The 56,934-nt window shown below is 38.1% G+C and overlaps 2 protein-coding genes and 5 long non-coding RNA genes across 9 annotated transcripts; 5 read left to right on the top strand and 2 right to left on the bottom strand.

Moving 5' to 3' along the window:
• Window positions 1–1,564: 1,564 nt before the first annotated feature.
• On the top strand, window positions 1,565–2,988 carry LOC112165016 (5'-3' exoribonuclease 2-like). Its single transcript, XM_040505869.1, has 7 exons — window positions 1,565–1,776; window positions 1,877–1,972; window positions 2,299–2,369; window positions 2,459–2,587; window positions 2,679–2,755; window positions 2,835–2,875; window positions 2,983–2,988. The coding sequence occupies exons 1-7, from the start codon at window positions 1,756–1,758 to the stop codon at window positions 2,986–2,988; spliced, it is 441 nt and encodes a 146-aa protein (XP_040361803.1). The 5' UTR covers window positions 1,565–1,755.
• Window positions 2,989–25,093: 22,105 nt separating this feature from the next.
• LOC112201863 lies at window positions 25,094–27,885 on the top strand. 2 transcript variants are annotated; one of them, XR_002936935.2, is made up of 6 exons: window positions 25,094–25,330; window positions 25,541–25,577; window positions 26,568–26,622; window positions 26,731–26,791; window positions 26,882–27,474; window positions 27,601–27,885. It is a non-coding gene; the product is annotated as an uncharacterized LOC112201863 (long non-coding RNA). The 2 variants fall into 2 exon arrangements; XR_005810738.1 differs by having other exon boundaries at window positions 25,095–25,330; window positions 27,582–27,885.
• LOC121053087 lies at window positions 26,120–27,605 on the bottom strand. The gene is made up of 2 exons (XR_005810739.1): window positions 27,434–27,605; window positions 26,120–27,356 (listed from the first exon to the last, which is right to left on the bottom strand). It is a non-coding gene; the product is annotated as an uncharacterized LOC121053087 (long non-coding RNA).
• Window positions 27,886–31,511: 3,626 nt separating the features above from the next.
• LOC112201970 lies at window positions 31,512–34,301 on the top strand. 2 transcript variants are annotated; one of them, XR_002937023.2, is made up of 6 exons: window positions 31,512–31,748; window positions 31,958–31,994; window positions 32,984–33,038; window positions 33,147–33,207; window positions 33,298–33,890; window positions 34,017–34,301. It is a non-coding gene; the product is annotated as an uncharacterized LOC112201970 (long non-coding RNA). The 2 variants fall into 2 exon arrangements; XR_005810745.1 differs by having other exon boundaries at window positions 31,513–31,748; window positions 33,998–34,301.
• On the bottom strand, window positions 32,536–34,021 carry LOC121053094. Its single transcript, XR_005810746.1, has 2 exons — window positions 33,850–34,021; window positions 32,536–33,772 (listed from the first exon to the last, which is right to left on the bottom strand). It is a non-coding gene; the product is annotated as an uncharacterized LOC121053094 (long non-coding RNA).
• Window positions 34,302–45,526: 11,225 nt separating the features above from the next.
• On the top strand, window positions 45,527–49,705 carry LOC112167214 (pescadillo homolog). Its single transcript, XM_024304189.2, has 13 exons — window positions 45,527–45,685; window positions 45,801–45,886; window positions 45,972–46,220; window positions 46,316–46,438; window positions 46,517–46,601; window positions 46,686–46,796; window positions 46,920–47,013; window positions 47,146–47,405; window positions 47,657–47,764; window positions 47,899–48,020; window positions 48,335–48,530; window positions 48,649–48,870; window positions 49,349–49,705. The coding sequence occupies exons 1-13, from the start codon at window positions 45,656–45,658 to the stop codon at window positions 49,436–49,438; spliced, it is 1,776 nt and encodes a 591-aa protein (XP_024159957.1). The 5' UTR covers window positions 45,527–45,655; the 3' UTR covers window positions 49,439–49,705.
• A 2,490-nt stretch (window positions 49,706–52,195) lies between these two features.
• On the top strand, window positions 52,196–53,069 carry LOC112166931. Its single transcript, XR_002923499.2, has 3 exons — window positions 52,196–52,305; window positions 52,386–52,431; window positions 52,553–53,069. It is a non-coding gene; the product is annotated as an uncharacterized LOC112166931 (long non-coding RNA).
• The last annotated feature ends 3,865 nt before the right edge of the window (window positions 53,070–56,934 follow it).

Genomic DNA, 56,934 nt, shown 5'->3' with positions numbered 1-56,934 from the left:
TATTCACATGAAAACTAACTTTTGTGAAATACTTGTTCTCAGGGTGGAATTGATTTACTGATGACAGTCTACAAGAAAGAACTCAAGAATATTGGTGGTTATTTGGTTGATATGATTTGGGTATATTAATATAAGTTAACCATATCTTGTTTCTTTTCTTCACAACAAAATCAATATAGCTAGACATGTTCATGATCATTTGCACAGAGTAGGTTCATGACAAGAAGTTGGGGTACATCATGAAAGTGCAAATCTGAAACACTAATACAATTGCATATAAGACATAAACACACATACTGCACACACATGCATATATAATTATAGAGAAACAAATATGTAGATCCTTAGAACAAGATGTATACCTGCTGGAACTGATGAAGTCATCTCAAATATAGATCTTCTGTACTTCTCTTTGTGTGTTGTCTATCTATGGGGCAAGAACTGATCGAATAGCTCGTGTCACAGAGAGTACAGGGACCTAGTATTTATAGTGAAAACATCCTAATAATACAATGCCCTCCCATAAATGATAATTGTAATCACAATAATGTCTGTAATCACTATGGTATATGTATTCGGACATCTTCGTGCTTGATTCAAGTTATTTAGGTTTCCCAATATATTCATTTGATTCGTATAATAAATATATTTAACCGGGAATATGAATTACTTAATATCTCTAATTACTTGCTCTATTGGTAACAGTAATTGTTGTGCTAAATATAAGCTTGTAACTGTTCAATTTTTTTTTTTTAGTTCTTTTTTAAAAAGAGGATCAAAGGGTTTCACTCCTGCCCCCATGGTGACTCGAACTCATGACTTCGTACATAGGTAGTGGGTGCTCTAACCACTGAGCTAACACCACTGGAACCCATGACCATTGTTCAATTTCAACTTACACATCAAACTATCTAGAGTTGAGAAATTTGTTCTCCTTATTGGAGCATTTGAAGAGAAAATATTCAAGAAAAGATCAGATATACGAGAACGTAAACTCAGACGTCTTTGCTATAACTATGATTCGGTGAGCGCGTTGTTTCAAACTTTTATGTTCATATACTGTATCACTGCTGACAGATTTGTCTTTGTCTAAAATCGCCATTGTGAAATAAAGACTGAGTTAATTGCATGCTTCTCCAGATAGAGGAAGACATTGATGCTGGAAGTTCAAATTTTAATTTCGAAGCCATTGAAGGATCTGCAGTTGTTTCAGTGGATAATGTCTCATCTTCCGAAGTATGTTTTGTTCTGTTCTTTTTTGAATGAGGTTCTTTTGGTTTTCTTTTACACATGCACATGCGCACGGTGCACTCTCCTCATGTATATGACACTCACACGCGCACGCTCTTCCCATGTGTATATGTACAAAGAGATATGTTTTGACTTCTTGGTCCAATTTGATCAGTATTATCTTAAATCTTCGGTTACTATTTTGCTCCTTGTTCATGTCAAGGGAATTATATCTCTTACATTCTGACATATATATATGTGGTGGAAAACAGATGAGTTGCATTGTTTTTTTTTTTTTTCCTTTTCTTTTGGTGTGGGACTGCAGGTAATTGATATGTACTTTCAGATGCTTCTGCTTAATTATACTATGGTGGGATGATGAGGGTGGTTCTTCATTTTCGGATGTGGCTAAATATTTTGGCCTCATTGTTATCTATATCATTATGTTGCAGATAGTGGAAAACACAAAGGAATTCAAGCAGAAATTAAAGGCCAGCATTAGAAGAAAATCTGATCTATTTAGGAATGGTGATTTTGGGACTGACAGTATGGAGCACTCCTTTCCGGAAGTTACAGTTATCCTATATCATACTTCCTTCTGAACTTACATTCTGACTTACATATGTTTTCTCATTCATCCACACAGGTACAATTGGGTGCTACAGGATTTGAAGAAAGATATTACAAATACAAATTTTCTGCTGAAAGCCCGGGGGAAATTGAAAGCAAAAGGAAAGAAGTAGTATGTCTTGCCATATATTATATCTTAATCTTGCATTTACTGTTGGCAAATTTGTCCATGTTTTCTCATTTCTCCACTTCTATTTTTATTTTCTTTTGAACAATTAAGCTGCATCTTTAATTATACTAAGCGCCGATTTTGGTTGATTGAGTATAAGTTCTGTACAAAATTGGGATTTGAGTTTACGTTTGTTTCAAGAGAACTTACTTAGTTTCACCTGTGTATTTTTCTCTAATCCAACAAATAAATTACTAAAATATAGTACACAAGATCTTTTCATTTTGAATTTCCGTATCTTTGTAACTCCATTTGCTGTTTACAATTAGGTTAAAAGCTACACAGAAGGACTGCTCTGGGTTCTTTTATACTACTTTTCCGGTCCCCCATTGTGGAAATGGTAAGACATATCGCTGATGTATAGCTACTCAGTATTGTTATGATAATCAACTAAAGATAAAATAAATTATCATTGAAACATCCTATCAGGTTTTATCCTTTTCATTATGGACCATTTGCCTCTGATATGAAGGGCCTAGCTCAGATCAAACCACAGTTTCAAAAAGGTTCCCCATTTAAACCTATAGATACACTCATGGCTGTCCTGCCACCAAGAAGGTAGCTTTAGCTTTATTAATATTTTTTTGCAAGTATTTCTTATAAAATTAACCATTTTCCTAGAAGATGAAACAAATGTTCATCTTTGTAGCGCTCATGCACTTCCTAAGGATTATCAGACACTTATGACGGAAGAGTGTTCCACAATCATTGATTTTTATCCTTCTGGTAATGCTCTTTGTCATTTATATTTATCTAGTGGATCACTTTAAAAGTTTTTTAACTCTAAGAATTGCTTCATATTTAGACTTTGAAATTGACATGGATGGGAAGAGATTTATGTGGCAGGTTTGCTGGTTTTGTTTTCTTCATGTGCACCATTTTTATAATGTTCTGTTAAAGGTCCTTTTACATTGCTTTTCCATCGACTCTACTGATTTTCTATTTTTTTTAAGAGTTAATTAGATCTAAGTCCAAAACTCACAGCCCATATTAGATGCAGTCTGGATGAATTTTTTATTAATCGCGGTCCTATGACTCAGCTGCCACATTAGAATTTTTTATTAATCGCGGTCCTATGACTCGGCTGATACCTAGTACAAAAGGTAATTTCTTAAGGGGAAGGCAAGCTGAAATGATTTTTTTTTTTTTGTTCTACCTTTTTATTAGGAACCATGTTTAAACTACCTTGCTCTCTTTTTTTTTTTTTTTTTCCATACCTTTTGATTAGGAACAATGTTAAAACTAAATTGCTCTTTTTTCATCACCTTGTGCATAGATATGTTTGCAATTTTGATACCTAGTACACAGGTAATTTCTTAAGGGGAAAGGCAAGCTGAAATGATTCTTTTTTTATTTTTTTCTACCCTTTTTATTAGGAACCATGTTTAAATTACCTTGCTCCTTTTCATTACCAATAACAAAGGTAGAAGTAGTGTTTGTTTCTTTTTCCCTACCTATTACTCTGTTTCCCTACCTATTAAGTAGGAACAATATTAAAACTCGACCATGGACTAGTCTATTACTATATCTCTAAGTATTGTTGTGTCAACGATGCTGCTTAGTTTGTCTTATTTTTTCTTTTTGACTCTATGGCATAGATACACTACATTGTTTGAGAATTTATTGACCTTTCATGTAGGTATACATGATATGTTTACATAGATTTAGCTGCCATATTATTTATTATAATTTCCTTGAGTATATATTAGGAATTTGAAATTCAAAGTTTTAATATATAAACTGAAAACAAAGTCCCTAAATTATGAGATCTTGATTTGTTTCCTTTATTTACCTTGAGAGGCAAAATGGACAACTAAAAAAGTGGTTGGACTGCAATTAAAAATAAAAAACTGGCCGGACTACGATGAAATTGGTGTAGCAAATCGGACCTTGATTAAAATACCTCTAAATAATTTTCAGACCAAGAAGATTAAATGCATTCATATAAACTCAATATACCTAAGATGTAGGTCTAATACTTATATACCTACATTATAGGATGAAAAACATTAGAACAAAAATTCAAACATTATTGCTTCATTTGTATCGTAGAGATTTAATCTACCTAGACATGCGAAGCAGGAAAAAAAACCTAGAATATATTCCCAATCTAATCAAAAGGTACAAATATGTGTGTGTGTATATATATATATATATATATATATAGAACTTATACCTAATTAAAAGATAAAATGTATGAAAGAGAAAATGTGAGATAATGAGAGAACCTTAGATATAGAGATATAGAGAAACTTGATTTTTTTTTTTTAACTTGTGAAATCTTACCTATAAATAAGGCATGTAAATGTGAAATAAAAATGTCTAATCAAATTCTAGGACAAATCTTACCTATAACACCATAATCGATTCTATATTAAAGGTAAGCAAAAACTTCTTACCAAATCTATAATAAAGGTAGCTGCGAATTGAAGATGTCATGTTAGTAAGACCTAAAAATGATCTAAGAAGGGAGAAGCCACACAAAAACAATACTAATGTGAAAGAAAAAGCTAGAAATAAACAGAGAAATGAGAAGTATGTGTTGGAAATAGGATATGCATGGAACAAAAAGAGGGAAAAAACGATGATTCGGTAGAAAAAAAGATGAAGAAGAAGAAGAAGACAATGTGTGACAGGCAAGATCAAGGAAGAATAATATCTTAAAATATATATAGATTCATCTTTTGAATTCAATCAAGAAACTAATAATATAAATTAAAGTCAACACATTAAATTTGCTAATTTTACATTAACAAGATTGCAATAATTTAGGATTCCCATTAATATATTGGCTTTTACTGTTTATTGTGCAAAATATATTAAATAAGGGTATGTTAGGAATGAAAAATTTAGGTGTTGAGTCAGCAAGATAAAAAAGGAAATAAATCCAATGTGGCAGCTGAGTCATAGGACCGCGATTAATAAAAAAATTTATCCGGACTACATCTAATATGGGCTGTGAGTTTTGGACTTAGATCTAATTAACTCAATTATTTATTGATGAATTGTAAATTTTGGAATTTGAATTTAAAATTTAAAATTGAGCTAAAATTGTGATCTAATTAGTGAATTTGAAATTATTTACCTTATTTGGTTCTAAGGGCAAAATGGACTATTAAAAAAAGCAAATGGACCGCAATTAACAAGAAAATATGCGCGGACTAGATCTAATTTTTATATAGGGTTCTTGCCCAAAAGCACCAAAATGAGCCAAATTTTTCTCACTTACCCCATCAATAGATTTTTGTTCTCACATACACAATTTCACACCAAATGACCATTTTGCCCTCAATCCAATTAAAGAATTACAACGACATCACTCTTTCTCCTCTCTTAAATCCCGATATTTCTCTCTCCTCTCTCTCTCTCTCTCTCTCTCTCTCTCTCTCTCTCTCTCTCTCTCTCTCTCTGTGCCATGGCCACTCAGGAATCAGAGAACGCAGCCCACCACCACCGGACCAACTCAACCACGTCGGAGTCCAACTCGTCGGAAAAGCTCACCCTGGACCTCTCGTTCTCGCTGACGATCAAGGTCTGGAATCGCGACTTCTTCAGCTTCCTGCCGCCGGAGATCATGTGCCACTCTTTCCTCTACGACTCAGCCTCTGTCCCTCACGCTCTCACACCAGATCGAAGAAATCTCATCGGGTTTCAGGTATGGATAGTCGGCGCAAGAGATGAGCTGGTGCTATGGAGCTCCGGCGGTCAAAGCCTCGATTGTCGGCGCCGGTTCTAGGTCTGGGTCGAAGGACGACTCTGTCGCCGGCACCTCTCTCTCTCTCTCTCTCTCTCTCTCTCTCTCTCTCTCCGGCACGAAGCCGTCACCGATTGCTTGGACCTCGCCTTCGACTCGTCTTGGCAGCAGGAAGCGGAGACCGGTCATCCCTCTCCGATCTGCACTTTCTCTCTCATCCCTCTTCGAGGTGGCTGGGAGCCGGCCCACACAGATGGAAGGTGTGGCGGTTGATGTGATGGTGGAGGTGGCGGCCGGGCTGCTGGTAGACGGGAAATTGGTGGAGGATAACAACAATTTGGTGCCCAGAGCTTTTCTCTGGGTGCCCAAACTTTTTTTTTTTTTTTTTAGATAAAATGGGGCAGAAGACCAAAATGAAAGAAAAATGAAAAAAAAAAAAGGTTCTATTGGGGCAATAGACGTTTTGAATTGATGTAATCTCCTTGTTTTTTTCCTATAATCAAAGTTTTATTTGTCTAAATTTAAGGAGATTAGTTCTCATTCTAGCAACTGAAAGTCTTATTGGGGGATAGTAGACGTCTATTGGGGGGCAATACATGGCTGATAGACATCTATTGGGGGGCAATAGACGTTTTGAATTGACGTAATCTCCTCGTTTTTTTCTTTAATCAAAGTTTTATTTGTCTAAATTGAGGGAGATTAGTTCTTATTCTGGCAATTGAAAGTCTTATTGAGGGGCAATAGGGCAATACATGGCTGATAGACATCTATTGGGGGGCAGTAGACGTCTATTGGGGGACCGGAATCCGGCGGCCGGTGACCGGATTCAGGCGGCCGGTGACGGGCTCCGGCGAAGTCTCCTATGGTTTCTCTCTCTTCCATTTTCTCTCTCTCTCTCTCTCTAAGTAACAAAAAGGTGAGGGGTAAAATGGTATTAAAAAAAAATTTAAAACAAAAAAAAAAAATCTTAATGGGGTATTGGGTAAGAGAGAATTAAAAAAAAACTTAATGGTGTAAGTGGGAAAAAAATCCCTAGAAATGGGGTAAATGGACAAAACCCCTTTTATATAACAAAAAAGACTTGAATCGAATTAACTCTTTTTTTAATTGGTTGTAACATGTTGTCTTCTGAAGGGTATCTGCAAACTTCCCTTTATAGAAGATGATAGAATTAATGCTTTCCTACTCCATTAATTTGCGAAAAGTTCGCTAAGTGAGTTCGCTGCGAAGGTTCGCTAAAGTGCGTTCGCGAGATGAAGTCACCGCGGCGAAATGTTCGCAAGATGACGTCACTGCGGGGAAAAGTAAGTCGCGAGTTCGCTGAGAAGTAATGTTCGCGAATAACATGTCGCGGAATAACTAAGTCTGTCGCGAAGGTTGAGTCTGTTCGCTGTCGCGAAATATGTTACGGTGAAGGTCTTAGCTACGGTGAAAGATATTTTATAGCAACTTGCATTATTGTTTGTTCCACTCAAATTAAGCTAGATATTTTGTATCTAAAGTACTTTTAATCTAGTTTAATATGCTTTCATCTTAGATATTTTGTAGGTTAATCTTGTACCCTATATAAGGGAAGTGTTGGTTGATGTAAAAGGGTGAACAAGTTCAGAATCTCAAGTACACAAGTTTGCTGGGTTAAGTTGATCTGTTCATGCTTCATTTGCTACTGCAAATTAATCAAATCAACAAGTTGTGATTTCGATTATATTTTGTTCAAATACAAAGCAGAAGAAATCAAAATTTTATCAAATATATATTCAACATGGTATCTGAGCTCTGTTGATCAATATCAACTGGGTCGTATCAACTGTTGAATCAAAAAAAAAAAAACACAAACACAAGGTACTGATCTAATATGGCTAGTTCAAGCAACTCATCAGAAATCAAAGTTCCAATCTTCAGTGGAGAGAACTTCGACTTCTGGGTGATCAAGATGAGAACCATGTTTATCTCACACGAACTATGGAGTTATGTGGATGAAGGCTATACAGTTCCAAAAATTGAAAATATGTCTAATGCTCAGAGAGTGGAGCTGAAGACAAACATAAAGACAGATGCAAAAGCTCTAGGCATACTACAAAACTCAGTCTCAGAAGAGATCTTTTCAAGAATCTCGAATGAAGTAACAGCGAAAGCAGCTTGGGATGTTCTGCTGCTTGAGTTCAAAGGCTCAGAAAAGGTTAGAGCTGTTAAACTTCAATCTTTGAGAAGAGATTTTGAGTATACTAGAATGAATGAGACTGAATTGCTAAATGATTACAGTACTAGATTGACTGATATTGTAAATCAAATGAAAACCTATGGTGAATCCATTACGGAGAAGAGAGTAGTCCAGAAGATCCTTATGAGTCTAAATAGAAAATATGATGCTATAATCTGTATTATAGAGGAGACTAGGGATATGGAAACTCTTGGTGTTCAAGATGTGATGGGAACACTTAAGGCTTTTGATAAGAGGTTAATGAGCCATGATGAACCATCTGAAAAAGTTTTTCAAACACTAAGTCTTAGCTCAAATCAGAAAAATGATGAGCCATCTAGTTCTAATTCAGAAAAGGGAAAACAAAAGATGAAGAAGAACCGGAAAAATAAAGGCAAGAAGTGGGAAGGCAAAACAGATCAGTTAGTGAAGAAAAATAATGAAGGAAGTAGCAGTTCAAGTTATTCAAAGTGTTCTATTTGTTCAAAACTTCATACTGGTGAATGTTGGTTTAAAGGAAAACCAAAGTGTACAAATTGTAACAGGTTTGGTCACGTCAAGAAGGATTGCAACTACAAAGGCAATCAACAAGCAAACTGCATTGAAGAACAGTGTGATACCAACATGTTCTCTGTCAGCGATGCTACAACTACACAAGTGAGTGAGAATGTATGGCTTGTTGATAGTGCTTGCAGTAATCATATGACTGTGAATGCTAATCTTCTGTATGATATTGACTACAACAACATCACTAAAGTGAAGATGGGAAATGGAATGTTGGTTGACACAAAAGGCAAAGGAAGTATTGCGGTGGAAACCAAAATGGAAAAATGTTCATCAGAGATGTTATGTTAGTTCCAGATCTTGATTCAAATCTGCTAAGTGTTGGTCAACTCATTGAGCACTCATATCACCTACACTTTGTTGACAACACTTGCAAGATCTTTGAGAAAGGGAGCAGCAAGAAGCTGATGGTAGAAGTTGAGATGAAGAGGAACATAAGTTTTCCTTTGACTCTTAAATATGCAACAGATAGTGCAAGAAAAATGGAGCTACAAGATGATCCTTGGCTCTGGCATCGAAGACTTGGACATTTGAATTTTCAAAGTCTCAAGCAACTGCAGCAAAATGAAATGGTGCAGGGATTGCCAAAAATTAAAGAAGTTATTGATGTATGTGAAGGATGTGCACTGGGAAAGCAGCACATTATCTCATTTCCAAAAGGGAAAGCATGGAGAGCCAAAGTTCCACTTGAGTTAGTTCATTCGGATGTGTGTGGTCCAATGAAGACCATAATAGAAGCTGGAAACAAATAGTTTCTGACGTTCATTGATGATTATTCAAGAATGACCTGGGTTTATTTCCTAAGGCAGAAGTCTGATGTGTTCTTAGTATTCAAGAAGTTTCAAGCAATGGTTGAGAGACAATATGATCTCAAGATCAAAGTGCTAAGATCAGACAGAGGAGGCGAATATACATCAAATGAGTTTGGAAATTTCTGTGCAGACATTGGTTTGGAAAGACAACTCATAGTAAGCTATACACCGCAACAAAACAGGGTAGCTGAAAGGAAAAACAGAATAATCGTGGAAATGGCGAAATCAATGCTGCATGACAAGAAGATGCCTCAAGAATTTTGGGCAGAAGCTGTCAACAGCGTAGTGTATTTGATGAACAGGCATCCAACAACAACTGTGCAAGGAATGACACCAATTGAAGCCTGGAGTAAAAGAAAACCAAGTGTTAACCACTTGAGGGTGTTTGGTTCAATCTGCTATGCACATATTCCAAAGGAGCTGAGAAAGAAGCTTGATGAATCAAGCGAAAAGTCTGTGTTCATGGGATACAGCTCACATACAAAGGGCTATAGGCTCTACAATTTGAAAAAGAAAAAAAATGATTATCTGCAAAGATGTTCTCTTCAGCGAGAAATCATCTTGGGATTGGAATCAAGGTTCAGTCCTGCAACAAGATATGCAAGATAATGTTGTTCAAAATGAACAAGAGGTTCCAGAACAGTTGGAACTTGATCCACTGCAACAGTCACCGCCTCACAGTCCTCAACAACCCTCACCAGCACCTTCAAATGCACAATCAACTCCATGCTCAACACCGATCAGGTTAAGAAGTTTGAATGATGTGTATGAAAGCTGCAATGCATGCTTGTTCGAACCCGAACATTTTGAAGAAGATGTGAAAGAAGATGAATGGAGAACTGCGATGAAAGAGGAGATCGATGTGATTGTAAAGAACAATACATGGGAGCTGGTTGATAAACCAAATAACAAAGATGTTATTGGTTTAAAGTGGATTTACAAAACCAAGCTAAATGCTAATGGTTCTGTACAAAGAAAGAAAGCAAGATTGGTAGCAAAAGGATACTCGCAGATACCTGGAGTTGATTTCAATGAAACTTTTGCACCAGTAGTAAGGCATGAGACCATAAGAGGTCTAATTTCCATTGCTGCACAAAAAGGCTGGTTTCTGCACCAGTTAGATGTAAAGTCTGCATTTCTAAATGGAGTGTTAAAAGAAGAAGTATTTGTGCAACAACCACAAGGTTTCATCATCAAGGGTAAAGAGCAGAAGGTTTACAAACTGAAGAAGGCTCTTTATGGTTTGAAACAAGCCCCAAGAGCTTGGTACGGTGAGATCGATTCCTATTTCACAGGAAAAGGGTTTCAAAGGAGTGAAAATGAACGTGCCCTTTACACCAAAACTGAAGGTAAATCAAGCATTCTTATTGTCTCCATATATATTGATGATTTGGTATTTACTGGAAGTTGTGAAAAAATGATTTCAAATTTCAAGTCTGATATGATGATGAAATATGAAATGAGTGATTTGGGAATCATGCATTATTTTCTGGGAATTGAAATAGTTCAATCAGTGGAGGGAATCTTCATTACACAGAAAAAATATGCAAAGGCAATTCTAGAGAAGTTCAAAATGCTTGGTTGCAAAGCTGTCGCAATACCTCTAGTTGTCAATGAAAAATTTCAAAAAGAAGATGGAAGTGGTAGTGCAGATGAGAGTTCATACAGAAGTTTAGTGAGAAGTTTGCTTTACTTGACAGCAACAAGGCCTGATCTTATGTATGCTGCAAGTTTGTTATCCAGATTTATGCACAAGCCAACCAAAGTACACTATGGAGCTAGGAAGAGGATCCTGAGATACATTCAAGGTACAATTGACTTTGGAATCATGTATGAGAGGAATATGGAACCAAAACTCTTTGGTTTCTGTGATAGTGATTGGGGTGGTAGTGTTGATGATTTGAAAAGCACATATGGGTATACTTTCACATTTGGAACTGGTGTATTCTCTTGGGCTTCAAAGAAGCAAAAATCAGTGGCCTTATCTACAGCTGAAGCCGAGTATGTGTCTGCATCTATAGCTACTTCACAAGCAATTTGGCTCAGAAGAGTCATTGAAGATTTTGGTGAGAAACAAGAATCTGCAACAACCATTCTCTGCGACAACAAGTCTGCAATTGCCATGAATAAGAATCCGGTGTATCACAGTAGGGCAAAACACATTGCCTTGAAGTTTCACTACATCAGGAATGCAGTTGAAGAGAATGAGGTGGATTTGGTCTACTGCAATACTGAAGACCAAGTTGCAGATATCTTCACCCAAGCTCTACCAAGAGAGAGGTTTGAATACCTCAGAGGCCTACTAGGAATGAAGACGCAAAGCATTAAGAGGGAGTGATAGAATTAATGCTTTCCTGCTCCATCCGTGAAAAGTTCGCGAAGTGAGTTCGCTAAAGTGCGAGATGAAGTCAGCGCGGCGAAATGTTCGCGAGATGACGTCACTGCGGGGAAAAGTAAGTCGCTAGTTCGCTGAGAAGTAATGTTCACGAATAACAGGTCGCGGAATAACTAAGTCTGTCGCGAAGGTTGAGTCTGTTCGCTGTTGCAAAATATGATGCGGTGAACGTCTTAGCTGCGGTGAAAGATATTTTACAGCAACTTGCATTATTGTTTGTTCCACTCAAATTAAGCTAGATATAAGCTAGATATTTTGTATCTAAAGTACTTTTAATCTAGTTTAATATGCTTTCATCTTAGATATTTTGTAGGTTAATCTTGTACCCTATATAAGGGAAGTGTTGGTTGATGTAAAAGGGTGAACAAGTTCAGAAACTCAAGTATACAAGTTTGCTGGGTTAAGTTGATCTGTTCATGCTTCATTTGCTACTGCAGATTAATCAAATCAACAAGTTGTGATTTCGATTATATTTTGTTCAAATACAAAGTAGAAGAAATTAAAATTTTATCAAATATATATTCAACATAAGAATCCCGACTTCTACACGAGACCAGAAAATTAGAGAAGGAACTGATGGTATCATACTCCATTTCCTATTTCTCAATAATATCGATAGAAGACTTTTTATCATGACCAATTAATCTAGAACTGATTCCAAGTTAATGTTACTTCTCTAGGCAGAGGAAATTGACAGGAATGCTGAGAAACTTGATCAGTTATTCATGCGAAGAACCCACGGTATGGCATCCCAAATTGTTTCACTGTCTAATGGTGACAATCTGTTGATCAAGATTGACACCAATTTGAGGTAGGTCGTTTGTTCTCTGCCTTTCTGTGCTTTTCTTTGTCCTTATTTTCAGTATTCTTCTAAATATTAATTTTTGACTTTTTGTTATAACTGTTTGTTCTCTTCACTTTCCAGCTTTGGAGTCAGTGGTTTTATCCGTCAGCTTGATGACAATGATGCCAAGGTCAAAGAAAGAGATGATAGCTCTGAAGAAGACTCTGTCTTGTATGTCAACAACATTGCTAATAGCTTATTTATTTTTTGGATTTTTGGGATTATTTTTAAATTTCATCATGTTGCAGATGTGCCCTCTGTGAGCTTCCTAATACAAGTCTGCATATGCCTCGTTTACTTGATGGTGTACAACATCCTACCAAGGTATATATAGGTCATTAAGTCTTACGATTTTTATTATTTCTAATTTGCCTCTATGAGCTTCCTAATACAAATCTGCATATGCCTCGTTTACTTAATGGTGTACAACATCCTACCAAGGTATATATAGGTCATTAAGTCTTACGATTTTTATTATTTCTAATTTGCTTGAACAGTCTAATGCAAATAGTTCTTTTTTTATATCTGCTTAATTAATATGGATATGTTCCTTGCCATTGCGATTCTATATAATGATTTCTTTTGGATTTTAGTACACTTAATCATTGAACTGAAATCACTCCCAATTGCATGCAATGAAATTTGATTATTGACTTTCAATTATATCATGAGAAAACGTTTCTGCAGCATGTTATGTTCAATACAATTAGAAGTTCTGATGTTTGGCCAAACAAATCAAATAAATATTTGCAGATAATCGATAACATGAGCTTATGCAAACAGTTCCATGTAAAACCATAACTTCATGCTCACAACATATGCACATCAACTCGACAACAATCACAAAAGATCAAAACTTACCTTCAGCAATCACAAGCATGGATTCCATCTTCTGCAGTTGCAAAACTCGATCACAAGAATATAGCCTTCTGTTGCTTACCAACTTGCTTCTCAATGGACAGAACTAATGCGATATTCGTGGTGACAACAGGGACCAATTCATCCTTATATATAGGAGACTTAAACCTCAAGAAGCTTCCCATTAAAGCATTCCTTATCGGATTAGGTTTCCTAGTTAGATTCCTAATGTAACACTTCATTGTAGTCTTTCTTACAGACCAAGACTTGGATCATTATCCTTAATGAACTGATACACTCTTTCATTAGGTTACAATATAGGTTTATAATTAGTGTCCATGTTGAACTAGTTTTGACATTAAGCGAATTATCAATTTTCTCTATGTTAATGTGTGACAAGTCCATAATGATTCTAATAATCTCCCCCTTGGACTGACACATATTAAGCTTGATAATTTGCACCAAAAAATGTCAGAAACTACTCAACTTACTGTAGTGCGCGCCAGACAACAAAACAAACCAAAAAATCCATTCCAACATGGTCAGATCACAGTTACTTATGCAGAGCAAGAAACAGTATACATTTTAACAAAAATACAGAGTTTCAAAACCACAAACACAAGCTCCTGCAATCTACATATGTCAATCCAGAAGTGATACGATATATGCTAATGTGTATCAACAAGAAGGCATATACCAGGTCCTACTTTATGTTTCTTTAAACCAGAAACTCAAGCAAAATTTATTGAACACTGATGGCTTAAAATTATTGCTTGAACCTTAACATCATGCTATACATGATTTGAGCCATCTGATAGCAAGTATGATATTCAAGACAAGATGATAATTTCCAAAATAAAACAATAAAGCTGCAGCAAAACCATAACTGGAAATACCTCAAAATTTATTGATAATAAAAACTGTCATTACAAACAAGTTGTGATACATAAACTGAAAAATCACAACTCAAAAAATACAACTCAGGAACCTTAAATTTTTAAATTGCTCCAACTGGACTAACTCTCTACTGAACCTAAGCATCTAGATTAGCTAAAACTCCAATGCTTGCTGTATGCTTCTGGAATGCTGCCACTGATAATGCCTTGGTGAAAGGATCTGCTAGCTGTGAATTGGTGTCAATACTCAAAACAGCTATCTCACCATGCTTTACTCTTTCTCTAACACTATAGTACTTCAAATCAATGTGTTTGGAATTATTTGATCTTTTACTATTTTTGCTAAAGAAAACAGCTGCTTCATTATCACAATAAATCACAAGTGTTCCAGCCACAATGTGACTTAACACTTTGGTCTGCATCAAAAAATTCCTATCCAAAGTCCTTCACACGCAGTCTCATATACTGCAATAAATTCAGCTTGCATAGTGGAAGTTGAAACAAGTGTTTGTTTCATTGTCTTCCAAGCAATGGCACCTCCTGCAAGCATGAACACATATCCACAAGTTGACTTCTTGGAGTCTGGATAATTCCCTGCAAAATCAGAGTCTGAAAATCCAACAAGTTTCAGATCCTCCACTTGTCTATACACTAGCATGTAATTCTTAGTTCTCTGCAAGTATCTCAGCACTTTCTTCCCAGCTACCCAATGCTCATGGCCTGGATTAGATTGAAACCTTGACAAAATCCCTACTGCAAAAGACAAGTCTGGCCTAGTGCAGACTTGTGCATACATGAGACTTCCTACAAGTCTGGCATAAGGCTTTGACTCCATATTCTCTTTTGGGACTTTGCTTCTTGGTTAGTTTATCTCCTTTAGACATGGGAACTTCTCCATACCAAATCTCTTTAAAATTTTGGTAACATAATTATGTTGAGACAAACCAAGTAGTCACTATGCTCTATCTCTTTTAATCTTAATACCTAGTACATCAGATGCTTCTCCTAAGTCTTTCATGTCAAAATTCTTTGACAGAAAGCTCTTGGTGTCTTTAAGCAATTTTAGGTTACTGCTAGCCAAGAGTATATCATCCACATAGAGAACTAGGAAAATAAAATTGTTCCCAATTGTCTTCAAGTAAACACACTCATCAACAAGGTTTTCTGTAAATCCAAAAGTAGAAATCACAGAATCAAATTTCTTATACCACTGTCTAGAAGCTTGTTTTAGGCCATAAATTGATTTCCTTAACTTGCACACTAAGTTTTCACTTCTAGCTTGTACAAAACCTTCTGGCTGCCTCATATAAATCACTTCATCTAGTTCACCATTCAAAAAAGCTGTTTTAACATCTATCTGGTGCAGCTCCATATCAAAATGAGCAACTAAAGCCATGATTATCCTAAACCAGTCTTTTGTAGAAACTGGAGAAAAAGTCTCAGTAAAGTCAATGCCCTCCTTCTGTGTGAAACCTTTGGCAACTAATCTTGCTTTATGTCTCTCTACATTGACATTTGCATCTCTTTTGGTTTTGAAAACCCATTTACAACCTATAGGTTTCTGATTTGGGTCAGGTTCAACTAATTTCCAAACTGCATTTTGGCTCATGGATTCAATTTCTGCTTCCATTGCCAGCTGCCATTGATGAGATTCACTACTTTCAATGGCCTGGTTAAATGTAGTTGGATCATTGTCTTCTGCATAGTCCATTTCAATTTCTACTTCTTGCAGATAAACAATGTAGTCACTCTCTTTCCCCCCCATAAGTTGGTTTTCTTGCTCTCTGTGATCTTCTAGGTTGAGGACTGTTAGGATTAGGTTGAGCTACTGGAGGATTTTGAGGTTCTTCATCAGGGATTGGTTCAGGTACTTGATCAGGTACGTGATCAGGTACTTGATTAGTTACATCTTGGTTTCCTGTAACAGTTTCTGTTGCTAATGGTTCTTGTTCTAAAAGCAATGATACACTTATATTCTTGTCTGACACAATTTCCTCAAAATCTGAGGTTAAATCCTCAAAATTTGTATTGTGAACTTTTTCACTTAGAAACTTTGCTTGATGTGTTTCAAAAATTCTAGGTGAATGATGTGCAGAATATAATTTGTAGCTCTTAGATTTATCTGGATAACCTATAAAATAGCAACTAACAGTTTTGGGGTCAAGTTTATTCAAGCTTGGATTATAAATCCTAGCTTCTGCATGGCATCCCCAAACATGGCAGTGATGAAGACTAGGTTTCCTGCCACACCAAAGCTCAAAAGCAGTCTTTTCTATAGCTTTGCTAGGTGTCCTGTTGCAAATATAATTTGCAGTTTTTAAAGCCACACCCCATAGAAATTTAGGCAAACCAGTTGTACACATCATGCACCTAACCATGTTCAAAAGAGTCCTATTCTTTCTCTCTGCAACACCATTCTGTTGTGGATTATAGGGTGTTGTATATTGAGCTTTAATTCCATTGTCTTGAAAAAACAAGGCAAATGGACCCTTTTGTTGGCCGGATTCAGTGTACTTGCCATAGAACTCACCACCTCTATCTGATCTCACTGTTTTGATTTTCTTTTCTAGTTGATTTTCTACCTCAGACTTAAAGATTTGAAAGGCTTTCAATGCTTGTGCCTTTTCTAAAAGTAGATAAGCATAACTGTATCTAGAGAAATCATCAATGAATGTGATAAAATACACATTCCCATAGATAGTTTGATGCCTAAATGAACCACATATATCAGTGTGTATGAGTTCTAATAAATTTTGGCTTCTATATGCAATATTCTTTCTTGTATTGGTTATTTTTCCCTTAAAGCATTCCACACAGTCTGTTAGATCAGAAAAATCAAGTTCATTTAAGATTTTGTTTTTCACCAAAATTTTCAGTCTCTCTTTTGAAACATGGCCGAGTCTTCTATGCCACAAAAATGCAGACTTTTCATTTAGTTTGGTTCTTTTAACACCTGTTAAAGTGCAAGTACTGTTTGTGTTATTTTCAACAAGTAAAATTTCTTGTTGAGCCATTGAACAATTTAATTGTAAATAATCATTCAAAATAACACCAGAACCAATTTGAACATAATTTTTAGAAATAAGAATTCCATTACTATCAATAACAAGTCTACAACCAGATTTGACTAAAAGAGAAATTGAAACCAAATTCCTTCTCATGGAAGGTACATAAAAAACATTGTCCAGAACTAACAATTTTCCTAATTCTAAATCGAGCTTTAAGGTGCCAATAGCCTTGACTGCCACTTTCATGCCATTGCCCCCACACAGGTTCACTTCATCACTTTTTGGGATTCTCCTCCTTATGAATCCCTGCAAGGAATTAGTAATATGAATAGGTGAGCCTGAATCTATCCACCCAGACTGTGGTTCAACATTTATAAGATTAATTTCTAAAGAAAAAACTGTATTAGAAAAAATCTTACCCTTTTTGGCTAACCAGTTCTTATAGCCAGTGCGGTCCTTTTTCATGTGTCTTACTCTTTTGCAAAGGTAGCACTTGAACCTAAATGGCCTGTTTTCCTTGACCAGCTATTGAACTCTTAGTTATGGCTTTGGTAGGCTTGAGCTTGTTCTGGGGCTTTTTCTTCTTAGGCTTCTCTATGAGGTTTATGGCTGTAGCAGGTTCCTTTTCTTCCTTGATCCACATCCACACAGATGGATATAAGTTCATCTAAAGTCCAGTTTCCCTTTTGAGAATTGTAACTGGTTCTAACATGACTAAAACTATTAGGTAGGGAATACAGTGCATAATGTACCACCTACTCATCCCTAACCCCCATCAAGAGCTCCCTGAGTTTGCCATTTATATTGATCATCTTCATAATATGCTCTCTAACTCCCCCTGAACCCGTGTACTTCAAATCATGAAACTCCTTAGTTAGCCTAGCTGCTTCTGCTTTTTCACTTTCTTTAAACTTAGCACCTATGAGTTCCAGAAAATCTGATGCTAGTTCAGGCTCTTCTATACTTCCCCTGACAGTCTTGGACATAGAGGTACGGATAAGATTTTTAGCCATCCTATTGGATCTATGCCACTTCTTGTAAAGATCAGTTTCTTTCTTGGTGCTCTTTTCATTTAACTCTGCAGGCTTATCCTCAGTAAAGCAATAGTCTATATTTTCATGCATTCCCATGTAGTTTTCTACAGAGTCTAGCCAAGCTCTATAATTGGTTCCAGTTAGCATCAAGACACTGTTCAAGTTCATGTAAGAGTTACCTAAGGAGTTGTTAGATCCATAATTACCTAGTAATTATTCCCCTAATCTTGCACTTTTTCTTAACATTTGCGTTTATTTATATATATTTATTATGTTTTCCTTATCATGTTAGGAAATGATGGAGAAACATGGAAATGCACTAAAAACTCAACTTTAGCACATTTTCCTACTCCGGCTAGGAGAAACCAAGCTAGGCAAGGAAGGAGGAGCGGAAGACTGACCAAATGAACTCCGAATGAGTTGAAACTTCCCAGATCTATTTTAGACATCCCAAGGATCATTTTTTATGAAGAGTATAAGAGCTAGTTCGGAGTGGAAGACCTTCAAAAGATTGGTCCAATTTTCTGCACTAGAAGATGAAAACTGTAAAATAGGACCTGTACTGATTCCAGCTAAACCACGACGAACTAAGCTCTGAAATTTTACATGGATCATATACACTCATGGAGGAACATTTGGTATGAGGAAGTCGAGGGCTAATTCCTAACTCTAGGTGGAAATTAAATTGAAGGAAGATAGGAGAAGAAAGTGCGCAAACAGACAAAAAATGGGTCAACAGTAGTCAATGCCAGATTCTGGACATTTCCGGCCGAGTTGGCCGGCTAAGAACATGTGTAGAGGACAGGAAAGAGCTTATTAGGGTTAGAGACTTTAGGTGGGAAAACTTTAGGTCTAGGTTATTTTAAAATTCAAAAGTTGAAAGATGACAAGTGGTCCAATTCTTACACCTTACACATTTGTCTCCTATTTTTTACCTTATTCCCCTACACAATGACCCTTCTACCCTTACTTTTTCTTCTCCACCAAAATATATATGGGCTCTCTAGGTCATTTCTATGTGGAGTCAAATACTAGATCCATATTTTGTGCTTACACATTTGTCAATCACATCTAGCCCTTCATTTTTTTTGATCTCCACCCTTGATTTGAATTGCCTTGGCCTTTAAATACCCCATTCTCACTCCCCAAAACCGTGCATCCCCTTGGCTCCCTCATTTTGCAGCATCAAAATCTCTCTTTTCTTTAGTTTTAGGTTAGTTTTTCATACCTTGTACATAGTTCTTTGAGTTTGTGTGAGAAATAAGTGTGTAGGCACTTGGGTTTCACCAAAACCGAAGTTACTACACACTCTAAATCAATCACAACACTTTTTTTCACACATCCAAGCCTTTGTTCTTCTTTATTCTTTAGCCTTGTGGATGTGTATGGTGTTTTGGGTTGTAAAACCAAAAATCCCATACCTTGAAGCAATTCTCTCATTATTTGACATCTTTGAGAGCTAGGTGGAAGGTTGGGTAGTTCTTCTCTTTTTCTTTCCTTCTCTCTTTAATTTGATGTTCATGGCTTGTATTTGTAATTGTGTTGTGAGTAGTTGGATTTGAGGCTAGGGCATACTTATGTGCAAATAATGTAGATTTCCATGTGTTTTGTTGTTTACGCATGTTTTGAATCTTTTGGCTACTACTTTCATGTATCCTAAGTGTGTTTATAGATTTATCACCTAGAAGCATGCTTTAGGAAATTAATGAATCGGAAACATGAACTTGATAACCTCTTGATTCCGTGAGCATGTGTAGCTAAATAGGTGGTGGCTTAGCTTATTCCTACTGGAAGAACTAAGTTGCTTGAATTTCTTACCTTGAAATTAAAGCATGATGTTGTGAGTTTAGGTTCCGGAAGAATTTAGGCTCACGGCACCATAGGCCATTTAGGATCCGGAAGATTTGAATGGTATAAAGGTTGTGTAATTTAGCTTTGCTTCGGAAGAGATTGTTAAATTGCATGACTAGTTGGTTTCTTGGTAGCTTCATCAAAGCACTAAGGGGAAATTTATCAAAGCACGTTATTACATTAAATATGGATTACATTTTGTGCATGAGTAAGGTTAGATGCGATGCCTAAGTCTCTATCCTTCTCATTGATTTAGTCTCTACATTTTTATTTGTTTATTTTATTTTATGCAACTTAATTTTCTTTATCCAAATTAGAATCAACCAAGCCGCTCACTCTACCACAATTGAAAATACCATCCTCATGATCTTTAGTTTCCAAAAGGCTAAGGTTGTGAATTTGTAAAAAGGTAGACTTTGCATGTGTTTTCTAGGTTTATTTTTGCGGTGATCTAGCTAGGGTAGAGTTACTCAATCCCTTGAGTACGATACTCTTACTTTTCCCCTTTACTAAAACTTGATCTCCTAATCTTGGGAGTAGGGCACATCATACACAAATTTGCACACACTTTCATACTCAATGATGTCTCCAACAGGAGCAAAACAAAATTCATGTGAGTTCTCAATTTGTAAAGAAAATAACTTTAAGTTTTCTGTGTTTTATCAAGCTTTAAGCAACCAAAACAAGAACAATCCAATATAAGATCATACAGAAAACCTAAACAATCCATACTTGTATTCATGTCAGTCCATACATAAACAATATTAAGCATCACTTTTGAGCAGAAGCATAATATTCCGAAGTTCTTTATCAATATGCCATGTTCAACAAAAATAAGTTATCCAAAGAAATTTATCCACATCTTTAGACAGAAGAAAAATTTCTAAGTATCCAAATATATTTTCATTAAGCATGCATACTGCTGTCTTGAATTCTAAAACTACACTTGACCACTTCTTTGGAAGATAAACAAACGCATAGTTTTAAAACGCAAGACACAATTTCAGTTTTGTTATACTATTTGCTTTCTGCCAACATCAATGAAGAATGCTTTATGCACCATGTTCACTTATGCCAACAGAAAACCACAAAACTCATGAGCTTTTAACTTTATATTCTACCCAAATCATATTGTCTTTATAAGAAAATTAAGCTCATGCATCTGTCAATTTCAACAATGTGTAAAACTTTTGGGAGATTCTAATTCTTCATACATTGTCATACGATCACAAATGCAATACAATATAAGCAATCAATTCATCATGCATATTAAAGCACAACCAAAATTGTTTCGATTCCCAGAAAACCACAGAACAATCAAGAAATTGTAAATTTCATCCGGTCACCATCTATTCTAGCCTAACGCATGCCGGGAATGCAACTAGGGTTCTTGAGCACAATCAAAAACTCAATTATCATGCTATGAATCGAAACCAATTTTCATAGAAAAACCTTATTTTGCTTTTTCCCCAATTTGCTGTTAAAACCTCAGCGAAAGCGTGAATTCGTTATCCAGATGCAGCAATCGACTCTATTGGCTTCTTGATTCACAGCAATCGGGGTTTTGAATCCCCTCTCGAAATGAAAAGATCTCGCGCATTTCCGAATCCAGTCCCAGACCTTCATCTTGATCAAAACTAACCGTTGAGATACAACGGTCACCTGTTCTTCATGTTTTGGTCGGGTTTGGGCTTGGATGCTCTGCGTGCTGTGACTGGGCCTAGAGTTGTTAACAAGTTGAAGGCCTGTTAACTCGTAAAGCAAAGAATTTTTTTTTTTTTTTTGGTTGTTTTGCAAAACCCTAGCCTTAAACCGATTTTCATGTCAAGCAAAACTAAGACATATTTGTGAGCCTATGCTCTGATACCAATTGTAAAACCATAACTTCATGCTCACAACATATGCACATCAACTCGACAACAATCACAAAAGGATCAAAACTTACCTTCAGCAATCACAGGCATGGATTCCATCTTCTGCAGCTGCAAAACTCGATCACAGGAATATAGCCTTCTGTTGCTTACCAACTTACTTCTCAATGGACAGAACTAATGCAATATTTGTGGTGACAACAGGGACCAATTCATCCTTATATATAGGAGACTTAAACCTCAAGAAGCTTCCCATTAAAGCATTCCTTATCGGATTAGGTTTCCTAGTTAGATTCCTAATGTAACACTTCATTGTAGTCTTTCTTGCAGACCAAGACTTGGATCATTATCCTTAATGAACTGATACACTCTTTCATTAAGTTACAATATAGGTTTATAATTCGTGTCCATGTTGAACTAGTTTTGACATTAAGCTAATTATCAATTTTCTCTATGTTAATGTGTGACAAGTCCATAATGATTCTAACATTCCATGGCATGAATGTCAGGCATATGTGCCCACCCGCAGGTGTGTCAGTCGTGCTTCAACTTTCTTTCATTTATTTCTTTTACTTGCTCTCTCTAGACTCAATTGGTAAAAGCAAAAATGCAGCATCCAGCAAGTTCAGGCAAGGTTTAGAAAACCAAATGATTTGGGAAATGCAAGTTTTCGCAATGGTAAATTCACTTCAAGCTCTCCTGCCAATTCAATTCACAAATTTGCTTGTTCTGGATGGGGCTGTGGTAGAGGAGCAAATGGTAGTTCTAATTCAGGAGACCGAGTTTATGCTCCAAAAGGAATATCCAGGGATCAAAGAGTAGTGTCATCTCCTAGCTCATACTATGCCAAGGGTACCTCAGATTATAGAAAAGGCATGTTACAACATGGCTTCAGGGAATTAAATATATCAGAGTCAGGCCAATGCTGGAGGCTAATGGAAGGGGAGCTTAGTCATTGAATGATGATTTATGGCCATCTAGAAATAGTGTCTCTCAAGACAGAAACTTTGCTGGTCATAGTTCACAGTCCTATCATACTTGGGGCCATGACCGAGGGCAACACAATTCGTGGCAGCACACCTATCCATTTGCTGGTACAGGTAGAGGCCAGCAAGACCCTTAGACACACACCCGGCCTCCTGTTGCTGCTAATTGTTCATCACATGCCGGTGGAAGAGGGAACTTTGTTCAACGTAGTCATGTAGAAAGTCAGAATGGGCAGCAATGGCAGGGAGCTAAAGCCTTGCATGTAAATGGAAATGTTGTAGTGTTTTGTACAAGTTTTAGTCTATGATCAGGTCAACAAGATTAGGCAGGCAATTCATTTTTATAGACCTTTCTTGTGCATCAGATTTGTAGTATTTTTGCTGTAGTTGGACCAAAGAAGGAATGGAAATTCTATCAAAAGGACTAAGAAGTCAACATTCAAGTTAACAATCAGATTTTCTGGATACAAATGCTGAGGCAAAAATGGAAGGGGGAAAAAAACAGAAAAAGAAAAATAAGAGGACACATAGTTGCTTCATTAGGGCATAGCCAGTGGAGGGAAGTGCCATTGCTGAGTTTAAACTTTTGTCTCAAAGATAAAACACACTCAAGGTTTTGAAAAATCGACAACACAATTAGAAAGTGCAAGTGCATGAGAGACTTAGAATGTCCCTTTTGCAGAAGCTATTCTTTCGATTGTGGTATCTAATGAACACAATAAGGAAAGAACCACGTCTGCATATATTCCTGAATGTTCTTAATAATTATACTTACTCTCCACGTTCTGTATTTATTGCTTAAGTATCAAGCATGATAAGATTTAGTTTGTATAGGACTCAAACTCTCTGTATAAATACTGTAATATATGATTAAAGCGTGTGTGCTATTGATTCTATTCACTCTGCTTCTTATAGTATCTAGAAGGGGGGGATTAGATCGGTTGGTGTGGCTTTGTAAGCAAAAGTGAGAGTGTTGAGAGAAAATTGCACACAGTGAGCGTAAATGTCACCCAACATAATTTCACTCGTATTCATTTAGTGAATAGAGTTTTTATTATTTTGGGTTCGACCCATTCAAGACAGAATGTGTCTCTTAATTACAATCCCTTGTTACAGGGAAACACCCTTTGATTCCATTTATGAAGAAACCAATTGACGGGATGTGTGTTTGTTTGTTTTTGCAGCTGCACCCGGATATTTGAATGGGTTGCCTACGTACCCTTGGAGAGGGATCAAGCCACTCGTAGTTCAAGAGTTCCAATGAATGGATGACTCATTGGAGGGCTTTAATTTTGGAATTAGAGTAGTGTTTGGGACGAATTTGGTTTAAGTGGACCAGGGATTCGATTTTGTGTTTAGGACGCGGTTGCATCTAGATAAATTTGGTCCAGATTGCCTACATACCCTTTGTGGGATCAAACCACATGTAGTTCCGGCATTTGAGATTTAAATGAGTAGATGACCCATTTATTTTGGATTTGTGTTTGAGAGATTTGAAAGGTTTAGAACCTTTGAATTTTGTGTGATTTGGGAATGATTTGATTTTCTGGTGCTGGGAGAATTTGACTGGAGTCAGTGATTCATTTGGGACTGGCTGAATTTGATTGGTGGAGTCAGGGATTCTGTTTGGAGTTGCGGTTGCATCTAGTGGGTCGCTAGACTGCCTACATACCCTGTGAAGGGATCAAACCACTGTAGTTCATCCATTGGATTTTTGGTTTTGTACCAATTTTTACTCAACGGGTATGTATTTTGAACTCGTCGAGAAAACATATTTTGGTGGACACCCAATTTTAGTAGAGTGTCCACTGATTGGGCACCCGAATGTGCCGAGCTTCATAATGGGCCCTGGATTTTGCAATGGGCTTTGTGCCACTCAGCTGACCCGGATTGACTTGGAGTGGGCCTTGTGGAGCTTCAAAACAAGTGATTCAGTAGAGCCCATAAAAGAAAACTGCGTGCACAGCATAGGTTGATTTGGACACCCGTTCGTGCAGCCCATATGAACCCACTTCATGTTTTGCACGAAACTGAAACCTCAACGATATCAGATCGTAGTTTTGCGTGAAACTGAAACTCCAAAGAGACCAGGTCGAGTGTGATTATCCGTAGGCAGACTTGATAAGCTTTGAATCCTTCGGATAACATCAACTTGTGATAAAGATGACATTTAGGATGAAGCTTGGTTCCTCTATTTCACTTTGGAGAAGGAGTCTGGACTCCGAGTTCTGTATAAATAGGAGTACCCATTACTTGATTCTGCATTCTCCATCAAGAACGTACATTGGGTAAGGCTTCTTTGACTCAAAGAGATAATTTTCTAGTAGTAAATCTCTTCAATTTATCAACTCTCTATCTCGCAAATTTGGGGCCTCCTTGTTCTTCCCCCCTTTGTCTCTGCTGTGATTTTTACTGGGTAACTAGTGATTGCATTTGTCTTGTAGCTACCAGCTCACATATGAACCCCAATATCAAACTGAGGTTTTTATTTTATGCAGGCCTCTCGAGTTGAACTGGATGTGGCTTCTCCTCGAGGTAATAGCTGCCATCCCAGGGAATTTTAATCTAACTCTTTATGATTTGCTGACAACAGCACCGACTGGCCGGCCTTTGTTGTTGGCTTTGCATCGACAAATTTGCTGCATATTTGCTTAATTGCACATGATACATTTTTTTTTGTCTTGATGTGTACGAATCGGTTTGCCACCGCTTCAATTGCTTTGTCTGTCAATCATTAATTCTTTGCATGATTTTCTTTTGATTGACAAGGAAACGTGCAGCTGAACTTTGCTAATTAAGAGAGACTTGCTGCTCATTTGTTTAATTGCAAAGCTTTTGCCTTTAGTTAATGGTTTGACAATCATGCTTAATTGCATAGGAATTGTTTTTGTCTTTGATGTTTGGTGATCGGTGCCCACATGATCATGGCCTTTCTTTGATTTTCTTTATTCATTGTTCCACCATGACTCAATTGCTTTGTGCTTCATTGTGCAGAGGTTGTTCCCTTTGTCTTTAGCTCTCATTTATAGACAAGGCTGCAGCATAATGAGTCATGATCAGCTTTCCACCGTCAAACAAAAGAAAAGAATATGGCCACTATTTTGTCTTCTTTGTTTCAAGCTTGCAGCACATCTAACAAACCATTACTTATGTTGCTCTGACTTGCAGCAAATGTGTTTAATTGCATATTTTTGAAAGCTATGACTTTGACAGACATGTGTGAAGTAATTATCTGCAGGTTTTTGACATTTCTCCACCGCAAAGCTTCGTAGCTTCTTGAGAAGTGACCTCTGCTTCTTTAATTAGATGCAGTTGCTTGCTTCCTGATCTTTTATTTTTGGCTTGTTCTGAAAAAGGACTTGCAGCATAGCTGCCTCGATTATGCATATTCTGAAGCTTTTGCTCTGCTGCAAATGAGTGGAATTAAGCTTCCATTTTTCTTTGTGTAGCCGTGACCATGAAATCAAAACCGAGGACTTCATTCTTCTTCCTTGCTGATTATGAGATTGTTTTTCCATTTTGCAGACATAATTTTGAAGCAAAGCATTGCAGGCGGTGTTCGAACCATTGCTTTACAGAGGTGAGTTTCAACTCCATCAAATGTTGCAGCTTGGCCACAGAATGCCTTTCCGTAACAGATAGCAATTTTTCCTTCTGTGATACCACTCTGATGATGACTTTGCTGCAGGTGGAGTAATTTATTCCTTTGGTGCTGCATAAAGATTCCTCCAGAGCAGTTTCTTCACTTTGTGAGCCCAAAAACTTTGCAGATTTGTCCTTGGCGTGAACCAACAGCCCGAGGCTTTCACTTGACACTCATCTTTGCCACCCATATGCAGGACGCACCGCAATACAGGCATCAAAGACAAGTGTAGCGAAACTCGGGAACTTCGTAGAGCCGTACTTGGTGTGAACTGGCAGCCCCCCGGGCATTCACTTGACACTCATCTTTGCCACCCATATGCAGGACGCACCGCGATACAGGCATCAAAAACAAGTGTAGTGAACCCCTCTGTTTCTCTTCTTTTGCCATCAGAAAGTTGTCGAAATCCCTTCTCTTTGCACGTGCTTCTTTCATTCTCTGAACCTGCACTTGTCGTCAACATAGAAGGTATTTCGAAAATGTTTTCTGGTTGTTGTTTTATGTCTTTCTGATTTCTGGTGGGCAGCAGTAGAGTTTTGGGGTTTTGTGGCTTTTTGGTTGGTGTATTTGGCTTTGGGGATTTCAAGGCTTCTTAGCACGGAGGATTTGTTATCGGTGCTGTTTTGGAAGGGTTATAAAACCCCTGTGGAAATAAACAGAGGAAGGACTTTCTGCACTCATGAACCCATCAGCAACAATACAGGAAAAGTACCAATAAAAGACCATGGAGAAATGACCAGCAGGATACCTGAACTTGATGCTCTCCTGTCGTCGGGTTGTAGTCTCCAGGTAACTAAGCACTGTGCACTATTTCTTTCTCTTGAATGCAGCCTCACTCTGATGCACCAATATAACTCACCCTTCTCTCTATTTCTCTCCGTCCCCTTCTTATGCAGCCTTGTGTTTCTTATATAGGGGGCAGTGGAGATTCTAGAGGGCGGGATAAACATTTGTTTGAAATTTGAATCTCCCGAAGCTCACGAAGATAAGTTGTTGATCGGAGACTTCGTCTTTGACTTTGAGACTGAACTTGGACGCCCTCTGCCACTTTATCCTCATCTCTCTTTGAGATATTTGATTCAAAATTTGAATGCCGCCCTTTTGTTTCTGTTTTGTAGTATCCACGTTAGAAGTAGGTCAACATTCAACTTCTTGTTTGAATATGAATAAGATAAATGTAACTAAAGCAATTTTTTTTAATTGCTGCCACTATTTTTCTTCTTCTTCTTTTTTTGAATAATGTTGTGACAACCACATGCTTTATACATTGTGGATTATTTATCATCCAACAGTTGCCCCCTCAAGCATCGTGCGTGTAATAACTTTGCGCGTATGATGATTGACACTTTATTTGAAGTCATGTGCATTATGACAAAGCTGCATCAGGACTTCATTGTCACTCATCTTCCCCATGAATTTATTTTCGCCTCTTGTAGAGTCATTTGTAGAGTATACTCGTAGTCTTATACAAGTAGTGGAAGACTTTGCGTCTTTTGATTGCAACCTGTTGGTAGAGAGAATGTGATTTTGAAGATTTTGTGGCTGGATCTAGAATTTGGGACTAGACTGCCTACGTACCCATTTAAGGGATCAAGCCTTACGTAGTTCCCATGAAGGATTTTTTTTTTTTTTTTTTTTTTTTTCCTTTTTGAAGCCTTGATTTTTGCTTGAACTACCCTTTGTGGGATTTTTGTTCAACAGGCATATATAATTTTTTTTTTCCCGCTCTAATTTTTGCCTGGACTGCCCTTTCGGGTTTTCAATCCAGCGAGCATCCCTTTTTTTTTTTTTTTTTTTTTTTTTTTTGAAGCACCTTTTGAGAGACAGACAAGATCGCAAACAAATTTCGATTTTACTTTGCTGACGATGTCTCCACCTCAATTTCCTTGTTGTTGACCATTTCTTGGATTATGTTCTTCAAAACGAAGCAATCCTTTGTTGGATGATTAACAATTCGATGGTACTGGCAATATCTAGGGTCGTTGGTCTTGTTGACTTCACTCTGTCGTTTTGGTTCAGGAAGCTCGATAGCTCGTGCTTTGTTGAGCTCACTGAAAATTTGTTCGACATCATCATCATCGAAAGAGTATTTGACTTCTTTTCTTTCTTTGAGAGTGAGCTTTCTAGACCCTTCTTTTCCTTTGCATGTGTTTGTCTTGGTGTCAATTTTGACGAAGGTTGCCAGTGACTCATCTGTATTGTCGACTCTATGGTCTTTAAAGGATGCCCTCTGTGTCATAATCTTCTTGCGGGCGACTTGTCTTTCGACATTGCTAGCTTTTGAGACTAGCGCTTCGAATGTTTGAGGTTCTGCGGTGCTGACAAAAGTTGCTATCTGTGGTAAGAGATTGTTTGAGCACATTTGTACTGCTGATAGCTCTGTTAATTTTTCCGAGCATTGGAGGTTTAAGCTCCTCCATCTAGAAATGAATTCATTGGTGCTTTCATCAGACTCCTGTTTAGTGTCAGCCAAGTCAATAATTGAGACTTTCTTTTTGGAGCTGACAAATTGTGCCAGAAATGCCCTTTGCATATCGTCCCATGTGAGGATAGAACCTGGTTGTAGTTGACTATACCAAGTAAAAGCTGCTCCTCTGAGGGACTGAACAAACTGCCTTACTAGCAATGCATCTGATTGTGATGTTTCCCCACAGGCTGAGAAGAAATGAGCCAAATGTTCATGTGGAGAGCCATCTACTCCATCGAACTTGTCAAAAGTTGGCCTCTGATAGCCTTTAGGGAATGGTAGTGCATCATAATGAGCAGGGTAGGGTTTCAAGTACCCAGAGAACTGTGGATTTGAGGTCGTGTATACTTCACGGATTCCTTCTGCAATTAGTGTCTTTATGTCTTCAAGACTTGCGATTGTGGAACCATGCCCTCCTATTTTCTTTTCACGATCACTTTTTTCATCATTTTTGTGATTGCCAATGTTAGCCATAGTGGCTAACTGAGAAGTCAGTGCTGCTATTTGAGCATCTTTTTCAGCTAGCATCGTCTTCATTTCTTCTAGCTGCTCTTCTATCGTCGATGCGTTTGTGACCATAACTGACATGGTCTCAGGCTTTGTGCCGTTATTTGTCTTAAACATTTCTTGAGTATTTGGACTAACAACAGGGACCATATATGGTCTTGATTCTACTGAAGAGGCCCGGAAGGCCCCCTGTGGTACATTAGCTTGAAATGCCCCCTGTGATCTATTTGCTTGGAATGCCCCCACTGGTATACGTGCTTTCTTGGACTTTCCATTTGTATAAGCTATTTTTTTTACCCTTGATAGACTTTGTTGGTGGTGCACTTTAACAACTTTGTCCTTCCGGCCAGATGAGCTGTCAGAGGTTGAGGTGAATTTGACTATCTGAGGTTCGGAAGCTATGTTAGCTGTCGGTGATTGCAGATATACTTGTTGTGGGGACTTGAGGGACCGGGCTTCGGGCCTTGTTGGAACCTCATGTGGTGTAACGACCAAAGTGATTGGAATAGAACCAATCATTATCTGAGTTGTGGTGGGGACATGATTGAGCTTTAGGATGTCACTTGTGATTAGAGCTTGATCGATGATGCATGAAACACGATGATCAGCTCGTCCTACATCTCTAGCCTTTGACTCAGTAGCTTTGAGCTCTTGGATGTTCATTTTCACTTGTGGTGCCATATTGTATCCTGTGGCAAACAAGTAACAAATATGATTAGTTATAAATGGAGATGAAAAGGAGAATGGGTCCCACTGGGCGTGCCAAAAATTATGTTGAGAGAAAATTGCACACAGTGAGCGTAAATGTCACCCAACATAATTTCACTCGTATTCATTTAGTGAATAGAGTTTTTATTATTTTGGGTTCGACCCATTCAAGACAGAATGTGTCTCTTAATTACAATCCCTTGTTACAGGGAAACACCCTTTGATTCCATTTATGAAGAAACCAATTGACGGGATGTGTGTTTGTTTGTTTTTGCAGCTGCACCCGGATATTTGAATGGGTTGCCTACGTACCCTTGGAGAGGGATCAAGCCACTCGTAGTTCAAGAGTTCCAATGAATGGATGACTCATTGAAGGGCTTTAATTTTGGAATTAGAGTAGTGTTTGGGACGAATTTGGTTTAAGTGGACCAGGGATTCGATTTTGTGTTTAGGACGCGGTTGCATCTAGATAAATTTGGTCCAGATTGCCTACATACCCTTTGTGGGATCAAACCACATGTAGTTCCGGCATTTGAGATTTAAATGAGTAGATGACCCATTTATTTTGGATTTGTGTTTGAGAGATTTGAAAGGTTTAGAACCTTTGAATTTTGTGTGATTTGGGAATGATTTGATTTTCTGGTGCTGGGAGAATTTGACTGGAGTCAGTGATTCATTTGGGACTGGCTGAATTTGATTGGTGGAGTCAGGGATTCTGTTTGGAGTTGCGGTTGCATCTAGTGGGTCGCTAGACTGCCTACATACCCTGTGAAGGGATCAAACCACTGTAGTTCATCCATTGGATTTTTGGTTTTGTACCAATTTTTACTCAACGGGTATGTATTTTGAACTCGTCGAGAAAACATATTTTGGTGGACACCCAATTTTAGTAGAGTGTCCACTGATTGGGCACCCGAATGTGCCGAGCTTCATAATGGGCCCTGGATTTTGCAATGGGCTTTGTGCCACTCAGCTGACCCGGATTGACTTGGAGTGGGCCTTGTGGAGCTTCAAAACAAGTGATTCAGTAGAGCCCATAAAAGAAAACTGCGTGCACAGCATAGGTTGATTTGGACACCCGTTCGTGCAGCCCATATGAACCCACTTCATGTTTTGCACGAAACTGAAACCTCAACGATATCAGATCGTAGTTTTGCGTGAAACTGAAACTCCAAAGAGACCAGGTCGAGTGTGATTATCCGTAGGCAGACTTGATAAGCTTTGAATCCTTCGGATAACATCAACTTGTGATAAAGATGACATTTAGGATGAAGCTTGGTTCCTCTATTTCACTTTGGAGAAGGAGTCTGGACTCCGAGTTCTGTATAAATAGGAGTACCCATTACTTGATTCTGCATTCTCCATCAAGAACGTACATTGGGTAAGGCTTCTTTGACTCAAAGAGATAATTTTCTAGTAGTAAATCTCTTCAATTTATCAACTCTCTATCTCGCAAATTTGGGGCCTCCTTGTTCTTCCCCCTTTGTCTCTGCTGTGATTTTTACTGGGTAACTAGTGATTGCATTTGTCTTGTAGCTACCAGCTCACATATGAACCCCAATATCAAACTGAGGTTTTTATTTTATGCAGGCCTCTCGAGTTGAACTGGATGTGGCTTCTCCTCGAGGTAATAGCTGCCATCCCAGGGAATTTTAATCTAACTCTTTATGATTTGCTGACAACAGCACCGACTGGCCGGCCTTTGTTGTTGGCTTTGCATCGACAAATTTGCTGCATATTTGCTTAATTGCACATGATACATTTTTTTTGTCTTGATGTGTACGAATCGGTTTGCCACCGCTTCAATTGCTTTGTCTGTCAATCATTAATTCTTTGCATGATTTTCTTTTGATTGACAAGGAAACGTGCAGCTGAACTTTGCTAATTAAGAGAGACTTGCTGCTCATTTGTTTAATTGCAAAGCTTTTGCCTTTAGTTAATGGTTTGACAATCATGCTTAATTGCATAGGAATTGTTTTTGTCTTTGATGTTTGGTGATCGGTGCCCACATGATCATGGCCTTTCTTTGATTTTCTTTATTCATTGTTCCACCATGACTCAATTGCTTTGTGCTTCATTGTGCAGAGGTTGTTCCCTTTGTCTTTAGCTCTCATTTATAGACAAGGCTGCAGCATAATGAGTCATGATCAGCTTTCCACCGTCAAACAAAAGAAAAGAATATGGCCACTATTTTGTCTTCTTTGTTTCAAGCTTGCAGCACATCTAACAAACCATTACTTATGTTGCTCTGACTTGCAGCAAATGTGTTTAATTGCATATTTTTGAAAGCTATGACTTTGACAGACATGTGTGAAGTAATTATCTGCAGGTTTTTGACATTTCTCCACCGCAAAGCTTCGTAGCTTCTTGAGAAGTGACCTCTGCTTCTTTAATTAGATGCAGTTGCTTGCTTCCTGATCTTTTATTTTTGGCTTGTTCTGAAAAAGGACTTGCAGCATAGCTGCCTCGATTATGCATATTCTGAAGCTTTTGCTCTGCTGCAAATGAGTGGAATTAAGCTTCCATTTTTCTTTGTGTAGCCGTGACCATGAAATCAAAACCGAGGACTTCATTCTTCTTCCTTGCTGATTATGAGATTGTTTTTCCATTTTGCAGACATAATTTTGAAGCAAAGCATTGCAGGCGGTGTTCGAACCATTGCTTTACAGAGGTGAGTTTCAACTCCATCAAATGTTGCAGCTTGGCCACAGAATGCCTTTCCGTAACAGATAGCAATTTTTCCTTCTGTGATACCACTCTGATGATGACTTTGCTGCAGGTGGAGTAATTTATTCCTTTGGTGCTGCATAAAGATTCCTCCAGAGCAGTTTCTTCACTTTGTGAGCCCAAAAACTTTGCAGATTTGTCCTTGGCGTGAACCAACAGCCCGAGGCTTTCACTTGACACTCATCTTTGCCACCCATATGCAGGACGCACCGCAATACAGGCATCAAAGACAAGTGTAGCGAAACTCGGGAACTTCGTAGAGCCGTACTTGGTGTGAACTGGCAGCCCCCCGGGCATTCACTTGACACTCATCTTTGCCACCCATATGCAGGACGCACCGCGATACAGGCATCAAAAACAAGTGTAGTGAACCCCTCTGTTTCTCTTCTTTTGCCATCAGAAAGTTGTCGAAATCCCTTCTCTTTGCACGTGCTTCTTTCATTCTCTGAACCTGCACTTGTCGTCAACATAGAAGGTATTTCGAAAATGTTTTCTGGTTGTTGTTTTATGTCTTTCTGATTTCTGGTGGGCAGCAGTAGAGTTTTGGGGTTTTGTGGCTTTTTGGTTGGTGTATTTGGCTTTGGGGATTTCAAGGCTTCTTAGCACGGAGGATTTGTTATCGGTGCTGTTTTGGAAGGGTTATAAAACCCCTGTGGAAATAAACAGAGGAAGGACTTTCTGCACTCATGAACCCATCAGCAACAATACAGGAAAAGTACCAATAAAAGACCATGGAGAAATGACCAGCAGGATACCTGAACTTGATGCTCTCCTGTCGTCGGGTTGTAGTCTCCAGGTAACTAAGCACTGTGCACTATTTCTTTCTCTTGAATGCAGCCTCACTCTGATGCACCAATATAACTCACCCTTCTCTCTATTTCTCTCCGTCCCCTTCTTATGCAGCCTTGTGTTTCTTATATAGGGGGCAGTGGAGATTCTAGAGGGCGGGATAAACATTTGTTTGAAATTTGAATCTCCCGAAGCTCACGAAGATAAGTTGTTGATCGGAGACTTCGTCTTTGACTTTGAGACTGAACTTGGACGCCCTCTGCCACTTTATCCTCATCTCTCTTTGAGATATTTGATTCAAAATTTGAATGCCGCCCTTTTGTTTCTGTTTTGTAGTATCCACGTTAGAAGTAGGTCAACATTCAACTTCTTGTTTGAATATGAATAAGATAAATGTAACTAAAGCAATTTTTTTTAATTGCTGCCACTATTTTTCTTCTTCTTCTTTTTTTGAATAATGTTGTGACAACCACATGCTTTATACATTGTGGATTATTTATCATCCAACAGAGAGCTTTTGGAAACAATGGGGGTTGTAGTGGGAGTAAGTCTAAAAAGCAAGTAGTGAATGTGTGGAACCTGGTGTGGGTTTCAAGTGTTTAACAGGTTCTCAATAAAATTAAGCTCTTTATTTGGTGAGCCTGCAATTATTTTCTCCCTACTGCAGTTGACCTCTCTAAAGCGAATGATGACGCCTCATCATGATAGTTGTGGTGGTTGTGGATAGCGATATCAGTCCATTCTGCATGCCTTATGGTATCGTAAGAAAGCTCAGAGTAAGGTGTATAAGGTTGGAAAGAGAAATTAAAGTTTCATTGATATGTTGTTTGCAATGCTGCATGTTGCTTATAATACAAAGGAGGATTAGCTTCAGTGGTTGGCACAGCTGCATGGTAGTTTTAGTACTACTGTACTAGGAATCGTAGACTCCATGGTGAACAAGTCATTGAATCCCATTGTTTAATTGATCAAGCTACTCAAATGGTACCGATAATTATTTCCAGACACTCTAAGCTACTTCTGGGTCACATGTTGTCGAACATTCTACTGGGTGACTACAAGTCGATGGAATTGTCTAGCTGAAGGGTTTGCTAATGATATTTCAAAAGGCTTAAATGGTACAGGTGCCGTAATTTGGAACCCAGTATATGTGCCGTTGTTAGGAGTGCAGCAGGTTCATTTCTGGGAGCTTTGGCTGTTCCTATTCGGGGTAGGTGGAAAAGACCGGAAACCTGAAAAATTGGTACGAACAGGCTAGTTTGATCATGGGCATGTCTACTTACTTAGAATGTGTATGGAGATGAAGGAATTGATTCCACCAATTGAGTTCTCGTGCATTTACTAACATGTATAAGTATGAGAATCAGTGTGGGCCCCACATCAATGACAGGAATCGATTCTTTTATTAGAAGTTTGATAACCAAGAGGAAAAGTAGGTATTAGGAATGAATCTACTGGAATGAAAATTTTCTAGTAAAAATATCTTCTTCTTTTTTTTTAATTGAAATAGATTTCATTCAAGTAAAAATCCTAAGGCCATGCTTATGCGCAGCCACCGAACCAACAAAACCTTGAGGCCTTGCGTCGTCCCTCATCTTCCCCAACCCGCCACCATGTCCACCATTGACGACATGACCTCGTCCTTCGCTGCATCACTTGCGCTAGCCTGCAACGATGTGGTTCATCTCTCAAGACCCTCTGGAGGAGTCCAATAGCGTGCCACGCAATCCTTTTTACTGGCACGACCACTGGTGAAGAAACCAGCTTTGCTCAATGATCTGAAACGTTTTTTCAAGCAAGTTTGGGTCCTCGATAAGGGTTTCAAGATTCAAGAGAGGCCACCAAATAAGTTTGTCCTTGCTTTTGATTTGCGTAGGGATCACAACAAGGTGTTGAAAGGAGGACCTTGGAGATTCAGTCAGGCTCCTGTTGTGCTTTAAGAGTATGATGGTGTTTCCCCTATTCATGAGATTGATCTGAACTCACTTTTCTTCTGGGTTCGAAATGGCAACATACCACCGCTGTTTGAAGAGCTTGACATGATCCAGCGTATTGTGTCGGTGGCTGGTATGTTCCTTGAGATGGATGATAAACTCTTTGCGAATGTTGGTAAAGTTAGGGTTCATGTTGCACATGACATTTCGAAACCTTTCTTTCTCAAGAAAACCCTAAGGCTTGCACCTCAAGTTGAAGTCGAAATCTCTTTTTTCTTTGAGAACCTTGTGGGTAAATGTGATCATTACAACCTGATCTATCATAAAGGGGATCATTGCCGTTTACTAGGATGCCATGCAGCACGAGTTACAACTAGTGGCTTGAGTGATCCAAGAGTTGAAATTGGACGTCCTTCCCTAGGGTTTGTTACTAATAATTTTGTGGATGGGACTTTCAGATTTCAAGGTGTGCAAACACCCATATTGCCATCTGTTTGCAGATCTTTATTTCAATCCACTGAGAGCAATAAAGGTCGCAAGCCGATTATCCTGCGTGAGAAGATAATGAACTCTAAGAAGTTTGAGGATGATCCAGATCAATCATTGGCGTTAACTGTGTTTGATGCATCGGCCAAAAATGCTATAGAGCCTGCTAGCCATGATCTAGGTACCTGCATGGAACTTGTGAATGTGAATGAGGATGTGGTTAGTCCAACTAGCATTGCTGAATTGGCTATTGAGGAGCAAACAGGTACGCCTGAGCTAGTTGCAAGAAAAGAAAAAGAAAATAGGGGTGACAAGCGTACCAAACCTCCCTCTCCCCTCTCCTGCCAAGTCTCCACAGAAACCTCAAAATACTGCTGCCTGACCTTTTCAAACCACTTCTGATTGAGGTGCCGGTAAAAAAGCAAAAAATGCCAATGTTCACAAGAAAATTCTCTGCTAGGTCCTTGGGTATGATTGAACCTCCAGGGAACATTCTTGTGCCAAAAGATGTGATGCAGCCAAAGTCTGAACCAAAGAAGAACAGAGGAAGGCCTCTAGGATTCAGGAATAAAAATCTCCCAAAATCAAAGAAGATTGCGGAAGCACAAGAACAATGTTTAGCTTATTTTTCCAAACCTCCTAACCCAATTGTTAAGGGCAAGGAGAAAATTTAGTTTTTTTTTTTTTTTTTTTTTTTTTTTTTTCTGAACTTGCCTAATTGCTATGTGTTACTTTTCATAGTTCTTAGGCTCGCTGAATAAGTGAGCACTGGTTGTCTAATGTGTGGTGTTAGCATACCACGTCCTAAACTTGCCCTTGAGTTCGGCAAGGGAAAGTATGTATCCGTGCCATTCTGGCTTGAGATGAATGAATTACTTGGTTCAAAAAAAAGAAATAGATTTCATTCATCATCAAAACGGATTACATCAACTAAACCCAACACAAGCCGGTTGGGAAGAGTACCACACTCCATTTCAAACAACTCCATTACAAAGACTCATCAACTAGAATTGGAAGAAGCCAATCCGGTGTCATTCTTCACTAATAAGTAGGAAAAGGTAGAGGAAGCGCGGCTCTTGCCACACAATGAGTAGCTTTATTACACTGTCTAGGGATATATTTCAACTATAAAACTGAAAAGAACTCAAAAGTACCTTTACTTAATCAACTAAGAGTCCATCCGGGCTGAGATCATCTTGATAAGAGTTTAAAGCCATGTGCATCACCTTCTATTTCCAAGTGAGTGAAACCCGCTTGAATACAGAAATACAATCCATTAATCAAAGCAGGAAACTCACAAATTTGTGGATTCACAAACCCCTTCCCTGGAATTACCAAAGCCCAATACAATCACCATTCTCATCTCTATAGACTGTGCACATCAACATTGAGCTTAATTTCTCTCATCTACGTTGCCTCTGGTCAACCTGACCACCTGTGTGCATCAGTATCCTACCTAATGTTCTGTCACAATCATTACTACCATGTACAGTTGACATATATGTCCAACCAAGTAGCAGCCTTCTCAATCAAAGCCTCAGCTCCTAAAAGTTGCCGCCCATAAATTCTATTATTTCTCTCATGCCATAGCTGCCATGCAACAACTCCAAACCACTCCAAATCATTCTCCCTAGTAACTGTAGCCACATGCAAGAAGAGTTCAAGGAAATCTCTTTTGTTATGACCCGTATCTTGATTTACCAGTTTACTAGTCGTTCTGACAGGAACGGCCCCAGATTTCACCCTAAAATCGGAGCTGGCCCTGCAGGACCTACTTTAGAAAAAATTCTATTAAAAAATTTGGCGGAATTTCTCCTAAAAATGGACTACCCAAAACCTGTAGAAAACACACTTACACTTCTAAATAAACCATCCTTATTCTCCTGGAGCCACCCTGCTCCCCAAATCACAACATCTCCCATTTCACAAGTACAAGTCTCAACTTGATAACATTAATCCCATAGGTTATCAAAGCAATTTTAATCCACTAGGTAAGCAAGGAAATAAAATTAAGAGAATATCGCGGAAGATGTACTGTTGACTATGCCTCGACTCTATATACGCCCGACCTCAACTAATCTGGTCTGCAAACTGGGCATTTGAAACCGAATGGCCCAAGGGAAAGTAATTGAAAAACGCGTTAGTGTGAGTGGACAAAAATAAATAATCAAGATAATTTAAATGAAGCAAAGCTTTAATACTTTCCCACATGTTCATCCTTTAAAAACTTCGATGCATGCAACATTGATAAAACGTTTAGGAAATTATCCAAAAGATGTTCAACTCATGAAAACCGACTAGCCTTGCTAGTCACAAACAACCAAGTAAACAGAATGAAACTCCGATACTCAAGAAATAAGACCAGCCCCGCTGGTTAAATAAGATCGGACTAGTCCCACTAGTCAAGTAACAGAAGGATATGGGAAAGAAAATATCACCATATAACGAAGGAGCCTCCCAGGCTCTTGAGCATCCCATGCTCTATCCTCGACTTCAATCCACAAATACAAAGTAAGTGAGCAAGAGCCTCTACTGCAACTCACGTGAGGAGGAGAACTAAAATAAAGCAACCCAAATATGGTGAAAGAAAACATTCGAAAACCAGTAAATCCATAAATCCATAAAATTTTGCCAAAATCTCGCAATAGAAAGCACGAGTATGATTCCCAACCGTACTCGGTAAATCTCGTGATAATTCCACTAAAATCGACGACGTGTCCCACACATCAAGATAATCTCAAACTAATAACAAATAGGCGAGATCAAATTATAAATCGTTAATCAAAAACAAAACCAAATCCGAAATCCTCGCTAAGGCATTCCCAATGCCAAAACTGAAAGTCGATAAATAAACAAGAAATATATTTCCATTGAAATCTCATTTCGAAAATCTTTTAGAAATCACAAGTCGGTGAATAGAAATATTATGTGATTCCGAAAACCACCTCGGAAAATAATTAGTCGAAAATCATTATAAATTGTAAATCAAGTTCGAGCATAGAAAACTCATATTCTGAAACCAAAATAATATGCTCGACAAATATTATGATAACTAAGCAAAGTATTAATTCGAGAAAATAAATGCATGCATCATTACTTAAAATAAAAGTCCACTTGCAATATTATTTAGGCGACCACACATACGGGTTTCTTCATCGAGTAGTAGCTCAGTACGTCGCCTTGTACACAATTATATTTCGTAAACAACTATTCGCAAATTAAATTAAATACGATTCTAAAATGAAACCGGAAACCCCCTCATAAACCAACGTCTCCAATTCTTCTCGGATTCAACCCAAACTTCACCACTAACACCAATTCGTTAATTTAAAGATTCTAGGGCAGAACCGAGAGAAATCCGATGGTCGGATTCTAGTAAATTAATAATTAAAATATCGAACTTCGAAAATTCAAAATCAATATTAAACTTCTCTAATTTCCACCAAAAATCATATCTACAAGTTATACAACTCACAATTAAATTATCTTGCCAAAAACAGGACTTCAAAACCGACCATACGCGTGGGCCCCACGTGTCGCTGGCCAACTCCGGTTCTGGTCACCAAATTTCACCAACATCATCATCTCAACATTCTAAACAACTTTCATAACTACAACAAAGTCCAATTTCAAGCCAAAAGTTTAGAATTTACCTTGAAAGCAAAGTGGGGAAAATTGAAACCCTTGATCTTCAATCCTTTGATTCGTGCTCTACACTTCAAATTGGATCACGAGACTTTAAGGGATGGTTGTATGATCCAAAAGCTCAAAGAACCAACAAGAATCGTCACCGGAGGTGGCCGGAAACTCAAGTTCTGACCAAAAACCTGGGAAAACAGCGACGCCGCCCTCTTCTTCTCCTTTCTGCACCTTCCACAATTCAAATTAAGCTACCAAACCACCACAAAATTGAAGAGGAGGAAGAGAGCTTTCCAATGATGCCTGTGGCGTCAAATCCATCGTCGGACGGAGGAGATATGGCCAGAAGAAGGTGATGAGGTCAGGGAGAGAGAGGGAGGGAGGGAGAGAGAGAGAGAGAGAGAGAGAGAGAGAGAGAGAGAGAGAGAGAGAGAGAGAGAGAGAGAGAGAGAGAGTCAGGGGTGGATACTTACCACAGTAACTCAGCCTTTTTATAGAAAAATTATCATGAAATGTAACTTTAGTATTTTGGCCATAACTTTTGTATATAAACTCCGATTTAAGTGTACCACATGTCTATGGACTCGGTTTAACATCCTCTATAACTTTCATGAAGAAAATTTTCTCAAAAGACAAACGATACAAAAAGTTATCTTTGAGGGCCCCCTAAAAGATCGAAACGGAGTCAAAAGTAAAAATAAATGTCGTTTACCATCTGAAAGACTAGTAAACTAGTAACTTGAGATCTGGGATGTAACACATTCGGAAGGTAAATGACAATTACTTCAACTTTTTACTTCATTTCGATACTTTTAATGGACCAAAAAGTTGACTTTTTGTTTTGTTCATCATTTGAGAAAACTTCCTTCACGAAAGTTGTAGAGGACGTCAAACCGAGTCTGTGGACATGTGGTACACTTAAATCAGAGTTTATATCAATAAGTTGTGATAAAAAAATGTGAAGGTTACTGTCCTAGAAAAGTTACTATAAATAGAAAATTCACCTCGGTAACTTGCCATTTCCTGAACTCACCTTTTTACCACTGTTCATTTTCTCTCTATCCGACCCGCAACCTCAACCCTATTTGGAAGTTTTTTTTGACCATAACTCTACCATCCGGCCACCTCTCCAGCCGCCATCGGTCCCGTTTGGACTGCCACTTCCTCCTCCATCGATCTGGGGTGGTGTTGCAACCCCATCAAGGGAAAATCCAACCCTAAGAGCATTTTCTGGTCGCCAGTGATTTCTCTATCCTCCGGCCACCTCTGGCCGCACCACCGATCAAGTTTTGAAGCACTTGAAGAGTACACCAATCCCTCCAAGCCTCTTGATCCTATTCGAAGTGTGGAGTCCGAATCGAACAAGTGAAATCTTAGGGTTTTCTTCGACGTTTTGAGGTAAATTCTGGCGAATTGGTTCGTTTCTAGACTTTGTTGTAGTTGTAAATGTAATTGGGCTCATTGAGAGGAAGAATTTGGCATAGGTGGTGTGACCCAATTTGGGGGTCAGAGATAGTGGCGCGTGGCTTGGGGGCGCGTGGGGCCGATTCCGGCCTCCAAATTTGGCTAGTTGGGTTTAGTTTAGCGTGTGGAATATGTGGGTATGATTTTGGTGGAAATTAGAGGAAGTATGGTATCGATTCGATTTTCGAAGTTTCAGATTTTCAAATTGTGATAAAAGGATATCCGATGGTTGGATCGTTTCAACTTTCATTGGGATGTTAAATTTATTAAGTTGGCAAAACCCTTGACGTTTGGGTTTATTCCGATGTAATTTCGGATATTTGATAAATTACTTGTGCGAGGGGTTTTCAAGTTTCATTTCAGAATCGTATTAAAATTTTGCATCGTCGTTTACGAATTATAATTTTCTACAGGACGACCGACCCACCGCTTGATGAGGATCCTTATACTTGGCCACATTTCGTTTTAAATAACTGCATGCAAGAATTTTTATTAATTATTGTTTCATTTATTTTGATGCATATGAGTTGGGTTCGGAAAATTATTTAACTGATTTTAATTTATTGATTTGATTTCAGAATTAGATCGTGATTTATCTCTTGGATTGATTGCGGGATGGGATTTGCTTTACAATTTGTTTTGACTTTGAGCTTTGCGTTGAGTTTTCTGAAATGTGGATTTTAATTTGAATTATGAATTTTCTTTGGTCTCATATATTATGTTTATAAGCATGAGTTTATTTGAGATCTTCCACGAACGGTTGGAAACTGTACTTGTATCTTATTTGTGAGGTTTTGGGGAAGTTTTATGTTTTATTGATTTTTAATTTTTTTCGTATGATTTTTCATATGCCATACATGTTGTGAACATATTACCATGCTAGCATGTTGTTCTGCCTTTCGAGGCGATGTGACTACTACATTTGTGGTGGAGTCACGAAAGCAATTTCCGCCTTTGTGGTGATGTGGTATTACCTTCGTGGTGGTATGACGAAAGCCTGGTACCCTATCCGCCTTTGTGGCGTAAAGGTACGGGAGTATGGGAGTACTTTGGCTTGGGATGCCTTTACTCAAACTTGGGAGGCTCACTTGTATGGCTACTACCTTCCCCCATTTTATTTTGCTATTTTGACTAGCGGGGCTAGTCGGTTTTCACAATTATTATTCTTCGAAATATTCTCATAAACACTTGCATGCATCATTGATTTTACGAAGGTAAATGTAGGAAAGTATTAAGTTAACATTTTTCGTTTTATTACGATTATTTATTTTTCATCCACTCACGCTAACGTTTTTCATTTACTTTCTCCTGGGGCCTTCGTTTTCAATTGCCTAGTTCGTATTGTTGTTGTTCGGTATTAGTATGAGTTGAGGCATAGTACCCACTCCCACTGCTGTCATCTGTAGGTTACCTGTTTAACCTACTAGTTGTTATTTCAGTTTCTTATCTTAGTTGCTCTGATCACCATGGGATGTTGTTTTAAATTTGAAGTATTTATATTCAGGGTCTATAACGTGACTATGAGTTATTGCAAAAATTTGTGTAAAATAAATTGTGGACTTTGCTTGTTGGATATCTTTTGTTTTGGGAATAACTCTTGAGATGTTTTACTTGATTGTGGAGTTGTTGGGATTTGGGGAGCAGGGTTGCTCCAGGAGAATAAGGTTGGTTTGTTAGAAGTGCAATTGTGTTTTCTACAAGTTTTGTCCATTTTAGGGGTGACTTTGCCGAATTTTCAGTAGAGTTATTCCTGAAGTGGGTCCCGCAAGGTCACCTCGAATATGAGGGTGAAATTCAGGGTAGGTCCTGTCATCCCTCTTTACACACTTTGCAAACATCAATTAAGAAAGTGTGCTTCCATACTTTAGAACATTGCCATAATGCATGAATCACACTCTCATCACTACAATCACAGTTATCCAATTTAAAAACGTGTATAAGCAAATTTTGTTGCGGATGCTCTAGCAAATATTAACCATTCATCTCAAGATAGAAAGTTGTGGGAGACAGGTCTTCCCCTCCCGTGTTTCTAGAGCTCTAAACTTTGTTAGATTAGGCTTTAGATGCTGGTAACCCTTCTTAGATTGTTGCAGATGAGCTAATATCGTTTGATCCTTTTTGTTCTTCCAGATGCCTTAAGGGTTTCTCTATTTAATATATTGTATTCATTTTCTTAATTATCAAAAAATTAATAATAAATAAAAGATTTAAAAGTAAGAATTTATTACTTGCAATATATTTATTCTCTTAATTTGTTAGTCCTATTATGTCGCATTCCACCTGGTAATAGCTAAATATCTTTTCGAGTAAAAAAAAAAAAGTCATTCACAACCAAAAAAAAAAAGAATCAACGGTGTTAGATTTAGTCCATTGACTTGGCCACTCCTAATTCCACCATCGTCCCCCTTTCGAACCCAAACTTATTAGGTCGGGTGAGAAACAGCGGCAGTTTCATCAAAAAATAACCCGACCTTGTTGGGTCGGTCTAACTGGCTAACATAAACCCGACCCGTACACCGACCCAGGGCCCAAACTATTATTTTTCCTCTTCCTCCTCTTAAACCCTAACCTGTATTGCTTGGAGTCCATCGAACTCCAACGCACAAATTGACAAAAATCAACTTGGCGTCGGAATGAAGGCACTCTCCCACCTAAAGATCGAAGCCCGCCAAGGGTGTCAGAACATGGATATGTTGGCAGACGATCTTTCACGAACAAATACCATAGAATTGGGTCCTGGATCCAATACCAATAAGGCACAGGAGCCCCAATCCATTCTAGCAAATCATAAAAAGCCTAACAAAGATTGTGGGCCGCAGGCCAAAACCAAACTCCACCCAGATCCCAGATCCGGCTCCATCTGCCAAGCCTACCCGGATCCCAGATCCGGATCTTGATGCCAACGAGCTTGACGGCAGCACCGACGGATGCGTCCTGAGGACCTGCAATGGAGGATGCCAAACTGCAATAGCCATCGCTAACGAGATCGACGCTGACGACCACTTCTGACTGCCCAACAACACCATCAAAGCCATGACTTCGCATAGCCCATGCCGGAGACAAACCAGCAAAACGCAGAACCCTGATTCCAACTCTCTAGCCTCTCAGAAGAGAGGCCCCTCCATCACTGCATCGTGAACCACCACCGCGATCCAACGATCCCATCCAATCCAAAAGAACCGTTTCCCCATCAAACTTCTTCTCTGGGAGCTCCGAGACACAACCAGCAAAAGAGACGCAAAAGAAAGACAGCAGGACTAGGCCTGCAATTTTGTCCATGAAAATGGAGAAGGTGTGAGAGCCGCCACCACCAGATGCGGTAGAGCTCAAAACCCTAGCAGAGCTAGGTCAGAAGGTTTAGGGCATATATCAAAAATCTTAATGAGACGTCAAAAATACACAAAACGGAATTCAACGAACATAGCATATGGCTCAATACAGAGTATTTTAGTAAAATACTATTTAACATAAAATTTAAAAGAAAATGGAAGTTAGCCTGCATAGGCACTCAGCTCACCAGATTAATTCAGTTATCAGGCCGCGTGGAATTCATAAAAACAGGCCCTTGCGCACGGGTCTTGGTCTCCAGCTTTTGTATCTTGTGGTAATTATCTATATATTTATTCTCTTAATTTGTTAGTCCTATTATGTCGCATTCCACCCCGTAATATCTAAATATCTTTTTGAGTAAGAAGATTTTTTTTTTGGTCTGATTTTTGAGTAAGAAGATAGTCCTTCACAACAGAAAAAAAAAAAAAAAAAGAATTAAGATTGTTACGCCCAGTACGATTTGATCTAATGACATAGTCACCTCTTCGTAAGTGGAAGATTGTGAGTTCGACTCATGAAAGATTAGTTATATCATTTGAGTTATTTATCTAATAAAAAAAAATTAAAAAAAATACTCACATCCTCTTCGGAATTCACTCTATTGATATCTCTTCAGAATTCCATCTGTTCTTCATATTTCCAAACTCTTGGGCTCTTGGCCACTCCTAATTCCACCCCCGTCCCCCTCTCCACCCCAAACTTATTAGGTCGGCTGAGAAATTGGCGGCAGCTTCATCAAAAAACAACCCGACCTTGTTGGGTCGGTCTAACTGGCTAACATAAACCCGACCCGCACACCGACCCGAGGCCCAAACTATTATTTTTTCTCTTCCTCCTCTTAAACCCTAACCTGTATTGCTTGGAGTCCATCTTCTTCAGCCCCCCTCTCTCAGAGTCTCTGTAACTCTCTGCCTCAACCATGGTGAAGAAGAAGCATTACAGGCCTGCCGTAAGTTCCAAACACCTCCTCGTCTTCTACTTCGACATTCAAATCAAAGCTAACAGTACGTAATATCAACACCTTCCAACTCTTCCCCCTTTAATTTCCTTCGTATTTTTCACAGGGCAAGAAGAAGGAAGGAAACGCCGCCAGGTTCGTCACCAGGTCCCAAGCCGTCAAGCAACTCCAAGTCAATCTTCCCCTCTTCAGGTATTTCGATTTCTTGTGCTTTAGTTTGATACTTGTTTTGCTTAGAAAGAAGAGTTGTTCATTTTAATGGTTATGGAAATTGTAGGAAACTATGCATTCTGAAGGGTATATTCCCTCGGGAGCCGAAGAAAAAGGTGAAGGGAAATCACCATACGTATTATCACTTGAAGGATGTTTCATTCATTCAACACGAACCGCTGCTCGGCAAGATGAGGGACATCAGGGCATATGAAAAGAAAGTAAAGAAAGCCGAGGCGAAGAAGAACAGGGACCGTGCTATTATTCTCAGGCAGAGAAGATCCACTTACAAATTAGATAAAGTCATTCTGCAGAGGTTTGTTTAACTTTGTCTTGTTGTAAATTCTGGTTACGTGTCTGTTGTTGAAGCTGATGAGTTTCTGAGGATGTGTACTACTTTGTAAAATGCAGGTATCCAAAGTTCATTGATGCATTGAGAGATTTGGATGATTGTCTCACAATGGTTCACCTCTTTGCGGCCTTACCTGCTATAGAGGATAGAATTGACGTGAAACGCATCCATAACTGTCGGAGGTAGGTGCTTGAATTCTTCCAAATAACGATGTGATGTTTAGATATCTTATCTTAATCCTGGTATTGCTTTCTTTCTAGGATGAGCCATGAATGGCAGGCTTTTATATCTCGGACTCATAAATTGCGCAAAGTCTTTGTATCTGTTAAAGGCATATATTATCAGGTGCAGTACTGTTTCTTTAGTTCTTCAACCTTGCATACTGTGATATGGATAGGATTTATATGGTTGTGTTGTTTGTATGTTCAGGCCGAGGTAAAGGGGCAATTGATCACATGGTTGACTCCTCACCCTTTGCAGCAAGTTTTGACTGATGATGTTGACTTCAATATCATGCTCAACTTTTTGGAGTTTTATGAGGTTACATTTTTACCATTATGTTTTATTTTTTTCTTCAACACTGTCTCTCCTACCTTATCAAATCTAAGCTTCTTCTTTCACTTACTATATGATTGTTATAGTTCCGCTCTCCTTATGTTGCAGGCTCTTCTTGCTTTTGTGAATTGTCATTTATATCGTTCTATCAATGTGAAGTATCCACCAATTCTTGATCCTCGATTGGAAGCTTTTGCAGCCGGTATGTATTTTGACTCATTGCTTAAAAGCTACAAAAACTCCTTAGGTTCTCGTTGAGAGTTTTTAGCAATGTTGTGCGTGTTTCAATGAAGAATGAATATAAACTTTTTCTTCTTTCTCATTGACCTTGTAGAACTGTATGCACTATCAAGATACTTCGATGCAAGTTCTCGGTCCTCTGTGTTGGATCCTCAGGTTTCAAGTTTGCCTGGATCCAGTAAAGTTGATGAGTCCGAATTAAGACTTGCCCAACTTCAGTATCAGCTTCCTGCCAATGAACCTGGTGCATTGATGGGCCTCGTTGAAAATGTTCCTGGTGAGGATGAAGAGGATAATGATACAATGATGTGTAAGGAACTCTTCAAGGATATGAAATTTTTCTTGAACCGTGAGGTGAGTTCGAATTTTGGTTTGGAACTTAGAAGGATATGGTTGGAATGATTGCAATGGAGAACATTTACAGATATATAATAAAATTAAAGTAATTGGTGGGTTAGGTCTCAGAGGTTCTTAGAATACAGAGTTATATTTGCAAAAGACAAAACATGTCCAAGCACATCCCTTTTTAAAAAAAAAAAATTATTATAATATTGGTCATCGTTTTCTTCTTTTGTGCTTCATATGTTACTCTTCTCTTTGTTCAGGTTAACAGAGAATCATTATTGTTTGTGATTCCTGCTTTTGGTGGGATTGTGTCCTGGAAAGGAGATGGAGCTCCATTTGAAGAAGATGATAACAGCATCACCCATCAGGTATGCTGTGAAACTTCCAAAACTCAGTCATTTTCTCGCTATGAGCAAATACATATTCAAATTCTAATTTCTGGCACAAAAAATCTGATTCTAAATATCTGAATTCTGACAGCTCGATTGCTTGTGATTGGCAGATTGTTGACAGGCCATTGCAGCATGAGCTTTGTGAAGGAAGAAAATATGTTCAACCACAGTGGGTTTATGATTGTGTAAATGCCAAGAAAATTCTGCCTACTCGGGATTATTTGGCGGGACGGTAAATTTAGAAGACTTTTTTTTGTTTTCCTTGTATACGTGTCTGTTCTTTTGACAATTCGTTTTAACATCTGCCCAACTCCTTGATGAATGACTAGTTGTTTGTCTCATTTGCTATTTCCGCTTAAACATACTCATTTTCTATTTCCGCTTAAACACTCATTTGCTATTTCCGCTTAATATGTTCAATCAGTGCTCGTCATAGATAGATGACTTTATCTCTTTCCCCTTTGTCACCTGTGCTTTCTGTTTTTTGTATTTGGTAATAAAAGCTTATGTCTTGCACAACTTTATAAGTAGTTAATCTTCTGGCAGAGAACTTCCCCCACATTTGTCACCTTTTGTTGACCCAAAGGAAGAAGGTTATGTTCCAGACTATGCCTTGAAAATTGAACAATGGAAGGCTTCTGAAATCCTCCCACTTCCAGATGTTGGAAAGGAAGATTTGGAAGATCCTCAGAATTTTGCTGACCTAGAAAAAGCAAAAGAAGCTGCAAAGAATGACAAGAAGGTAGGCAGCTATTAAAGAATGTTGCATAATGCACAAATCTTTGGTGATTCTATGATCTTGTATATCAAACTTCACAGATGGTTTGATTGATTTTAACTGAATTCTGACTTGAATGCAGCTGAAGGCTCTTCAGAAGGAGTATTTTGATGGATTGAAAGTGGAACTTAATGGTGTACCGCCTTCATCCTCCATCTCAAAAACAGATAATCAGATTTCTGCCAAGGCGACTGAGGACAGGGAAGAATCTGATCCTGATTATGAACAGATTGCCAAGGATAAAGAAGAACTGGAACTACTTACTATTTCCAAAAAAAAGAGGGGTCTTTATGAAGCCATGAAGGTAAATTCATTACTGCTGGAACTGCTTACTATTTCCAAAAAAAAAAAGAGGGGTCTTTATCAACTCCATTGATAAAATGAAAGGGAACCAGAATCAAAGCTTAGTTTACTTGCTTGAAAAACAGATTGGTTAACTGGTTACTTTTTATTGTGCTGCATTACTTTCAATTTGGCCTTATTCCATTGTGAACCTGTATGTAGCTTTGAGAACTTTTCAATCTATTCTTATGCATGCCATCCATATAAGTATAGTTTTATTGTCACAGTTGAAATATATATATATATATATTTTTTTTTTTTTCAGTCGTTTTCCACTTTGGGGACTCCATTTTTTGGTCTCTCTTGTTTGGTTATAGTTACTATATCAGTGTAGTCTCTTGTGGTGGGCTGAGTAGTAGGTTTTATTATAACTTAAGAAGTTACCTCTGGTGATATAATCTATTCCCGTGGTTGTGATTCTTGGATGTTTCTTATTTCAGAAAGGCAAGAAACGAAAGCACGACAATGTTGAGGTTATCAAGGAGCGGAAGAGAAAACTAAAAGAGTCTCAAAAATCAAGGGATGGATGAAGGGACCTTTAAATTGTCTTAGTTGAATTGTTTGATTTCCATTTTGTATTGAGCTCGACAGATAGTGTTGAAGTGGCCAGGAAAACTTTCTGGTTTGATTTTGTTTTCGACTTTTTGTTTTTCTTTAAGCTGGTTTAGAAGGCCACAAGACAAAGTTTAGCAGAAACTCTAATTTTGTACCTTCCGTAGTCCATAGATTTTGAGTTTAGGAAGCTGGACTCCCAAATTTAAAACACGATATGCTTAAATGAATTTTGTTGGGAACAAGCGGACTCTTTTTTTTCTTTTCTTCTTTTGAACAATAAATGGGCAGGTACAATGGCCATTTTATTTTACACAATTTGTTACACAATGTTATGACCATTAGATTTTAAGACTCAACGGTAAGGATGTAATGTTATAAAATAACGATTTTGTTCTCTTCTTTTTTGAAATTTGCTTACTTTTCTATCTCCATCACAGAAGCTGGACTTTCTTCCTCCTTGTCCCACGCATAAGGCTCTCTTCCTTCACTGGAAAACGGAATGTTAACTCCTGAAACCAAAAAACAAAAGTGAGTATACGGAAAAATAATAATCATAAATTTTGAGTATTTTAAAAAATCTCAATTTTGAGTATTTTGAAAAATCTCAATTTCGTGCAGTGGAATACTGGATCTTCATACAAAGATCTGCGCGTCAACAATCAACATAATATAGGATTTTAATTTCATAGAATTCGGACCTTCATCAATGAAAAATGGCAACTTTCGTGTTATTTGTGATATGATGTAACTGTTAAGATTTTTTCTCGGATAAGATCTCCTGAAACGAGAAGCTAACACATGGTTTGTTGATAGTAAGCTGATTAAATAAATGGATCATAGATCATATCATTAAAAGCATGACTTCTTCCCTTTTAATTTGATAACTTTGGCTACTAATTAATTTTAGGACTAAATTCTGCTTACTACCCTGTACCTTCAAAGGTTCATCAGTTTAATCTTTGCACTTTTAATTTAATCAGAAAAGTCCTTGCACTCTCCAATTTCATCAAATCGATCCAATCCGTCATCACTCCGTCAATTTTCGGGGAAAATTTCCAAACTATCCATCTGTATTCACAACACTAACGCGTCAGCGGACTGCCTAGTGCTGGGTAGTTTGGAAATTTTTCTTGTGAGAATGCCCCACATCAGCATTTTAACAGCGAAAATTGACGAAATAGTGATGAATTAGATCGATTTGATGAAATTGGAGAGTGCAAGGACTTTTCTGACTAAATTAGAAATGCAGGGACTGAACTGATGAACCCTTAAAAGTACAAAGTGGTAAGCAGAATTTAGTTTTTAATTTTAAAAGCCAATTGTTATGAGTTCCAACATAAGAAATGAAAGACAAAAGGGGTGGAAAAAATTGAATCAGTATGTGAAAAAAAAGCGGCACACTTTTGTTGAGAATCGGTCAATACGTGAAGTTGAAAACAAAAATAAGCATGGTACACCAAGATAAACAACCACTGAGATACAAGCTCAAGAACACAGATTTAAGGTGGTTCGCCAAAACTTTTGCCTACGTCCACCGAGTAGAAAAACATTCTTCCACTATTTTTATAATGGGTACACAATCATACTCAGCCTCAAACAGACTTGATGAACAACCAGAAAGAATAAGAAAACAAGGACTCTCTTCTCTTCCTATCTCTCTCTTCTTTGCCCTCTCTCACTCTCTAACTCCGAGAACGGAATGCACTTTGCTCTCTGTCTCTGTGATGCAAAACCAAGAGCAGAACCCCTTCTTATATAGCCATAAAGATATCAGCTTTCTTAACTGATTAGGAAACCTATTCCTATTGGTGGTAGGCAATTATGCATTTTTCTTCTCTGTAATCAACAAGGATGACAGGTAATCCTACATCAATAAGGATCTTCCTTTCTTATTGGAACTTCATTCATCAGTAGGAATCCAAAACCTACTGGGTAAACAATCCTTATACTCTAAGACAATTGTCTTAGGAAAGACTCGTGGGCTGGAAATCCAACAACTTTTTTGTTCTTTGAGAAACACCACTAGTTGGAATTTGGGGTACAAGAAGAGGACATCTCATTAAAACTATATATAGTGGCCAAAAAAGATAATAGTTAATCTACCTTCAATCGTCACGGTTGAGACTTGATTGTTTTTAATCTAATGGTTATAAGTTGTGTAAAATTTACTATATACTAAAGCGCCTGCACTATTCATTTTACTGTTCATCTTGGGGGGGGTGAGACATGACTCTTTTGCCCTTTGTTTTCCCTCAACTTACGGTGTTGCCATCGTCCTACAAATATCTGTTTTCAGTTGTTCGGGAAGCCTCTACTTACTCCGACCTCAACCTTGGACTATATCTCTTTCTTCGGGAAGCATCTGTTTACACCGACCTCTACTGTTACACCCAAATCGTTGATCCCAATCGTGCCACTACTGATTCCTCCGTGTCTTCTACAGCCATATAAACAACATTGAGAGAGTTAGGTTTGTTGCTTTTCGTCTGTGATTTGGATTTGCTTTCTTTCTTTCTGCTCATAATCTCCTCTAATTTCAGGTACCCAATACAATTTCTTTAGGAATTCGCTCTTTGTGGCCCTATACTATCAGTTTGGAACAAGCGAACTCATCTCTAGGTTTGTTTTGGATTGTTGATTGACTTATTCAGTGGATTGTCCCTCCACAATTTCTCATTCTCTCTGATCTTATTCCCCGACGGTGAGAAGCAGAAAGAAAGCAGCCGGGAGAGAGGGTACGTATTGGTGCAACCCAGCTACAACTGATTGTTACATCAATGTTTTCCTCCATGATCGAGAGATAGAGTCGTCTTTTGGAGGAGTTTTTGATGGTGCAACCCAGGTATTATTGCAAGCTCTTTCTCACCGATTTCTTTTTTGGGGTTTTTATAATTTTTTTATTTATTTATTTTTTGGCATCAGACGGAGCTTTGTTGCTTGCGATTTGCGAATTTGGATTTTGATCAAGGTAATTGTGGTTGGATCATCGATGCTTTGCTTTTGTTCCTTTTCTCCAGTTGCTTTTCATTAGGGTAATTAGGTGGGCGGGTTTTGGGTTTTTACTTGATGCATGTTATTTTTTTGTGCAGGAATAGATTCGGCAAAGAAGACCTCATTTGGTAAGTGTTCTTGCTGTCTAGACTTTTGTTGAATTTAGCATGAGAATTGTCAGAGAAATCATGCTCAAGTTTAAATCTTTAGAAATTTTTTGATAAGGTTTCTTTTTCTGAGAACTCTAGAGGATTAATTTCTTTGAAGTTGTAAGTTTTGAACTTTTTAGTACAATTTTAAAGCCATGGCCACAGAGTAGAGTAGAAAACTGAAATGAGCTGGTCTGCTGGTGTGAGATTATATGCTGTTGAGGAACTCTTCTTATGCTTCAAAGATGGTATATGAAACAGGGTTATTGCTCTATGGGTTTGACGATCTCACAAATCAATCTTTACCTTTGAAGTATTTTAATTAAATTAAGTCTGGATTTTCTAGAGTTATCTGTATGGGATTTTGTATCTATTCAGAAAAGAATCATAAGCACTTACTAATCCAATTCATAGAAGCTTTGAAGCTTACTGCACCTTTGTTTTGTTAAGTTTCCATTTCTTTGAAAATACATTGACTACAAATGAATCTGTAACTTGATGACTCCATCTGTGTTTGTTTGTCTAAATTCTGTGCTGCAATGTATAGATCTTCACAACCGCGACCATGTGCTTAAGAAGTGCATACTGATACTCATTCTTGATTTGATTTTCTGAGTTCTGCTAATTTTTGGCAACTGATTTATGTAGAAGAATTGAAATAGAGAAAGACCTGCAGCGTATGAATTTGGTGATTATTCAACATTTGGAGGTCCAACAGATCCATGTTTTATTACTGATTTACAAATCAATTTGCTGTCTTTGAATTCTATTTGACAGTTAATCTTAATTCATAACCAATAGAGAAATTGGACTTATTACAAATTTAAACGGTTTGTTTTTGTATCTGGGACTAATTAAGCTTATGCTTTATCTACTGTTTGGCTAACTTTGAAGAATCAATTTTTGTCAATTTTGATGAGATTTGATTAAATGGATCAAATATTTTTGTATGTTTGATATGGTTATTAGTTCATGATCATCGCGAAACGAGTAGCATATTGTTTTCTTTGTTGTTTGAATATAGCAGGGTTATTAGTTCATGATCATCGCGAAACAAGTAGCATATTGTTTTCTTTGTTGTTTGAATATAGCAGTACGTATGTCCTTCTGAAGGGAGAGCACATATAACTTTAATATATTTGGGGGTAGAGGGGGCTTGGGATTTTAACACTACCAGTTGAGAACTGAATGTGGTAACAGCGATGGGTAGGGTGCTTATAGCAGTTGAGTATGGATATTTTGTATGCCTAATGTTTTTGATAGAATTCTTTTCTCTTATGGAATTTGATCCATAATGTGGATAATCATATGCTTTTCAAAGCTGTTGCCCTTTTTTGAAACTCCATTGTGATACTTATGTATGCAGTCATTATATCCTCATTATATGTTTAAGAGTGTTCTGGTAATTTGAAAAACTACAAAAGTAGCTTTTGAGTGTTTGGACATTATTTTTTTACTGTTTATCTATATCTGTTTCAAATTGCATTTTTTTGCGCACATAGTACACACACATAATAGCTTGGTTGTGGACCCAATTCTGTTGTTAATTCTTAGAGATATATGTATGATCATTAATCAATGTAATTTACCATTGCATATTTTGCTTTCTGCAGAAAGGAACATTGGCCAAAATTGGAAAGAAGCTGTTCTGTCACAAAAAAAATTATTTGTTTATTTATTTATTTATTTTTGGTGGAGAATTAAATGTCGTATGGTGGTCCTATGCACCCCTATGGAAGGATGTATGGAAGTCTGGATTTTGAATATATGAATTCTATAGTATGTTCACCACTTCACTTGATGGCTTTCATAAGTTTGGAAGATCTTTCTTCATGAATATAAGATAATTTATCGAATAAGGGTTTCCACAGAGTGGTTGATTTGCAGTGTAGTTTATAATATTAATGCTCTATCATGTTTGTGAGAAATAGTGACCACAAAAAGTTTCATGAAAAGAGTAGGTTCGTGTTTGCTGTATGTGATTTTTTCATTGCTAAGTTCAGCATTATGGTTTGTTTTTGGTTAATCTCTTTAAGTTAAAGGATGGAATTTTTTTATTTGTAATTCAGATAAGTTATTAACATATTACATTGTGCAATCTTAATCTGCAGTGGGGTTATGGAATGGGCGGTAGGAGAGGATCAAGAGCATATTAGAGGTACAGGTCATACTAGAGATGTCTCTGAATTTGTATTAGATCTTTTGTAATGTCAAGAGAGTGCCATGCAGTGTTAATTGAGTTGTGTAAGATTAAGGATCCTATCCTTGGTTACTTCCTTAATTATATCTTTCTTCATGTTCTAAACTTCTTCATTTCAAACAATTCCAATTGTTATTAAAATATAAGAGTATATCAAAATTGTAATGTAGATCAATATTTTCACAACTATATTACACATTTTAGTCTTTATTTTTATTTTTTATTTTTATCAAAAACAACCTAGCGAGAATGCATTATTATAACTGGATCGATTGACAATAAAACCCGCAGCAGCACGCGGGCGCCTTTTTCTAGTATAATGACTATTGAACCTGATCGGGTACAAATAGTCACATTGCTCTTGTTTGACATAATCTTTCCAAGGACAATATTACTGAAGGTCCCAACATATATCTTTAATAAGAAGCTCTTAGTAGTATATATTAAGTGATATTAATATTAAAAAATTTGACAAATACACCCATGACAATGTTGCAGCACGATTTCGCCTACGTTGTTGACTCGATCACCTGCACAAGGAAAGAAAGACAATCAAAACCCTTTGATGAGTGAGGACTGGTGTGGTACAGGCCAAAGGGACTCTAATGGTAAAGTCAGTGTTTGTGTTTAGGGTTTGTAAATTGAATGATAGCTTGAGATAGATGACTTTGAATGACTTACTTTGAGTGATGGGAACATGATGTATATATGTTGACTGTGTTCTTAGGAGGTGTGTCAATCCTAATGGGCCTTCTTGGAATCCAAGAGAGATTTTTGGATTCCTTTGAAGTTTAGCCACAGTAGAGGTTTAAGCGAGATTATCTTCCTTACTTGGCTGAGCAGACTTAGCGTGTAAGTCGCTACATACTCAGATTCATTTAGGAGTCTTTTAGTCCGGATTGAATGGACTCGAATGGGAATAACGTGTTCCGCATTGAGTTTCGGGCCTTAACACTGGGCTTAGGCCATTCCTTGATTGCTGGGTGTTCTTGTATTAGACTTGGTCCATATCCATTGTGAATAAGTGGTGGGCTTGCGCCCGTGTCTCGTGGAGACTTTCTGAATGACTTTTCAAATTATTTGGACCATGCTCGGTTCCAGGTTAGATGTGAGCTCAGCTCATTTCCTTTGAGGGTAGTTTAGTCCATTTAGAGCCTAGATTTGTACGACCCGGAGTTGTATTATTCTTGGGCTCCACGCTATGCTCCTACTAGGGTTTTCCCGTTCATATCTCAGTTTCTCGTCCGGCTGCTCCCGTACCGACGCAGGCTTTGGCCTCGTCACGGTGTGGTGAGTGTAGCTGGGTTGGGAGTTTTTCCAGATGTGCTTGCCCATGAGGCTTCTGGATTGATCATTGATTTGGTCAGACCTTTGACCCAATTCCGATATGTTTGAATTTGTTTGGGGAGGAGTTGCAATGGTCAGGCCGCTGACATTGGATCTCGAGGGGCGATGGTGTCTCTGTGTGTTCTGGTCAGGGTGTAGGTCCTCGAGGGGAGATCGGTTTTCTGGATATGAGTTTTAGCGGAGGGTTGTGCAGTACGGCATGGGCGGCGTCAATATTACGATGGCAGGGTGGGCTTTAAGCTAAATCAACGGCTGCGGAGACAACAGTGTTGTTGCAAGATTTTGGGGTCTGTTTTCACCATTGAAGCATTGTTCTTGGGATTCGGCATTCAGGATCCGGGTGTTGGGCTTCTGGTGGCTGGGCCTTGTCTTTGGGCCAGCTCATTGGTTTAGTTTGGGCTAGGTTGTTTATTTTTGTTTGTCAAGTATTCCTTTTTCATTAAGTCCCACTATTTTATAGTGGGGTATATGGGCTTCGTCTCGGTCTAGCTACACACACTGTCTTAGCGTAACAGGAAACATGTTTCCTGTGTTTAGTTGAGTTTGTATGACTAGTCTATTCTAGTTGAAGTACTTTTATGAGTTTTCTTAGAAGTGTTACCTATGTCCTGTACCACAATTACGTACTTAGCGGGTGTAAGTGAATAGGTGAAGTGCTTTGCTTGGTTAGATTGTGGTGCTTTAATATTCATGGAGTACTTGTATACCAATGTAGGCTAGACCTGTGCTAATGTTTTGGTGCATGTACTATTCCAACTTTAGTTGCTACACTAATACAATGACC

Source organism: Rosa chinensis, chromosome 5, assembly GCF_002994745.2.
Source record: "Rosa chinensis cultivar Old Blush chromosome 5, RchiOBHm-V2, whole genome shotgun sequence".
NCBI classification, from domain to species: Eukaryota; Viridiplantae; Streptophyta; class Magnoliopsida; order Rosales; family Rosaceae; genus Rosa; species Rosa chinensis.
Note: the sequence above shows the minus strand (reverse complement) of the source record. Positions and strands in the feature narration are given on the sequence as shown.

Excerpts from the sequence above, each read along its gene's own strand:
- LOC112167214 (XM_024304189.2), top strand. The coding sequence starts at position 45,656 with ATGGTGAAGAAGAAGCATTACAGGCCTGCC. Across the intron at positions 47,406-47,656 it reads AATTTTTCTTGAACCGTGAG|GTTAACAGAGAATCATTATT; the intron begins GTGAGTTCGAAT and ends CTCTTTGTTCAG. Across the intron at positions 48,021-48,334 it reads CGGGATTATTTGGCGGGACG|AGAACTTCCCCCACATTTGT; the intron begins GTAAATTTAGAA and ends ATCTTCTGGCAG.
- LOC112165016 (XM_040505869.1), top strand. The coding sequence starts at position 1,756 with ATGGTGATTTTGGGACTGACA. Across the intron at positions 1,777-1,876 it reads TGGTGATTTTGGGACTGACA|GTACAATTGGGTGCTACAGG; the intron begins GTATGGAGCACT and ends TCATCCACACAG. Across the intron at positions 2,370-2,458 it reads GGTCCCCCATTGTGGAAATG|GTTTTATCCTTTTCATTATG; the intron begins GTAAGACATATC and ends ACATCCTATCAG.